We start from the raw sequence: 72,089 nt of genomic DNA on the forward strand, positions 1-72,089 counted from the left end.
AGGCTCAATGATAACAACAGACATTTATTACGTGACTCTTGTGGGCCAGACATTCCGCTTACAATTTCATTTAACCTTCCAGCAGCCATAAAGGTTAAGTGGTATGTTCCCATTTTACAGATGAGGAAAAGTGAGGCTTGGAGAAGGTAAATACTGTCTGATTACACCTCTGCAGGAGCCAGGTGCTAGCTTTCCCCTTCCCTTCCTCCCAAAGCTCTACATATCACACTTGGCAAATGCTATTAACCAGGAGTGCCATGTCTCTCCTCCATCTGTGGGGCTCAGAGCCCAGGTTCATGGATATTGCAATGTGTCTTCTCATGGACATGTGAGCCAGAGCCTCTGCACCCCTCTACTCCTCCAAGCATTTGCCCACTGGGAGTGCCAGGACAGTGAGGATGACAGGGCCATGAGAAGGAGGCCCAGGCAGGCCTGGAAGGCAGCATCCACTGACACCCAAGAAATACTTTGGATGTTTTTTCAGATCCCAAGGCTGAAAAGTGGCTGCTGTTGATGTTTCTTCAGCCCCAGCTAAGGCAGCCCCAGTCTGGGGATGCTGTTTGGGGTGCTGGAGCCGCTCTCAAAGTCAAGGGCAAAACCTCCTGAGCGCCAGCTCTTCCTGCCAACTACAGACCCGCCCTGCATGTGGCAGCCTTAATTGGGCCCTCGTTTATTATTGTAATGAGGATCCCTTTTCTAATGTGTTTTTCCTAGCCCTCGTGTGGCTGAACTGTTATTTTTCTCACTTGACTTTTTTTTTTTTTTCCTATGAAATGTTTTGGATAAATATGCAGCTGGAATGGCTTGTTACTGACTGTGTACATTTTTAGTTGAATGAAAAGTAAAGAAATACAGCATTTCGCATATAAAATATTCTGTTAATGTTATGTGATTTGGCTGCACAGTATCATTTTGCTTTTATGAAACCCTCAGGAATAGCAGATGGCTAACATGCAGTAATTATCGGTTACTAAATATCGCTTATATCATACTGCTCTATTCATACAAGTAAAACCACTCTATATATATATATATATATATATATATATATATATATATATATATATATGACAATATGTAATGTGAGTGCTTGAAACAACGGGCAGGACTTAAGTTAGATGGAGGAGCCGTCTGAGGTGTAAGTGATTCCAGGGGCCCCGTCTGGGCTGACACGGCCCCCCTCCCTGTCACACTCCGCCCTCTGCTCCGGGGAACTGTGCTCTGCTGATGAACAGCTGGTCAGGGCGGGAAAACGAGGAGGGATGTTTCGTGGAGGTCAGACGCACTTGAGCAGATGTTTTGAATTCTCTGCTCGGAAGCCGATGTTTAGGACCAGCCATGACTGCCGTTTCACTATAATTCCTATTTGGCTGTGAGTCAGTGAGGACTCCGAGACCCCAGGACAGAACCCAGGCCGCTCCAACAGCAAAGGACTCTGCAGGGTACAAATTCCACGTGACTTATCTGCTTAGTGCAAGGTCCACAGGTGGTTTCCATCCCCCCAGCAGCTCCCCTGAGGCTCAGACCTTCCGCTTCCCCTGCCCTCCCCTGTCCCTCTGTTCCCAAGGAATGAAGACCCAGCCAGGTAGCTCAGGGAACTGCCATGTTGAGAAAACCAAGCTGCTGTATACAACAAGTGCCTAGTCAATGGTGGCTGCCTCCCTGGCACAGAGAAAGTGCTTCAAAGCTACGTCCTGCCGGCTTAGGATTAGCAAAAGCGCGGATGGCCAACAGGTTTCACTGAATTCTAATCCATCAGGAAGGGCTTCTTGGAGCCCCAATGTGGGTATTCAGCACCTTCTTGGGGAATCTGAAGTTGAGTCCCATCTGGGAAGAGGGGTGCTGTAATCAGTTAGTGATGTCTGTCATGAACCCGGACATAAGAAAAGAGCCACGTTTTGATGCATATTTGACCATCCAGCCTGCTCTGGATAGAAGTCTTGTGTCTCTCCAGAGTTCATGTGTTGAAACCTAATTCCTGATGTGATGGTATTGGGAGGTGTGGCCTCTGGGAGGTGATTAGGTCATGAGGATGGAGCCCTCATGAGTGGGGTTAGTGCTGTTAGATTTGACTGTGGGTGATCGGCACTGTGCAGATATATAGATATTTAGTGCAATATACAGATATATAGATCTCATAATCTAAAAACCTACACCTGAAATCTTTGTGGTCATGTTGACCAATGTCACCCCAATACATTTTAAAAATAAATAAAATAGGCTTCAGAGAGCTCCCTTGATCTTCCACCATGTGAGGACACAGAGAGAAAATAACTATCTAGGACAGGGGTGGGGAACCATTTTTTTTTTTTTTTTTTTTTTTTTTGCCAAGGGCCACTTGGGTATTTATAACATCATTCATAGGTCGTACAAAATGACCAACTTAAAAACTAGCCTGGTCTGTTTGGTCAAACATTTCATTAACTCACCCCTCATGCCTTGGCAGGGCCAGACCAAGTGATTTTGCGGGCCTCATATGGCTCGTGGGCTGGATGTTCCCCACCCCTGCTCTAGAACCAAGAAGTGGGACCTCCCCAGACACTGCACCTCTGGCGCCTTGGTCTTGGACTTCCTCGCCTCCAGAACCATGAGAAGTCAATGTCTGTTGTTTTCAAGCCGCTCAGTCTATGGGATTCTGTCAAGGCAGCCCCCACAGCTCTATTCATCCGTGGATCTCACTTCATTAGAGAGGTAAGGGAAAAACCAGGGACAGAGAGGAGGGGAAGAGGAAAATAGAAGTAGACTACTTTTAAAAAATGTGGGAAGACCGAAACCGGTTTGGCTCAGTGGATAGAGTGTCGGCCTGTGGACTGAAAGGTCCCGGGTTCAATTCTGGTCAAGGGCATATACCTTGGTTGTGGGCACATCCCCAGTGGGGGTGTGCAGGAGGCAGCTGATTGATGACTCTCTCTCATCAATGTTTCTAACTCTCTATCCCTCTCTCTTCCTCTCTGTAAAAAAGCAATAAAATATATTTTTTTAAAATGTGGGAAGGAGAAAAGATGAGAAAATTAAATAAGCACGTGAGAAGGGATTGAGGGGAGAAATGGCAGGAAAGATAGCAAATGCTGAGGGCAGGGAAGCATGTGACGGGACCTGAGTGTCAGCCCAGGGAACAAGGCAGTCAGAAGCCTCAGACACTCTGAGAATCCCCTTGGCCTTGGGACAAGTTCTCTGTAGGGGGATCTCCACAGAGAACACATGGGAGGAGGCTAAGAGCATGGTTTCTGATCTTGGACTGCCTGAGTTTGAGTCTTGACTTTCCCCACGCCCCCACATACTGCCTGAGCAACTGTGGGCAAGCCACTTAGTACCTGCTTCTTGGGTTCCACCTGTAAAACTCGTAGTAGAAAACCCTCATTCCACAACATAACCCACGTAAAAAATTTTAAGTTGCTGATACATAGTAAGCTCTCAATGAATACTAACAGCCATATTGTCATTAGTAGATAATGCCAGTAGGACTCCAGCATCTAATCCATCCTCCCTGCTCTGAGGTTTACCACTTGCTCAAGTTGAGGCATCCTGAGCTGGCAGCAGCCGAGGCCAACTCACTGTAGCACCCTTTTACTAAGAATCTCTCTGTTTCCAGCTCTGAGCTGGGCCCTGGGGATACGGCAAAGGCCCCAGAGGCCACGTTGGGCCCTTGTGAGGTGCCCTTGTCTTAATACAATGACCCCCAGAGAAAGTCTCCATCTCCCAAGTGGGAGATGAGGCTCAGAGGCTGAGAACTGAGTCTGACAGAGGGGAGCCAAGGAGAGGGTGGAACAGACTCAAATTTAGAAGGGCCGGGTTCCAGCCCAGGCTCTACTGCTATGGGTTTTTGGGAGAATCTGGTAACTTCTCTGAGCCCTTGTTTTGAACTTTCTAAGTGTGTGTGTGGGGGGGGGGGGGGGGGGGGGGGGGGAGATAACGCCTGCTGTAACCTATTATGTAGGATCACAAGAAAGCTTTTGAAAATAGTAGGGCCCTCTCAAGGGCCCAAAGTTTGTTTGTTTATTACTTGTTCAGCTTTATGGAGGTATAATGGACAAAATTGTAAGCTAGAGTGTGCAATGGGATGATTGGATATACATATATATTGTGAAAGGACACCCCTCACTGAGTTAACTAACACATCCGTCACCTCATATATTTACCTTTTATTATTATTTTGTTTTGGGGAGAACATTTAAGTTCTACGCTCTTAGCAAGTTTCAATTATATGGTACAGTGTTATCAACGATAGTCACCAGGCTCTTAACTATGGTGATAATTATTTGTCCTAAATAAAATGATAACATTTTAAATCAGAATACAAATTTTTTCTGGGGGACTTTAAAATATATAAGTAAATAAGTAAGTAAGTAACTAAATAAATAAGGCCTTGACTAACATTAGTAAAACAATGAGAAAGAGGCTCCAGCTGGTAGAGAGAGCAAACTCTCTGGGGGGAGATGTACTCAGGGCATGGGGTGGCCGGATGGCCTGCAAATGGAACCCTTGCCCCTCTCTGAACTTCCTTCTTTAGGAACTGGACAGGAAGACGAGGTCCTGAAATACCTTAAGAATCGTGTTTCTCATTCCTCTCCAGTCCAAACAAGGAAGCTGGGCAATGTGGCAAAGGCACAATTTAGTTCAAAGGTCTCAAGTCCAAAGAGCAGAGTAAGTTCAGCTGGAGTCAAGGACCTAGGCCTTGAATGCTCACATGGGCAACGCTAGGCCTCCGTGTCTCTCCGGGCACCTTACAAGTAGCTTCTGAGAGACTTGGATTGAATCTTGTCGTTTGAATCTGAACCACTAATGTATAGGTGGACTCAGGGATCAATCAAATCAGAAAGTAATGGTCAGCCGACAAATGACTTATTTCAATATAAGGTCATAACTAATTGGGGGAGGGGGAACTCATTCATCTGTTTGTTCTTCAACATATCTATCTATGAATGTCACATATTAGAGATTTCTGGAGGCTAATGACTGACTAAGTGGAAATTAATACAAATATTGGATTTCTCTCAGAGTCTATGCTCACTTGACTACAATGTAATCCTTTTTGAAATGTGAAATTAAAAATTTGGAGGGAATGTTTGGCTATTTTATTATTTTTTTTTTAAATGACAGAACTTTTCTTTTCTTTTTTAAAATATATTGTATTGATTTTTTACAGAGAGGAAGAGAGAGGGATAGAGAGTTAGAAACATCAATGAAAGAGAATCATCGATCAGCTGCCTCTTGCACACCTCCTACTGGGGATGTGCCCGTAACCAAGGTATATGCCCTTGACCAGAATCGAACCTGGGACCTTTCAGTCCACATATGATTTGATATACATATATATTGTGAAAGGATACCCCTCAATGAGTTAGCTAACACATCCATCACCTCATATATTTACCTTTTATTATTATTTTGTTTGGGGGAGAACAAATCTATCCACTGAGCCAAACCATTTCAGCACGTTTGGCTATTTTAAATGTATTCCATTTCCAAATCACTTTTCAGAAAGGTAATATTTATACTTCAGCACCACAAAAGTTTCTGCATCCCAGTCAATACTACCCCACCATCACCAAAGGGTAACCTCTATCACAAAATATTTATTTTGTTTGTTCTTGACCTTCATATAGATGGAATCATACATATTGTTTGTACTCTTGTGTATCTGGCTTCATTCACTCAACAATATGTTGTTGGATTTATCAGTAGTTTCTTTTTCATTGCTGTGTAATATTCCACTGCATGACTATGCCACAATTTATTTATCCATTCTATCATTGATAGACATCTGAGTTGTTTCATTTGGGACTATTATGAATAACTTTGCTATGCATATTCTCTTAAATAATCATTTTGGTAACATAAATACTCTTTTTTTTTTTTTTCAGGCATATACTCACTTAATCTTACCACTTAAGTCTAAATGGACCTTTATGGGTAGTTGATTCAAGCAATGCCCATGTTCCTAATGAGAGCAAATATCTTTGGCTTCCACTAGTAGTGGAGCAGCCATGCCACCCAGAGTCTTTCCATGTTGTCTTCTAGTCTGGTCTACATATCTGAAACCACAGCCAACTTTTCTCAGAGGTAATTGTGCCCCGCATCCATTCAGGAAAAGTGTACACTGCATCACACAGTTACATGTAGAATTCTTTTTTTTTTTAATGTATTTTATTGATGTTTTACAGAGAGGAAGAGAGAAGGATAGAGAAGGATGTGCCCATAACCAAGATACATGCCCTTGACCGGAATTGAACCCGGGACCTTCCAGTCCGCAGACTGACGCTCTATCCACTGAGCAAAACCGGTTTCGGCCTACATGCGGAATTCTGAGCCTGTGCTACACAAGATTCAGGGCAGTTTAAAAAATCAGAGTAAATGTTATTTTTTTAGGTCAAGATTCAACCAGCCTGCTAAAACTAACTTTAGAATGTGACGGCCAGCCCTGACTGGTTTGGCTCAGTGGATAGAGCATCTGCCTGGGGATTGAATGGTCCCAGGTTCAATCCCAGTCAAGGGCATGTACCTTGGTTGTGGGCACATCCCCAGGAGGGGGTGTGCAAAAGGCAGCTGATCGATGTTTCAAACTCTCTATCCCTCTCCTTTCTCTCTGTAAAAAATCAATAAAATTTAATTTAAGAGAGAGAGAGAGACAGACAGACAGACAGACAGACAGAGAGAATGTGACAGCCAAAGTTCTGAGCAGATAAAATGGTCGAATCTGATAAAACTCTTACTAAGTTGCTACAGGTAGAGAGTAGGTAAAAGCTATGGAGACTTCCTACCTCTCTTAAGCCTTTGCTTCATTAAAGGCTTTCATTTCCACTTACAATTTTGTCCTTATCTTTTTTTTTTTTTTTTTTTTTTTTAATCATTGTTGGTGGAGCTAACTGTGGCCTCTATCCTAAACAATTTTCCCACGGCTCGTGGACAGCTCAATGTGCCTGTATCATCTGGTCTGTGGTACCCAGCATGAGTTGATGTGAAAAATCTTTGATTACTAATTATGAACATTCACTGTTCTCATCTCCACTTCTAGAGATATGAGGGGATTTGCACCATTACTTGAGACACAAGAAATAGCAGTAGTGGAAGCAACTATCACTTACTGAGCTCAGCACTTCACATTTCTCTCTTCCATCCTACATTGTACACATATGGAAACGAAGACTCAGAGAAGTTAGCCAACTTGTCCACAATTGAACTGCTAGTAATTGGCGCTGCCGGGACTCAAAACCAGGAGTGCCCGCCTGCAAAACCCAACCTTTCTCCTCTGCCTCATGCTCCAACCTTACATTTGGGTCACTTCTCAGTTTGCTAAGTGCTTCTTTGTACATATATGTCAGTTCGTGTTCGTTACAAGCAGAACTGCGTATCACCATTCCCTCTTACCATCACCAGACAGCTGGAAAGTGGCAAAGCCAAGATTCAAACCCAGGTTGCCTGGCACCCAGGCCCAGCTCTCTGCACCACAGCTACCTTCCAATGGACGCCTTCTCCCAAAGCCTCTAGAACAGGTCCTGCTTCAACACCTTGAACTTGGTGGCAGTTCAAGTCACCTAGAAAGTGAGGTGAGAAACTGCTTTATTTGAGAGCACGATGCTTTTAGGAAATCCAGACTCTCGGCTGCGCTGAGGGTTGGCTGGCGGTTGTCTTCACTTGGGCCAAGGAGTACAGAGTAGTGGCACAACGGACCAGGCCTGGGAGTACGTGAGGTGATCAACAGAATAAATTTCTCTTTCCTGCCCTGGCCACTTTGGCTCAGTAGATAGAGTCGGCCTGTGGACTGAAGGGTCCCGGGTTCAATTCTGGTCAAGGGCATGTACCCTGGTTGCAGGCACATCCCCAGTAGGGAATGTGCAAGAGGCAGCTGGTCGATGTTTCTCTCTCATAGATGTTTCTAGCTCCCCCTTTCCCTTCCTCTCTATAAAAATTTAATAAAATATATTTTAAAACTAATTTTTCTTCCCCAAGAGAAAAAAAAAAAAAATGGATAAGAAAAAAGCCCAGGGTACCCATCTCTCTACTAAAAAAAAAAAAATTCCTCTGGCATACTGTTCTGTTTTCATCCTTTGAAAGATATTATATGTTGTTCATTGAAAGGTCCACGCTTTCTGAAAATTACAATGTTCCGTATAAAGCAGGGCGGTGGTGTGGTTACTGATAGAGACATTATTTCTGCAGGGGAAGCAGAGGAGGGGCAAGGAGGCTGAGGTTCCTTCCCAGCCCAGCCCTCCCGCCGCGCGTCTGCTAACCGATCCACAGGATGCCTCTGCTAGGTGTCCATAGAGGAGTCAGACCAGAAGTACTGTCTGAGGGCATCACGAATAACACAGGCAGAATGATTCAAAAAGAAATCAATGGCCCTAAAAATAGCCAAAGAGACATTCCCAGAATAACGGCTTAGTGGGGAAGAGGGGGTTGAAGTATGTGTTGTATTGTAAAAAACGTCGTGTTGTTTTAAAATCTATGTATTATAGAAAGATGAGTGGTCAGCTCATAAAAGGGAGACCAAAAGCCTGGTGGCATTCAGGGTGAGAGGACCTGGAAGCTCCTGGCAGGGCCCGCTGGGAGAGGACTCACTTTCCTCCTTTTAGCAGCATCTTCCTAGGATCTTGGAAGAAAAAGTGGTTGTGGGAACAGTGCCAATCCTCTAATAATAAAAAATCCACCCCAGAAACCCTGGCCGGATAGCTCAGTTGGTTAGAGTGTCGTCCCGCTATGGCAGCGGATAAGTTCTCTGTGATGGATTTCAACATAAAATTATCATAATAACAGTGCCTATCTCATAAGGTTGTTACTAAAATTGAATAAGTTATATATACAAAGGTCTAAGAACAGTGCCTAATACATAGCAGATATTCAATATATGTTAGCTATTGTTTTTCTTATCATCCTCATCATCATTTCCTTGGCCAGATCTGTGTCATGTACACATGCATGTCTTTCAAGTCAGAGACTATGAAGTTAGAGTCATCAACAAGGATTTGAGTTTTTAAGTCTTCTAGTAACAACTAACTATCACCGGCAAAGAAAACCCTAGGCATTTGACTTCTAATTCCTTAGTCTAGGAGTTTGCTGCTAAATGATGCCCGTAGGTTGCTGCTAGCTCACTGGGAACAATGCTGGAGGGAGGAGGTAAGAGGGAGGCCCCAGGAGGTGCAGGGATCTGAGAACAGGTGAGCTTAGAGCCCTGTGGTCAAACCTGGCCCACTTTACAGCTTTGTCGAGAGTGAAGGAAGCATTCAAAGGATACAACATGACTGACCTTGGCAGAGTTATAGGAAAGTACAATTCCAACCTTGACATTGATCCAGAAAATTATAGAAGCTGGGAGTCCCAAAGACAAGATTCCTTGCACCCTTATTGGCATATATCTTATTATACCAACCAAGCTGAGTTTCTTTAAAAAAACAAACAAACAAACAAACAACAAAAAAACATTGATTTTTGTATCCTTCTGTCACATCACAGTAACTTAAGAAGTACTAAGCACAGACATAGCTGGTTTTTGATATTGACCTGTTGTTCAATGACTACATTCTTCCAAATACAATAGTAGCCAAAGGCCTAGATTTCTAAGGGGTGGTGGTAGTGGCTGTACCTGGTGCATTAGAGGCCCAGACAATGGTATCAGCCAGGTTGATGCCCATCTTTATCCTTTGGGAGTAAAGAGGGAAAGATGGTTAAGACACAAAAATATGGGAGACATTGTTCCAGGTCACTTCTCACAATAATCCTCTGGGCTAGGTGTCATGCTCCCCATTTGTAGATAAGAAAATTGCAGCTCAGGAAACTAGTTATTTGACCAAGGTTTCAGTCTTGCCCCGGATGCCCATACACACATCCACAGACTCAGTGTGTGGTTAGTTTGTAGTAGGCCTGAAAGATGAAAGCCAGCTATTGTCCCTTTAAGTGGACAGTGGGTTGCATTCCCAGTCCCATCACACCCTTTCCCCAGTGTATAGCAGACAGTTTGATTGGGTAAAATTGATTCCATCCACAGCACAAGGAATTCAGAGAACAGCAGGTTTATATCAAGCCCCCGATGACTGCTTTGAAGGTGATTCAATCAGAGAGAAACTCACAACCTCTGAGTGGTGACCTTAGGAAGCTACCCTCCCTCTTTCCTGGAGTGAACGGAGAGTACATTGCCCTCGTTATTTCTGCAGCCATCCCTGTGGTCATGAGGGAAGCCAACCTATGAACACAAAAACACAGAGAGAAGGAAAAAGCCAAGAAAAGTGCAGAGAAATAGTTGATTTCTTAATCGAACAGGTTCTTTTTTATTTTATTTATTGATTTATTTACTTATTTTTGGTTAATCCTCATCCAAGGATATTTTTCCATTGATATTTTGGGAGAGTGGAAGAGAGAGGAAAAGACAGAGAGGAACATCGATGTGAGAGAACCACATCGATTGGTTGCCTCCTGCATGAGCCCCAACCAAGGCCTGGGCCGGAGAGAAGCCTGCAACCAAGGTACATCCTTTGACCGGAATCAAACCCGGGACCATTTGGTCCATGGGCCCACACTCTCCACTGAGCCAAACTGGCCAGGGCTACAGGGTCTTCTTTTAAAATCAAATTGTCTCTAGGATCGAGGGCCATACCCTGAGTTCCTAATAGGCTCTATAAATAGGCTCAGGGTCTTGTCCCTGATAAATGATAAAGAGCCACTTGGCACCCACAGCGTGGGGCATGGGAGAGGAGTTAGAGAAGGCACTTGCCAGGGGAAGAACCAACCAATGCCAACGTTATGCTTGTCAGACATCGTAACTTTTCTAATGGCCCCCCTGCTGGCACACACCTCTTCCCGTGGGGATGGAAGAAGGCCACAGCCCTTGCAGCGGGAGGAGGGTCTGAGAGCGCGGAACTGGCACAGGAGCCAGCCTCCTTCCTTTGCCAGGAAGCTTGGCAGCATCAGTCCCCTAGGAAACCCTGTGTGGTCCGGGCCCTGCCAGGGTCCCTGGAGCTAGAGTGGCAAAATGACCCGTCGGGGAAAGAGACAACAGCTAGGAAGGGTTTCCGTTGTCAGCAGTGTGCTGGATGGCTTCCCCACGCACAGACAAGGATATCAATGGGAGCAGCTTGCCCACCTCCAGCAGGCCTCACCCTGCCTGCAGCCGCACAGGAGCGGTGCTTGCTGTTGGCACCGACACGTCCCGTCCCCTGCCAGCTTGGCTGACAAAGAGAACGCAGAGCCAGCCAGGAGCAGCAAGCCCAGGAAGATGGAAGATGGCAAAGCCCAAACTTCATCCGCTGCCCGCTTCGTGCGAGTTTTCCAGAGGAGGAGCCGGGCTCCGGGAGGCCCGCGAAAGAACTCGATAGGAAGAGGTGACACCTCATCTTAAGTTCCCTCGCCGCATTTCCGAAGTTGACGGAATGTCGGCAAGCGAGGCTGATAAAGCCCGCCGTCCCCTCCAAGCGGACTAATCGGATGTGAAGTCTTGGCAAGAGATAACCAGGTTGTGGGAGAGCCAAAATGACATCACATCAATTCCATTTCAGATCCCGTGCATGGCAGCGCCTGTCGCCGCTCCAGGTGGCTGGCAGCCTCCACACACGGAGGTATTTCCAGACCAGGACGGCTGTCCCCTTCGTACCCCGTAGCTGTCACTCTGGGGGACGCTGGGGACACGTTTGTCACTGCGTGTAAAGCCACACACTTCAGGGGGCGGCCACTGGAGGTGAAGCTGGCCTTGTCCTGCCCTCCTCCCCTGCCCTGGCATCTGTGAGGCCTTGCCCTTGGCCTTGCAGACGGACGCCAGGCCATGGAGCGTGCCTCTCTGCACACAGCCCCAGAGAACCGGGTGAAACTTTCCATCGGAGCACTTGTTCATCAATAACGAATTCCAAATAACGTATTCGCTTCAGGAGTAAGGGGCTAGCCTCTAATCCTTACCCCTGGTTTGAGGAGATAATTGATTTCATGGAGTCGAAAGATGGGGAAAAGGAACAACTCAGGCTGGGGTTGGAGGCGCCAGTGACCGCCGTATCGGTTTAATTACAGCTGTCTCCTTAGCTGCCATGGGTTCTTTCCTCTTGCAATTAAAATATCCAAGCACCTTGAAATGTAACCGTGATGAGTTTTTCCTGGCCTGCCCCCTGCCTTGCATCCTGGCTCAGGGCACCGCTACAAGCCCACTTCAAGCTTTTTCAATAGATGGTTAACGCGACCTGCGAGCCTCGCCTGTGTGACACAGATAACTCACAGGGACGGCGCGCGGTAAATGAGATGCAGTCGTGCCTGGATGGGGCCTGGAGATAGAAGTTCTCAGAACTTCCCATTTAATCTATAGACACGGATTTCCCTCCCGTGTGTAAGACGGCAGCATCGTAATCATATTCTGAAGAGGAGATGTTCCCACTCCAGGTACTAATAGCAACATGGACAAGGAAGCCATTAACTCACCGTACCTCTCAGCGGCGCCTGTTATATGTCAACAAGCGAACTGAGGTGATAAAACAAAAACTGTTCGTGGAAATTTAATTACTAGCCGTTGAGATGTAGGCCAGGACTGGGGATTCTAGATGCATTCCTCTGGCACAGAGGCTGCTGGAAGCAACCATCCGCCCGGAAGGAACATTTTTAATATGTGTTTTCCTTGCCTCCACGTGGTCAGAGCGCCAGAGGCCAATGGGAAACTTTACAGATTCGGTTCTTCGGGGGACCAAAGGGTAAAGAAGCCTGGGAGAAAAAAACAAACAAAAAACCATCCATTGCCATCCACTTGTCTGGCCAACCTCGGGGATGCTGGGGGCCTGTGAGGTCATTTTGTAAGCAATTCTTTAACTTTTCGTTATGTTACGCTCCTGGCCAATGGCCACTTCTCAAGCTGGCATGATTTCTCACTTATCATATGATATAAAACAGAGTCCTGCCCTCTGTGAAGCTGGCTAAACTGGTTTCCCTCCTCCAGATACCTCATTGGTGCCCGAACCCAAAGAACCCCTTAACTTTACCTCCTCTGCAGTAACTTCAGGCTCCCTTTCTGCCCACACCCTCCACCTTCACTCACCCTGGTTAGGAGCCCGGGCACAGTGTCTGGCAAAAAAAGGTGTCCAACCAAAGGTTTGGTGTGTGATGGATTGATGGATGCCAGTGTGACTCAGATGCCAGCAGGGAGCCACCTGACTCCAAGGTCTAGGTAAGAAGGGCACTCACACCACACCAATTCTACCAAGTCCCAAGCCCTCACACAAGGGGAACGGATTCTGGGGGTGGGCTTTATCATCTCAAGGTCACTTCAGCCTGGGAGACTTGCCAGGACCCAGCACTATTTCAATCCTAGAGTGAAACGTGGCCATCTTCTTAATTTTCCAAAGAAAAAGTTATCCATTACGAGTATTTTTGAATCGGAGGATTTTCATGAAGTTAGGGCATCGTGCGATTGTACAGTGAAGGGATCACAAGTGCCAGCCCTCTTCCAACTTGCCTCTTCTCTTCCTTTGAGGCTTCTCCCATCAGCTCCCAAATGCCATAGCGGGAGGCTCTAGGTTCCCCTTCTCCCTTTATGCAAATGAGTGGAGCCAGCCTGGTTTGGAGTAGAAGGTAGTCGTGTGACCAGCCTTCCGATTTGTCTAGGATTGAATGATTTCCTGGGGGACAGGGCTTTCGGTGTCAAATCTGAGACAACCAACTGCATGGCTGGTCACCTTGGAAGGAATGGCTGTCTCAGCACAAATAGTGCAAGCTGTGGAGGAAATGATCCTTTCTCCTCCTTGTGATATTAGTGTCCTCCTCCCTAGCTCATAGGGAAGAGCCCCTTACAGAGCCTTGTCCTCAACTGTCGCTGTCCCTTAGAATCATCTGTGGAGATTTGAAACATCTCGGTGTCCAGGCCACATCTCAGAACAACTGAATCTGGATCTCTGGGGGTCGGACCTAGGCAGCAGTGCTTTGTAAAGTCTCTGGATGATTCCACTGTGTGGCCAAGGCTGAGAACCAGTGCATACAAGACGGGACTTCAAGGAGGTAAGATTGGGCTCCCTTTAGGCTCCTGTGTTCATTCAGCAGCCTGAACTGTCTTAGAAGCCTCAAAAGGAGTCTGTGTTTGGGTAAAGCAAGTGATGTACAAATATGTTATACTAGAGGCCCAGTGCACGACATTCCTGCACTGAGGGGGGCAGGGGGAGGGTCCCCTCAGCCTGGCCTGCACCCTTTTGCAGTCCAGGAGCCCTCAGGGGATGTCTGACTGTGAAGAGCAGGCCTAACCCATCAGTGGGACATCCTTAGCACTGCCGTGGAGGAAGGAGAGACTCCTGCCACCTCCTCTACATTCGCCTGCTCAAAGGCCATCAGCCCGGCTTTTGGCTGAGCGGTGCTCCCCCTGTGGGAGCACACTGACCACCAAGGGGCAGCTCCTATGTTGAACATCTGCCTCCTGATACAACAAGTTGCTAGGGGGTTCGATCTCTCATGAGGGCACATACAAGAGACAGCCAATTAGTGCATGGCTGAGTGGGCCAAGCGGTTGATCTATCTCTCCTCTCTCTCTCTCTCTCTCTCTCTCTCTCTCTCTCTCTCTCTCTCTCTCTCTTTCTCTCTCTCTCTTCCCCTCTCCCCGCTAAAAATCAATTTAAAAAAATACTTCTTCCTCAGCCTCCTTCTTCAATCCTGAGAGACCACAAGGCATAGCACTGTTAATTAGCTCTTTATTTGCATTTGCTCTTCCCTTTCCCATTATTACGCTGCCTCTTTTTGATATTTAAGCCACTTCTTGATATTCAGGTCTCAGTTCAGAGGTCACCTGCTCAGAGACCTCTCTGTGGGCTCAGTTAACCTCCCTGGCTCCTCTTTACAGCTCCATCTACTTTATTGTCTTCCTAGTACGTACTGCTACCTGAAACTATCCTGCTCACTTAGCTCTGTATTATCTTCTCCTATTAGTATGGAACCTCCATGGGAGGAGGGCACGCTTTTGTTCGCTGCTGTATCCATTATGCCTAGAACAGTGACTGGTACCCAGTTGGCGGCTCAGTGAAAATGTGTGGCACTCCTGCATGTCTGTCGCTCTCTGAGACCTTGATGACAGGAAGGCTAGCACAAAGGGAGCAGACACGAGCTCGTACAGCAAGGCTGGTCGCTGCCATGTCAGTGCCTCAGCTTTCTTGCCTGTAAAATCGGACAGCTACACCCCCCAGAGGATCTGGGAAGGGAGGCGCTGGGGACCAGATGAGAAAATGGTGGTGAAAGAGCTATGACGAGTGAAAATGGGAGTTCAGTGTGGGCGGTGGTTTTATCTTCCGCCATCTGCTTTACTCGAATCTCTTTCCCCTCTGTGAGCAGACCTATTGATTGTAGCTCGCTGGTGGAAGCTCTCACTGTCTAATTACTGCCCAGCTCAGCCTGTCACTGTGTCCTCTGCAGTCAGCACATCCTGACACTGACCCCTGATACCACAGCCCTTTGCAGATCAGCCCACGCCCGGCGTAGAGCAGGCAGGTCTCCTGGCTCTGCTCTCCGGGGAGGCAGCCCAGCTGGAGAGAGGCAAGGACACGTGTGCGGCCACAGTCAGAAGGGTGGAAGGAACGCGATTCTTCCCTGGAATCCGCGGCCTGCAGCCAGGCAGAAATGTGTCCCACCATGATACACAGTTTGGAGCACTCCCAGATCCTGGCTTCCAAGAGACTGTTCTCTGAAAAAAAAAAAAAATTGGGGGGGGGGCGGGGGGCACCTGGGATGTTATTAGTGGTGATTGGGGGCTGGTACTGTGTGGGTGCTATGAGAATAAATCATTTCTACCACTGGACAATAATAATTTTTCCCCTTACATTGTAGCAAGTTTCCAGACATCCATGGTATTTTCATTTGCATTACTTCACTTGACCCTCACAGCACTATTGTGAGGGTCAAGTGAAGTAACAATAGCAATTTTATTTATTTTTATTTTTAAAATATTTTTATTGATTTTTTTTACAGAGAGGAAGGGAGAAGAATAGAGAGCTAGAAACATCGATGAGAGAGAAACATCAACTGGCTGCCTCCTGCACACTCCCTACCTGGGATGTGCCCCCAACCAAGGTACATGCTCTTGACCGTAATTGAACATGGGACCTTTCAACTCTATCCACTGAGCCAAATCGGTTTTGGTGTAATAACAATTTTAAATTTAAAAAAAAATAGATAATAGGAAATTGTACCATTGGGTCATCAGTATCTGGCTTGTGATATATACATATATATATATATATATATATATATATATATATATATATTCATCTCAAATAAAATAACTCTAAATTAGTGCGGTCAATTGGATGAACCATTCCTACTGGAGGCAAGAATGTATGAGGCACAGTCCCTAAAGGATAAGATCCTCTTTTTGAGGTGAGAGTTACACAGTAAATCTCTCCGCTCCCTCAGGAAAGCTTTTTTGTCTGGTTCTCTGTCAATAAGTGTGTAGTTTTGCTAGTGGATGGGAACCATTCTGACATGATCCGCAGTCTGGTGGCCAAAGTTGACAGGGTCTCTGTTGGTCTAACACCCATCCCCTGGGTATCTGAGTCTTGTGTCTGACACTGATCAGCTGTATGACCTTGAGACAGATTGTAGCACTTCCCTGGGACTCCCAGTCTTAGTCTGCCTGATGTTGTGACTATAACTGAGCTGGAATGTGATTTGGTGGGAAGGTGTTATAAAATACAAGATGTTGATTGTCACCAAAGTCTTACCTCCTTTAGGTGCCTGGTAGAAAGGCCTGAATCTCTGCTGGTGTCCCGAAAACTCCTTCCTATCAGAGCTAATGGTCTAACCTAACAATCTGGGGACGGAATGAACTTAAGAACATTTAATTATGCATGACCTTAGATAATTCATATCTCTCTACAGCCTATGGGGGCCCCAAGTCCAAATTAGAACCCTGGCTTATAGAATCATTCTGATTTTGGTATTTTAAGACACAGAAAACCCAGAGCTAAATTAATAAGAGAACAACTACTGTGTACCATCACTACATACATAATTGCTAATCCTCGTGACCACTTTTAGATGCAGGATGCATTGTTTTCTTTTTTTAAAAGGCAACTAGAGGCTAAGGGAAATGAAGCAACTTGACAAAAGCAATAGCTGGTGAGTTGGTGGGGCTAAGATTCAAGCTCAAGCTCTTGTGGATCCAAACCCCACATCCTGCCATTGCACCAAGTTGGCCAAAGAAAGATCATGCCCAGGGCCAGGAGAGAATGGGCTTACCTAAGGCCAAACACTAGGGTTTCCCTGGGTCCCAAGAGAAGCCCCAAGAGAAGACCTGCAATTAGGTAGAAGCTGAGTCCCATGGTCCCCTTCCTTAGCCCCAGGCCCTCCAGTGCGGGGAGACAGTGCTCTTGACTAACACACATCAGGTTGCCAGCCTCACTTTGTGTTTTTACAGTCCACTAATTAGGCCATTTTAACTAATTTGTTTGCGTTTTGTATGAGCAAGTTGGGCTTTTGGATTGACTAATGTAATTGCAGCTGGTTTCTGCCAAATACAAATTACCCAGTCTAGTGTGGGTTAGAGAGAAAAGCAAATATTTAATAGACATCAATACCCTGGTAGCTTTTTAGTGGAGCCTTTTCCCCCCCTTATAGAAAGTTGAAATAATTTCTCTTCTCAAGTATCTGAGTGAACTTTCATGTTAGGAAATGATGTTTTAATCACTTTAAAAAAAATAATGAGGCGAATGCTTTAGTAGCTCCATGGAGGTTTATCTCTCATCCATTTACCCCTAAGCTCGGGAAACATACAGGACTTTTCTGTCTCTGTGTTGGCTTTCCACAATCCCTTTCTGGTCAGGCCATTCCAGGGACCACCAACCATTGATATTACAGATTGTCACAATGAGAAGGGTCCTGAGAGACCACATAGGCCAATGATTCTCAAAGTGTGGTCCCTGGACCAGCAGTACCAGCATCTCCTGGCACTTGTTAGAACGACTAGTTCTCAGACCTACTGAATTAGGAATTCTAGGGTAAGACCAAGCAAACACTCCCCCCCACCCCGAGAGGGAAGAAGAGGAAGAGGGAGATAGACACATCAATGATAAGACAGAATCATCGATTGGCTGCCTCCTATATGGACCTCCCCCTTGCCCAGGAATAAAGACTTCAGGCCTGGCCTGGGCCCCAACCAGGAATCAAACCATGACCTCTTGGTTCCTAGGTCAACGTTCAACCACTAAACCACACTGGCTAGGCAGCAAATGCTTTTAACAAACCCTCCAGGTGATTTGGACAAATGCTAAATGTTAAGAACCATTGACCTAGTCCAACCATCTCATTTTACAGATGAGGAAACTGAAGCCTGGGAAGAGGCTGTGCTGGTGGTCATAGCAGGAACTGTGTCTGCTTCACTCACTGTACTTTCCCCTAAGTGTAGCCTACTGCTCCCGGTAAGCACACGGTGATATTTGCTGAATGAATGAATAATGGGATGAATGAGCTAGAACTAGAAACAGTCTCTTATTTCTGTTTTACTCTGCCAGTTCTTTCTCTTGCTCTGAGGAAGGATGGAGAACTAGGAAAGGACTACTTCTTGCTTTGGGAGAGGGACAACAATTAGGGCTTGAAACATTTTATCCTATGACCTAGCCCTTCTGGAGGTGATATCCCTGTTATTACAGCCTTGCTCCCAGGGCATGGGCCAATGTGGCTCACCCATCCCTAACCCAGTGGATTGACCAGACCCAAATCTCATGAGAAATTGTTTCATTGCTTTCTTAACTCTAACATTGTCTAAGGCAGAACCTGTCTGGGTGTTTGACTCCCTGGTCAGTACCTCAGCTCAGCTAGTGAATGGAAAAAATGAAGCTGATATCTAACTCATGAAAAAGAGGGTTCTTGCCGAAACCGGTTTGGCTCAGTGGATAGAGTGATGCCTGTGGACTGAAAGGTCCCAGGTTCGATTCCGATCAAGGGCATGTACCTGGGTTGTGGGCACATCCCCAGTAGGGGGTATGCAGGAGGCAGCTGATTGATGTTTCTCTTTCATCGATGTTTCTAACTCTCTATCCCTCTCTCTTCCTCTCTGTGAAAAATCAATAAAATATATTTTTTTAAAAAGAAAAAAAGAAAAAGGAGGTTCTAAAGATAAGATGTTAGGAAGGTAGTTCCTTCAGGTTAAATTAATGGGTCCTGTGAAGAAGAAGAAGAAGAAGAAGAAGAAGAAGAAGAAGAAGAAGAAGAAGAAGAAGAAAAAGAAGAAAAGTCTTGGTCCTCAAAGCTTCTGATTGCAGGCCTGCGGGGCCCTGTTGTCTAGATCTAAATGAAGTGCCCTCCTCTCCCTTGATACCCCAGACCTGGCCCGATGATCTTCTAGGAATGAGAAGAGGAGGAAGGAAAATAGTGCCCATGAACTTTCAAACTGACAAGCAAGGGAATGTCCCAGGGCCATGAGTAACTATTGTAGATTCCAGATAGGGTTCTCAATCCTGTTCAATTCTTCTATGAATCTACTAAGCAACTAAAAGTATCATACCATGTGGACTCAGACAGCCAAAGAGCTTATATTCTTCTAACTTAAAGTTCAAGTGGCTCTCATGTCATACAACTGCCCAAATCCCTTGCCTTTTTTGTCTGCAAACCTCATGGAGCCCACGTAAGGATAGCACAATCTCTTCAACTTTCATGGCATCCTTTCTACCCTGCTTTCATAGTTATTTCCTCTTTCTTGAGACCTATCCTCAGGATTAAACAAACAAACAAACCTGACAGCCCTAGCCAGTCTTGCTCAGTGGATAGAGCGTCAGCCAATGGACTGAAGGGTACTGGGTTTGATTCTGGTCAAGGGCACATGCAATTTTAATCACCAGTAGAGGCATACAGGAGGCAGCCAATGATTCTGTCTCATCACTGATGTTTCTATCTCTCTCTCCCTCTCCCTTCCTCTCTGAAATGAATCTCAAAGGAAAGTGGTGGGGGGAGTGTGGGTAGGTGGAAGGTAATCAACCAAAGATCTTGTATGCATATATGCATAACCATGGACATAGCCAATAAGGTGCTGAAGGCCTGGGGTAGAGGGGGGAGTTGGGAGGGATGGGGGGGGGCATATGTAATGCTTTCAACGATGAATTATTTTTAAAATTAAAAATAAATAAAAATAAAAACCTGACAAACTCACTTTCAGGTGGTAACAACTAATTAGAGTTGCCACCTCCATCCCATGGAAGATGTAAGCAAAGGATTCCATGCCCCGGTGCTAGCTATTAGTTCCTAATTTGTTGTAGATTATCTAACTCCCAACCATGTCTTTGAAGAATAGGTTCCCAGCCACATGTGGGATCTGTTCTCTTTGGGTCAACTTCTGACCCAACAGGCCACATAGACTCTCCTTCCATATTCAGCACATGAAGTCCAGACCCACCCTTGGACATTCAGATTAAGTCTGTGATTGATTCCTATGGATCCATACTTTTATGATACTCCCTAAGCTTCCTGGTGAAGGACTGAAGAGGTTCCTAGTTATCCCTGTAGACAGATTTTAACCTCAAGTGTTCTTGAGTTTAAGAATTCTATTGTAAATTTTATTAGCAAATAATTATTGTGTATCTACTAGGAGCAAGATGCTAAAGAAATAGCAGTGAAAAGGACAGATGAGGTCCCTGCTTCTATGTGCTTGCATAAAGTTAACAAACAAAAGAAAATGATTATTTCTGAAGATGAGATCTGCCATGAAGACAATACAACAGGAGCCAGGTGAGATGGGTTACTCAGGGAAAGATTCTCTGAGAAGGTGCCATTTTGAACAATTCAACAGGAAGGTGCCAACGATGCAAATGTAAGGAAGAGCACCCCAGGCAGAGGGAAGAGCCTGTGCAAAGGCATTGAGGTAGGGGGATGATGGTTTGTCATACTCAAGACCAGAAAGAAGCCCAGTGTGGCTGGCATGTGCAGGTCCTGAGAAGAGCACTCTTAGTGGATGGATGGGACAGGAGATAGACTGAACAACAGCATCCTTCGCTCTTTGGGAGTGTTTATGTGAAAGAGAAGCAGGTAAATGGGGCAGTAACTAGAGAGGATCACCAGATCCAAGGGGGGTATCGTGAGGGTGATAATTTGGTTCATTTGATTTCACTAAAGCAAGTTGGATGTTGATGGGAATGATCAGTTCAAGCTCCTGTGTTGTGTGAGTGTCTCCCCCACCACCATCAGATCCTACCACCCTATGTGGAAGGGTCAGGCAATCAACAAAAACCTTCATCGTGTTTCCGTTCTAGACTCCTCACTGCAGAGAGGGCTGTGAAATACCTTCTTTGGTCATCTGCTCGCCTCCTGGCCTTTGCTTGTGCTTTTTTCTTCAGTAGATGGATGGATGGAGAGGTCCTGGACACAGAGTACTGACCTCAGCCTGAGCAAAGGAGATACCAGTGGAGGCAGCAAACCTAGCTCCATAGGTAGGAGACATGGTTTCGTCACTCAGAGGATATACCCAGCCGAAGGGACTTCAGTGGAGCTCTTCCTAACCTGTGCTCTGAAGTCGTTAAATAAAAGGAAGACTATCTAAAATTTATGAGAATTTCTAAAAAAGCAATCTTGTACTGATTATTACATGCACACTGTAATTATAGGTTAAACTGAAGGCTGTCTTATTTGTCAAGTGAGAACACTGAATGCCAGGCATCTGTATAGTTTATTGAGTTGTGAAAGGTGCCCCCTGATCACCACTCCCTATCCTTCCAGAGCTCACCTCCCACATAAACACACAGTCACACACATGTACACATGCACAACATACACAAACACACTGTACCTTATCCCAGGGTACTCAGATGTCTGAGGTTCAATAACCAACACAGGTGTTATTTTAATCATCAGGTGAGAGACAATGGACTCTTCACTAATGCTAGAAGGAACTACTCAAGCAAAAACTCAGACACAGACAACAGCATGGTGATTACCAGAGGAAAAGGGGTGAACTAGAAGAGGGTATAGGGAGAATACATGGTGATGGGAGGAGGTTTGACTTGGGGTGGGAGCTTCTATGTGGATAAAGACCAGTCATTGTTAGAGGGATCCCCAAAGGGTAGGAGCTGAAAGGGACAGTTACTCAACCCAAGAGACAGAAGAACAAGCCTAAGGGAGAAAAAAAAAAAAAAAAAAAAAAAAAGCTTAGGGAAAACAAAACAAAATAAAACAAAACAAAACAGGGGCTCCAGGAAGTGGGTGAGTGGGGTTTACACACCCCAAAGAGTCTAAAAGCAATTGTCAAAATTAGATCCTGGGTGGGGCTTAAGAGGCCGGGAGTAAAACAACTCAATCTTCAGCATCTGGCCAGAGATGAACTTGGCGGTCACACTTTTGGGAAGTACCAGTTCTTTTCCTTAGCTTCAGGTTATCCCCTTCCCCGGTCTCTTCGACCTTCAAACATTGATTGTAAAAATCAATGTAAATTGATGATGGTGCTTTTTTTGGAACACATCTCAGACGCACGCAAATCAGCAAGTTCTCTTCCCGTCCCATCTCCCCCCAACAATGGTGGGCAGGGCCGACTTCCCCATTGAGCACACTCCAGGGAATAGAGACCATTTGAAAAGGAAGAACCAGAGTGAGCGAGCTGTGCTCAGAGGGGAGTGATGCTCACTGTCACTGACATGGTGGTGTGCGGGCACACAGACGGGAGGAACACCCACACCTTTAGATGTTGAGGTGAAACTCAGCCATCGGGGAGGATGGCCATGCACTCTGAAAAGGGATGGCTAAGGAAACAGGAGAGAAGACTGTTCTAGCCAGATACAAAAGCCTCTGAGCTTCCCCCATTCAGACAACATTTAGGGGCCAGGATTTACAGCTCAGAATCAGTTTTGGGGTTATTTTGTTTGTTTGTTTGTTTGGGGGGCTGGAGGATCCCAGTGATCTTGAATCTTTTTTTTTAATATAATTTATTGGGTGTGGTTTTTTTTTTTACAGAGAGGAAGGGAGAGGGATAGAGAGTTAGAAACATTGATGAGAGAGAAACATCGATTAGCTGCCTCTTGCACACCCCCTACCAGGGATGTGCCTGCAACCAAGGTACATGCCCTTGACCGGAATCGAACCCAGAACTCTTCAGTCCGCAGGCCGACGCTCTATCCACTGAGTCAAACTGGTTTTGGCAGTAATCTCAAATCTTGAGGAGAAGAGTAAAACTATTTCGGATAAGGCTGAGTTTACAAGTAGATTACAAACCTGCATGAGAGGATGGTGGGAGCTGTGGCCCAGTTAATTAGAGTAACACATTTCTCATACCAGGCATATTCTCTGAGTAGGAAAGGAAGTAGCAAAAACAGAATGAGAATAATAATAATAATAATAATAATAGTAATAATAATAAAAAGAATTAGCTGATATCAGATGTTTTCTCTTTGGTTTCTGCTTGCCAGGTCTGACTAGTATAGTTGATAATTAGCCTCTGCTTGCAAATGTGTGGTTCCAAAGAATGGTGGATTAAGAAGAAACTCTAGAGTTTCTCAGTGCCTGACAAGTTGTAACGTGAAGAGCTACACTTAGTCCATTAAAGATTTTTCACAGTGACATTTGAGAAATATGCCACCTTGCCATTTATCATTTTCAGGGCACGGGTGTCAGAAAGGAGGTTGCTATGAAGAACAAAACAAAATGGATTGCATAGGTAGAGGTGAGCTGGCGAATACTGATAAATGTTCTTCCCTGAATGTCAGCAAATGTCACTTGAGAAGCCATTTGCAGCTACCAGAACAGCCTCCCCGACCCAACAAAGAGTAGCAAAAACAGGCAAAATGAACCGGGCGTCTTGCTTCTGCATGAATAAGCAATCAGCCCTCTCAGAAGTTACACCAGAAAGTTGTTCAACTTGATAGAAGGAGCTCTTCTACCCATATTGACGGGTACTGCGGATTGCTACAAAGGGCTGGAGACCATCTAAGGACGTCTGTCAGTCTGTCTGCTGTGGTTTGAAGGACTTAACAACCCCTTCGGTCCCAGATGGGTGCCTTCCTTGAGTGTGTGTGCCTGCAGACATTTGCATCTGCAAGGCATGCTCTGTGGCTCCTTCCTGCTCCCTCCTCCTGCTGCTTTGGCTGTACTGCAGACCTCTTCCAGCTCCTGCTCTGGCCTCCTTCGCAGTGTGATTCAAGAGTTGCTGAAGATATGGCTGGTGTACAGGACTCCAGGATGCAGCCCTCGCCTGCCACATCAGGAGGACACCCAGGCCCGGCCCATGGCACAGTGGTTGAGTGGTGACCTGTGAAGCACAAGGTCATGGTTCCATTCCCGGTCAGGGCACATGCCCAGGTTGCAGGCTCAATACCCAATAAAGAGCATGCAGGAGGCAGCCAATCAATGATTCTCTCTCATCATTGATATTTCTATCTCTCTATCCTCCTCTCTTCTTCTCTGAAATCAATAACAAAAAAATTTTTTTTTTAAGAGAGAAGACCACTCTCGCATCCTCGAGCCACGATTTCAATCTCTCATTCAAGAAAAGGCTTTTCCATGTGTCCTCTGGTTAATCTGAAATGTTAAGTAATAGACTCAGCTTCTGTTTTATTCTTAGTGACCAAGTCAGGACTCTACCTATGTGTGATTTAAGGTTTCTGGAAGCTAAGGCCGAGTTTTCTTCAAAATCCAGCCTGGGTCGAGATGGTTCTCTCTTCTTCCCTGACGTGGTGAGTCTCCAAACTTTGCTGCACAGAAACAAATGGGAGAGACTATCATCTTCTCAAAAAAAGCTCTCCCAGGAAATCTGAGACTCATTAAAATAAAATTCTAACCCTTCTTCATTTCCTAATCTCTTGGGGCTCCTCCTCCTGGACACATACACACAAGGTCACCCAATACTTTTTTCCTCTTGTACATCAAGGGACTTTCAGAGTAGCCTGAATTGGTCTGGCCTTGTAAGTACACCTCGCACACAAGCACGCAGACCACACCAACTGAGGTCAGTTCAGCTTTCATAGAGAGATGCTGCGGTATCAGGCTCCCAGATGAGAAGCCCATTATGAAACATTCATTCCAGACTCCGTCCCTGAATGTGCTAATGGACAGACTTCCTTCTTCACACTATTCCGCCATATGTTTAGCCTGCCTGTGGTGGAACTGAGCACATTGTACAACCAGGAAAAGATGGGCTCTTGGGAAAGCCAGCTTCCCTCAGATGAACTTGGGGTGATGGTCCAGGGAGGGGGGATGGTGGGGGAGAGGGGGTGGGTGGAAGGCTGGCTCCTCTTCAGCCACACTCATTGCAGAATCTTCAGAATCCTTGGTGTTTCCTCCTTTTGAATTGGGCGCTTCCTGTGGAAGGGGGTCTCGGGAACTCAAAAGGCATCTGTTTATTATTGAAATTGAATTGCCCTCAACTTGTTGACTTTCATGCTTAGTTTAGAAAGAAACAGTGGCTTGTTTAAAAAAAAAAAAAAAAAAAAAAAAAAAAAAAAAAAGGATAAATGAAGCAGATGAAAGCCAGATTTCTGGCGGAGATAAGGGCCAAGTGGAGAACCTGGAGCAGGGGTGGGTGGAGATGGGAGATGTCCTTCTTGGGGCATAATTCAGGCTGGCACTGCTCTCCTCAGCTAAGGCATTTTCTGAAGAGCACATCTCTGCTGGATCCTAATGTGGATCCCACGTCCCAGCCCCAAAGGCCTATGAAAGCATAAAAACGTATTTCAAAGAAAAGACATATTGGTGTAGGTTTCCCATTTTGCCATTATTATTTATTTTGTTGGTGGTTGTAACTTTAAAAATTGTGTCTTAAAGCTCAAACTAATAAGCATCTGTTTCCAGAGGATAAAAAAAAAAAAAAAAAAAAAAAAGCTGTTCATAATTGATTCATATCACCTGAATCCTATAATGCTGGAGGCCAGAGCTATGTAAAATCTCACCTTCCTACTGTTTTGTCTTTAAAGAACAAAAACAAAAATCTCTTCCCATAGACAAGGGTAGTCAGTATTTTCTCTGCCTCTCAAATGAGAAAGAGTGAAGCTGGGTTGGGTGAGCCACTTTCTCCACCCACTAATTAGCACACCAGGTTTCCTTGTTTCTAATTCAGAGGCCGTTTTCAGTGGACTCTGCTCTGTATATAAAAGCCTACCAAGCCCCCTTTCTCCATTTTGCATTCCAGCATGCTTCAAACAAAACATTAAAATGGTACCATAGGGAAGGTTTGTTAAAAATACAAAACTGCATAGAATTGCAGTAATCCCCCATCCTTGCAAAAACGTAAACAGAACATCAATACAGGGAACATTTGCCCATGGAGGAGTCCCCTCTGAGTAAGACCCTTACTCATTTCCTGGTGCCAGCGCATCATTTTGCAGCCCTAGACATCATCAGTAACCTCAAAATGAGCTCTCTCAGCCTGAATGAGGGCAAGATACACCATCAAAGAAGGAGAAAAACAAGAGAGATTTAGGTTAACATAGCAGGCAGGCCATCCTAAGGAGAGATGTTTGGAGGGATTTATTATTAGGCTTCTAAATAATTTCATTCATTCATTTAAGTAAGCACTGTCAAATGCCTACTTTACATCAGACCTACCACCATACCTTAAATTTTGTTTATATTTCCTTCTCCTCACCATCTTGAATCAAGCTCAACCTTCAAGGCTCAGTTCAAACCCCACCTCTTCCAGTAAGCCTTCTGAGATTTCTCCCATGTTTTCCTTCCCTGCGCTCCCAGCCAGGACATCCAGAGAATAGCATTGTTCTGTGCCTCCCTGACCTGTGTATATCCTTCACCTCAACAAGTATCAGCTTACTTAGAAAAGGGTTTTCATCTTATCTTTGCGTCACCAAAATGGTCTCCTCTAATACACTCTGAAATTGCATTGAAGGCAACTGAAACAGGGTTCCTCCACTCGCGTTGAGATTTAAATCAGCGTGGTTTAAAGATATGGGGAACAGCCTTCTCCTCCTTGGCTGTTGGTAGTACTCAGCATTCAATGAAGAGGAAAGCTGCAGATGAGGGAGAGGCAAGTGGGTGGCCTATGGAGGTAATATGGGCACTCTCCGCAGTGGAGGGAAAATCAGGCTGGTTAATTTGGGGTGAGTAAGAGGAGCGGAGTTATCAAAAAATTGTATAGATTTGGCCTTTATTGGCAAGTGTCACCTTTAAAAAAAAAAAAAACAATACACACACACACACACACACACACACACACACACTTAGGTTTAAAAGCAATTTCTCCTACCCCTGTATCAAATACACTTTAGAAACGTGGGGACTGACACCTCGTCCAGATAGAATAGTGCCAGCATTGAGGCACCCGAGCTTCTTTCATAATACACTGACTTTTGTGGCTTGCCTGAAGGACAAGTTTGCAGGGTAGGGATCAGTGCACTTCCCTCCTTTAGCTCTGCCCCAGGATTCCTAGCCCCCACCACCAACAGGACACAGGAACTTTTATTATTGAAAACTAACATGTCAAGTAGGGTTTGCAAAATCTGTTCATAACTTTGGACAGAGATTTTCTTTTTTACATCAGGAATGCCCTCCTTCCTTCTAATACCTATTGTTTTCCTCTGGGCCTTTCAAAGATGCACCTTTCTTGGAAATTTTCTATCTTTTTAATGCAAAAACTCCCCCAAGGAGGCAAAATGTGTCCTGTCCCAGTTGAACGTCAGGCCCAAAAAACCTGTACTTGAGTTGCTTCGTAAATGCGCTGAGGGGTTAACAAGTTCGTGTAACTATTATTTTTTTTTTTTCCTGTTGGACACTTTAAAAAAAAATTCTCACCGACCATAATTCAAAATAACCCTGCCTTATCATTCCAAATGTTTCACTTCAAGGTCTGAAATATTTACTTGTTTCCCTACCGAATTAGGGGGGAAAAATCACCCTCGATTATAAGAAGAAGAAAAATAGTTGAAAAGTTTATTCCCTGTCAAATAGGCATTCAGGAAAAAAAAAATGTGTTTATATATTCATTTACTTCTGGTATGACAGCAGAATTGCCGATTTTGCTCAAAGGAAAATGATTTTTTAAATGACACAAATCTATATGTGTGTGCATGTTTCTAGAATTAATAACCTTATGTTTACTGTGGTGGTGGGTTTTCCTAGTACCATGTCTAGGAAGCATTTAAGGAAATTTTAATATCCAAACAAAAGCTATCCACTCCCTTCCCCGGAGGGAAAACAATACACCATTTGCATATGCATATGACACAAATTAAAGACAAAGGGCCCCTCACACACTTCTGTTACTGTGCAATGCTCAGCCTGCCGAAGAGCCGAAGCCCTGCACATTTCCCCCCCAAATGAATAGCATTATGTTCCATAGCTATAAACAGTGGTTCTGGGACCTCTGGCCCATTCCCCCTATAGACTCCTGTTCTCCCAACCAGAAATGTCCTCCAGTCTCCCCAAAGAACCTTCCAGGCAGCAAGAATGTATAGTTCCAAGGGGAAAAAAAATATGTACATACTTTGCCCTTTTTATTTTAATGGGCAAACATTGTAATGCTAGCTAAATAGAAATTCTTTTCTGTTAATAGGTTTCTTTAGTTTGTGATAAATAAGAATGCTAATGACTAAAATTTGGTATTTGGTATGCATTAGCTTTTGTAAGCTTTTCTTTACAATCCTCATTGACATGCAATATGGCAAGCTTCCTTTGAAACATATTTATAAAATAACTACAGTGTAATTAAACCAACAAAGCCATCTTTTAAGTAAGCTTAATAGTTCCGGGTTGTTGTGTTTTTTTCCACCTCGGTAAAAAAAAAAAAATTATTTTAAAAGGAAAACTAGTTGTGCCTCCATCCCCCTGTCTATTTTATTCTGTGTACGTAATATTTCCTTTGCATCTACAATCTATAAATCTAATTCTTTTTGACAACTATGATTATTCATAAAGTGCTCACGACAGATGCTTCATAGCGCCTTCAACAAGAATAATGTATTTTTTGTTGTTATTCATAGAAACTGTAACATATCTTGACAGATACAATATGTAAGTTGTGCTTTTCCTTGCTTGTTAACATTGCTGTGCCGAATACACGAGGAGCAGACCCACAGGCGTGGCAGGTAGTAATCAGCGTGGATGGTGTTTTATACAATGCAACTAAAAATATTGTAACGCTATCAAAGCAACAGATAAATAAAAACAATCATGCTTAATGTTGCTTTCCGTGTTCGCACCGTCTTCGGTGGTGGTGGCTAACAGTGGCGGGTTTAAGAGCGGAGGAAGGTCGGGGCGGGAGTTTGCGGTCCTCAGACGGCAGTGCCTCCCGGCCGCTGCCGCAGGGTCCAGCCGGCCGTCTTCCTCCGTCCGCTCTCCGCCGCCTGCGAGTCCTGGGGCGCGGGGTCCGGCTGGACGCTAATTCGCAGCAGCTCAAGTTCACCAAGCGTTCCTGAGTTTTGCAAACGATTCCTCTCTCTTTCTCTCCGTGCTTTGCGGTTTAAGACCACGCGAGTTGCCCAAAGGAAAACCCCAAAGGACAGCGGGATCGGGACCGGAGCGGGGACGGGAGCGGACCGGCTGCTCCTCCGCCCGCGCCTCGCTCCCTCCGACGCCGCCACTCCGTCCCCTCCGCCCGGAGCCGCCAGGCTCCCCGCCCGGAGAACAAACACAGTTGACATCGCGGTTACAATCTTTATTTAAAACTGTTTCCAAGGTTACAAATTACCGCTCCTCGCGAGCAACAGGTTCCTCCGGAGCGGTATCATTACAGATTAACTGTCCCGTGTAGGATTAGAATACGAGCATCAGGGATTAGGTAAAAGGGGGGACGCCGGAGGAGGGACGCCCGCCCGATGGCACCTCGACTGCGAGGCGGCCGGTGGGACCGGAGCCCTCGGTGTCCGGCGCCGGCCCGGGGCGGTCAGGGCGGCAGCACCCGCGGGGTCTAAGCCGCCGAAGTTTCCTGGTCGCCCCGAGCCAGGGACAGGCCGGTGGGGCCCGCGGGGCGCGGGGGGAGAGGGGCCGCGGGCCGCACAGGCGGAGGCCACAGACAGGCCCAGGCCGGGCTTGGGGCCGCGGTGCCGCCGCCGCGCGCAGCGCCCGGGAGGCAGCGCCGGGGACAGCAGGCCCCCGCGGTCACCGGGGCGATCGGGGTGGCTGCAGCCGCCGAGGTCCAGCCGGACCGGGCTCCTCACGGTCACACACACCGCCACCCTCTGTCGCCGCCGGGGATGGGTCGGGGCCCGGGCTGGGGTCCCCCAAGCCACCTGCCCCCTCCCAAGCCCAGGACTTGGGCCTTGGCCGCCCACCTAGGCCGTGCGCCCCATTAGGCCGCCTCCCCGAGCCTAAGACCCCAGAAAGGTCCCCAGATCCCCCCACCCCCACCCCCAATTCCGCTTCCTGCGGGGCCAGGACTCAGGGACCGGCCCCGAGGGCAGCCCGCGCGTCCGGCGGCGCAGGGCGCGGGGCTGGAGGAACACACGGGCGGGCGCGGAGGCCGGGAGGGGGGCTGGGAGGAAGAGCGCGGTGTGGCCGGAGCGGGAACAAAGCCCGCTGGGGAGCCCGGTCGCCCCGCGGTGACCCCAGGCCCGCCCCGCCGAGGCGCGCAGCCTCCCGCCCTCTCCAGCGAGCAGGCCGCCCCGCTCGGCGGGCGCCCCCGGGCTCCGGGCCTCTGCCGCCCCGGCCCCAGCTCTCTTTGGGCCTCGCAGGCCGAGTCCGCGGCCCACCCGAAGGCTCCGAGGTCAGCCAAGCTTCACGCCGCCACCAAAACCCAAAGAGCCTGGCGGAGGAGAGGCGACTTCACGCGGGCGTCCCCTCTCCGGGAAGCAGGTGGCTCCGGGCGCGCCCGAGCCCAGCTCCGCAGCGGGCTGGGACGTGGGCGACTAACTCCGCCGCGACTCCCGCCTGGAAGGGACGGGCCCCGCGGAGGAGGGGGCGGGAGGGGGCTGCTGCTGCAAACAGCTGTTCCTCATACATATTTCATCGCGCAATCAGATAATGCGTCCCACCACCTTCTCAATTATTCACAGATAAACATTTTCGAGACGTTTTGACATCTGTCTGTGTGCCTGCTATTAATTTAGTAATCACTGTAGTTAAAAATGTATGGGATTTTTGCCTTCGGAGCACCTCCTCTTGGGCGGGCTGGCGGCGAGCGGCGGGTGCACCGTTGGGATGTGGCTGGAAGCCTGGGCCCTCTGTGGGTGAAGATTGGAGGTGAGACGGCCGTCTCCAGAGCATTGACACTATTAAGTAGAAGGAATTAAAGGGGTATTAAGGATTATTTTATTTTTTCAGTTGAGGGGATGGCTGTCCCCTCCCCCACCCACAAGCCCCCCTTCCCCACACACAACCCTGAATGTTCAGGTCTTTGCTCAGTGCCTTGCAGAAATGGTTAGCTTCTATTGGGCTCATTTTGGAGAGAGAGAGAGAGAGAGAGAGAGAGAGAGAGAGAGAGAGAGAGAGAGAGAGAGAGAAATGCTCACACCTTACACAATCATTAAGAAACAAACCTAACAACACAGTAGGCCCTATGCAAGAGGTAGCAAACCTAAGAGATTTTGCCCTGAGGCCCTGTAGTTCGGGCAGAGGTGACAAGGGCATTTAGGAAACAAGAAAAAAAATTCGCTCTATTATCAGGGTGATCACTTGGTAGGTAATATGAATGTCTAATCCCTATGGATAAAGCTAATATAACATGATGTAATAGCATCAACTGTCATTACAAAGAAAAACTTAAAAATTTGCATCAGTGACTCTACTGTGACTTTTGGGATGATGAGAAAACGAACTGCTTTCCAGTTGATTGATAAATGTTGCAAGGATCTTAGCTATGTCCACACAGTTTGATAAATCAGACGGAGTTTGAAGAACCTTGTAGAATTCATTGGTAAGTATAGTAATCGCAAATGTCTCCAACTCTAAAATGCTGATGGTTACTTATGACTGAAAAGGCTCTTAAAAAAACCTGCCTATAGAGGGGGGAAATGCCCCCAGGTGGATTGCCCTGATTGTCCTGAATCTCCTTCACTCCCAGGAATGGAATTTACATTTTGGGTTCAGGAGTGTGGTCTTCTCACTCATGTCTCTCCTTCTGTCACAGTCTCTTTCCAAGGTGAGTCGGCAAGTGGACTCTGACTGGGAAAACGGGAAAATCAAACCTGAGGAAAGAAAAACGTCTTGGAAGAAACTGCCCTCCCACGGCAGATTAATGGACTCTGAAGTGACATTTTACTCTTTATTGTTCAAAACAGCTACAAGAATAAACTCTTGCTAAAATTTCCAGGAATTCAGTGTATCTTGGGGGGGGGGCAGAATTTGCCTACAATAGGGAAGAAATGATTTCCTACTCATACCCCACACTCCCTCCATTCCTAGGGCAACTACATATGCTTCAAACACCTGCCTGCCATGCTTTCCAACTGGTGTGTCTGTTCTGTGTGGGATGGACCTTCCTCTGCCTCTTGGAGGGTGTGACATCAAACTTGCTGACTCAGAAAGTCCTTTTACTTCTTCTTTTTTTTTTGTCTAAAAGAATTTCCCCAGACTTGCCCTCTACTTTCAGAGACAGAATCATCGGAAGGGAGGTGAAGGGGGAGGGAGGGCACCATTGCGCCCAGTGTGCTTGCCTCTTCCACAGGGAAACTGTGTTGGCTACTGTCTGCACTCTGCAAGGTTCACTGGAACTGGGCAGGCAAATGGGAAACCACAAACTGAAACCACAAACAAGCCTGTGCACTTCCTCCTGAATTTAGGGACCCTACTCCCCAGCCCGGTGGGGATAGTGGGCAATGTCTAGGATGGGAGAGAGAGAGAGAGAGAGTGTGTGTGTGTGTGTGTGTGTGTGTGTGTTGGGGGGGTGGATGAGAACTTCCCTGTATCTCACCAAAATAAAAATTAGTTTACTAAACTAAATAATTCAGTCTGCTTCAGGGTGTTCATTGCTGATTGTTTGCTTTAAAGGGATTGGAATGGGAGCGAGGGCAAGAGGGCATGGAGCCCAGCCCAGGTTTTTTGGGGGGGGGTTTTTTTAATGACTATATTTAGGTTACGACAAGTGAAAAGGGGCAAAATAAGGGCCCTTCCTTTCTTCAACCTTTGGAGCTCCATCCAAGGTCCCGTTAGGATTTAGGAATCTCACAGCATTCGCTCTCCACCCCACCCTCCCGCAGAAGCGGTCTCCTAACAAAAACAAATAATCCGAGCAAAAGGAACCTTTCCTGGACCGCCTTCTCCTGGGCGTCTCCAGCCCGGCTGAGGAAGGTGAAAGGGGTGGCTTTGGGGTGGCTGAGGTGCCTGTCTAGTGACCCCAAATCTTCCACCCAGTCGGCTCAACAAAGTTCCCCGGTCAGGAGCAAAGGTCCCTCTAGCAGGAAGCCCTGGGCTTGGGGGCCTGCATCCTCGCTCGGCCCATTCCCCTTGTGTGTGGCTTCCTGTGCATCTGCCCATGGGGCCGGGGTCACGGGCGCGGGCACTGCGGCTTTTGTCTGCATCTGGAGAACTGGGCGTGCACCATGCATTCGAACATTCTGACTGGGGACACTTCTTTTTTCTTCAAATTCTGCTGCTCGTGTTCTCCTAATACTCTCGTGTGTCTGCGTACAATTTGCCTGCACAGCCCGCGTCCAGTAAAAGTGACAGCTTAAGCCTGAGCTCAGATGCGTGCGACCTGCTTGTCTGCTACGGGGGGGGCTTTAGGTGAGGTGCAAGGTGGATAAAGCTTCTCTGACCCAGGACCCTCCAGGCCTGTTCCACCTTCAACTGCGCAGCTTCTTAACCTTCCAGGAGGAGGGAGACCCAGCGAGGATTCTGCTCCTCGCTCCCTGCCGGATGGGTGCAAAGAGCCTCTGGGACGTCTCGGGGTGGGGGTGGATTTGCGGTCCCAAAGAACCAGGCCAAATGGGGGAGGAGACGAGACCGCACCCTTCGCCCCCAGGCCACCAAAAGGCCGCTTGCGCTCCCGCGAACCTGGGGAAGGTGTAGGACCCGATCGAGAAAGTCCTGGGAGGATGCGTGTTTGGGAGCAGAACTCTCCGGGGATTCCCCAGAACAGCGCTGCTGGGAACTGGGAACTGGCTTGGGCCCGCCCCCTCGGCCCCTCCTCCACCCCCACCTCCGGCGCCCAGCTCAGCGGCTGCATGAGCCCTGGCCACCCCCAAGCACCTGGGGACCACACCATCCCTCAGAGCCCTGGAGGGGGCCTAGGCACCTGGAGCGGGAAGGAGAGGGACCCAGGATGCTGGCCGCGGCAGTTCATCGGATGTCTCTCTCCATCCGGAGCGACCTTGCGGGCCTCCTGGTCTCCGGTCCCGGTCCCGGAGCGCCAGCCCCGGGAGCGCCGGGGTAGGCGGGGGAGGAGGGGTGCGGTGCTCCCTAGCGGCTGGAAGCGGTTCTCGGAAGAGGTTTGTGAGCTCCTGGGATCCTGTAGCTGTGTTTTCCCCGAAGCGTGAGAGAAAAAGATGCGAACTTGCGACCAACTTCGGGTCAGTTTGTTGGTAAAAGGCAATCATCAGTTCGAAGGCTTGTTGGTCTGACTCTCCCGTTTATTTGCACAAATGCATGCAGCCTCCCAGGTCCCGCCACAGGGCCGAGATGGGCACCCTGAGGCCTGGCGGGGTGAGACCCTGGATATGCGCCTCCGTCCTAAGCCCAACCTGCCCAGATGCCCACTGAGTGTCAGGCGGGAAAACCCACGTGGAAAGAGGGCTACCCCGCACCCAGTGCGGAATCCTTGTACCTACAGCCCTGGCCTGTCACTGCCCATCCATCTGGGGGCCCCAATTGTAGGCGGCGGGAGAGGGAGGGGATGGTGAAGTTGGGTAGGCAGAGGATGGAGGTAGAGAGGAAAGGGGTGGGACAGAACTGGGTGAGGATGTGGGTGGGAGCCTGCGTGGGGATGGAGTTGGGGCAGCCTCGGAGAGCACCAGCTTTTGGCTAGCTTTGGGGAGGTAGGTCGGATAACTGCCCCCCCCCCCACACACACACAGGAAAATAAAGCTAATGGTGTAGTAATTTAGGAGGGGGTCAGGGGCTGGGCGACCGGAGGGAGGGCAGACAGGGAATGCGTGCCCCAAGAGCGAAGACAAACAGCTGTGGAGGGAGACTCTCCCCCAGGCGCAGCCTTCCCACAGCCAGAACGGGGATCCAGCGGGCATTCCGCAGGAAAGTGGGGAGGGTGGGGGGAAGACTGAGCGGAGAGGAGAGAGCCTCGCCAGAGGACAGAGGGAGGGAGGGAGGAAAGGCAGAGGAGCGAGAGCGCACGCCGCGTGGTTTAAAAGGAGACGCGCTTCCTAATGAATATTTATCCGCCGCTGCTTCTGGCTCCAGGTTTCCCTTACCTTGCCGCAGGTAAGCTCTTCCCCGAGCCCCAGCCCTGGGGGTCCTCCTAGCTCCCCCCGTCCTTCTCGGGGCACCGGACGCCCGGCGGGAGGGTTCTGCTTGGCGGGGCTTGGGCTGCTCGGTGGCTGTGAGTGCGTGTACGGGTGTGTGTGTGACAAAGAGCGTGTGCGCGCGGCTCTGAGGACAGTTCCCCACTTTCCGCCCGGACGCCGGGGATCGCAAGCCTCTGCCTTTCTCGGCTTCCTCCTCCCCCCTCCTCCTGCTCCCCCACCTCCACCTCCACCTCCCCCACCTCCACCTCCCCACCCTACCCCCACCCCCAGCTGCCTGGCGCGGCGCTCTGCTGCTGCGGGCTATTGTACCGCCGGTGAGGGCTCCCTGGGCGGGATCCCCGATCTCCCATAAAAGAGGGTGTATATTGGGTTATAACACCCCCCCCCTAAGGCCACAGGGCCACGGAGTCCCCCCCCCCCCGCCCGCCCAGCCCGCCCACTTCCAGTCAGTGATGCTCCTCCGCGCCCCCACCCCCAACTTGGGGTACGGAACTAATGGTGATCGAGACCCGGGGGTACTGGGAGAAGCTTCTCCAGGGCGCCGGCCAGCGGTCCTGGGCTAGAACTGGGAGCCCAAGGGCACCCAGGGTGAGGGCGCCTCTCAAACCCCAACCCCCCCCCACTTCCTCCTCCCGCCTGGGCCCTGGGAGGAGCACAGGGAATCCACGCGGCCACGGGACACTGGGAGGGGACCGGGGACCGGTTAGGGGGCCAGGAGGGGCAGAGGGTATGCCCAGAATTCTTAAATGGACTTACCCGGCCACCTGTTGAGACTCCCTTTGGGGTCGGCAGGCTCCGGAGCCGCTGGAACTGGAGACAAAACCAAAAGACAAAAGTTGGAAAAAGAAAATTCTTTCTCTGGCCTTGCCCAGCGCGGCGCATCCAGCGGGCCCGCAACTCTGCACTAGCGTGGGCAGCTGTGAAGCCCAGAGCAACTCTGCCAGGTCCCTGGCCAGCCCGGCGTCCCCTCCTCTCCCCACGGCTCCTCCTGGGCTCCGAGCCCGCAGACCGGGCGCGCAGGGCCCGGGCCCGGGGTCCCGCTGCAGCCGGGCCGGCTCGCTAAGCCTCGCTCAGAAGTCAAGAGCAGCGGCGCCGCCGCCTCCGCCCGGCCTTTCAGGACGCGGTCTGTCCTCATTCTTGCGCCTCGCCCTCTCTGGTCGCCCGGACAAAGCCCCCGGTGACGGCCGCTCCCGTCCCTCTAAATCCCCTTCGGGTCAATGCGCTACCCACACCGGGCCGCGCGCTTTCCCTGCCAGCCTTGTGCTCTTAAAAAGCCGCACCCTCTACCCCCTCCCCGCTCCCCCCCAGGCTCCCGCCTCTCGCCCTCCTTCTCTGGATCTAGCCCCCCACGCGATGCCCCGACCGTCGCCCGCGGACTCCTAGCCCCCTCCCCTCGCCTCCTCCCCCTGAGCAGTCTGTAGGCCTGGCCTTGGGGCCACAGAGCTGAGTTCTACCCTCTGCCTCAGGTCCCCTTTCTCGCCAACAGCATACGTCCCTCCCCCAGTCCTACCTTTGCCCTTTAGATTAACCAAGGCCCTGACAAGGCATTGCCCAGCTCAGAGGTGATCCCTAGAGACCAGCAGTTGGGGCTTGAGTTAGGGTGTCCTGGGTGGTAAATGGGTTGGGGGCACATCGGTTGAGCAGGGGAAGAGAGCAAAGAGGAACAGACCTCGTGGCCTTAGAAGTTTCTGCTACCTCTGGGGCCTGTCAGGCCTTTGGGCAGAGAGCGAAGGCTACTTGGGAATGGTGTCCTGAGGGTGCCACCCTGGGCAGCCTGCTGTATATCTGAGGGATTGTGGGCATAGGGGGGGGGGGCCACCGCCAGAAGGCCCAGAGTGTGGCTCTGAGAACAGCCTGCTCCACAAATCCAGTGCATTAATCTCCCCAAAGGAACCCTTAAAAGCCCCAAAGCTGGTTGAACAAGGAGGGACCTGGAGTGACAACTGTCCAGGGCAAAGAGCATAAGAGTAGAGTGTCTACTCTGCAAGAGGACTGTAGCACAACTTCTATAAGGTCCTTTCTGTTTGCCTCAGAGGGGAAGTAGTTGGTGGCTTTGGTCCCCTTTCCATCCAGAGCAATCCCTCCCTTTCCTCTCCCTCAGGCCCTTTCCAGTCCCAGCCTCACCCGAGCAGCCAGCTGACCCTGTCCAAGGTGACCGTCCCTGAGCACTTTCTCCAGCCCTTCTGATGACCCGGAGCATGATGTAAGAGAGACCAGTGCGGTCATGGCTCTCTAGTGGGGTGGGCAGGGTAGACTGTAGTACTTTGCTGTCCCTAGTGCCAAGGGGCATGACTGTGTTTGGTTCTGGGGACGGCGAGGGCCATGATGGTTTGAGGAGGTGAGCGTGCACACCCCTTCTCAGCTCCCAGTCCCAGCACACCAACTCTGGTGGTCCGAAGGGGGTCCCTGCCAAGGAGGAGGTGGCCTCCTGGGAAGTGGAGACTAAAGGAACTTGGGGGTGGAAAGCTGACACCCCCCACCCCCCACCCCCGCACCTGTCTTCTGCCAGGCCAATTCTAGGCCAGACACATCTCTTTAAGGCACTGGGGTGACTCGTTGGCCAGTTTGGGACAGGTTGGCAGTACACTGTCAGGCCTACAACCTAGGGGCCTCAAGATCCAATCCCCAACCTGTGAGGCTCCTGTCCTCCTACCTCCCACCTCTCTTTCTCTCTTGGGGCTGGGCTGGGCTTGTGCCCACTCTCCTGAGCCTGGTAGTGGGAAGTGCAGTGGCCCAAGAGAGAGCCAAACTCCCCGTTGGAGGACGTGAGGGGCGGAGGCGGTGGGAGGCGGAGCAGGGTGCAGAGGTGCCCGCCGCCCACCCCGGAGGCCACCTCGGAGCTCCATGAAGCGGCGCTAACAAGGCTTACAAACGCCGAGCTTTCTTGCAGCGGCGGGGCCTTAGCGGGGCGCCGGGCTAATGAGGGTCCCTCAAAAGGGGCTGATCAAATATTCAAATTTCACCGCAAGCACGCCGGGAACTTTTGTGTGTGTGTGCGCGGAGAAAGTTGAGGCAACTGAGCCGTGTTTACTGCCCCTGGGACACAATTGCTTGGAGCTCGGGTCCCCAGAGGCTAAGGCGGGGGCGGGGGCAGAGAGAGGGAGAAGTTTGTTGTTGTTGTTGTTGTTGTTTTTCATTCAGAGGAAAGTAATCGGGGGTCCTGGAAGGTCTTCCCGGCCTCCCCGCCTGAGCGCTGCCTTCCTCCGCGCCCGCCGCCGCCGCCGCCGCCGCCTTGGCCAAACGCCCCGGGTTGTGGCTCCCCAGGAGAGGAGGCCCGGACCGCTGGCCACCAGGCGGGACCCCGCCTCCTCCGCCATCCGGGGTGCCGGAAGGGGCGTCGCCCCTTGAGACTCACCGGTCCTAAGGAGCTGAGCAAGGCCCAGGGAGTGGGTGCAGCTGCCCAAGCCGCTGATCCTCTTCTCCCTGAGGCTGGCAGACCCCTGGGCTTCCCTGTGGAACCGAAACAAGGAGGGAGCGGGAGTCTCCATCCCCATGCCTGGCGGGATGATGAATGTTGGGATCCGGGCTGACGTGTGTAAACAAATGCCCCCGTAGGTCCTGGCCTTTCTCCTCGCACTCACCACCTGTACGTACACTGTCCTTCCTGTCGCCGGGCCAAGAATTGAACAGGGATGGTGGTGGCAATTTTGTGACCTCAGCCTGTATGGGCGCCCAGACCCGAGGAGTCTGAGCGGCCAGGCGACAGGAGAGACCCGAAGGCCCCGCAGGCAGACCTACCCACCCGGTCTCCTCGCTCTGATGGAGCCTCTGGTTGCAGGAGCCCCTACGCGGCCTCCACCCTCACCCCTAGGTTCATCTCCCGGCCTTCTCACAGCCCAGCTCCTGGGGCATTGAGGGGAGGCGGCCTGGGCCCTGGTCCTTCTGCTTTTACCCCTCCCCAACGCTCAGAGCCTGGGGATTTAGGAGGGGAAGTTCCGGTGCGCTCCACAGCCTCCCTCGCACCCCGGTCAGCACTCCTAGACCGAAACCCTGCACAAACCCGCCGGGAGCCAGCCCAGCCCGCCGCGCCGAGGCCCGCCCGCCCCGCCTGCCTCCCAGCTCCCGGGACTCCCAACTTACGAGCTCCGGGCGGCGGGCGCGGCCCTCGGGGCCGGAGCGGAGAGGCGCTGGCGGCGGCGGGCCCGCAAGGTGGGCTCGGCGGGCGGGCGGCGAGGAGCTGGGCTTGGCCGGGCGGCTCTGACAGCTCCGGGCTCCCATTCCGCCCGCCGCGCCGGCCCCGTCCCGGAGCACAAAGCTGCGCGCCCCGCCGCCGCCCTCCGCCCGGCTGTGCGCGCCCGCCCGCCGCGGCCGCTCCCGGGGACGGTGGGGCGCGGCGGGCCGGCGGGCTTCCCGGCCGAGGTCGGGACAAGGGTGTCGCCCGGCGGAGTATCAGCCCCACTTGCCTCCATCCTCCTCGAGTGGCGACGGGTTTTCGATGTCAGCGCTTTCGGCGGAGCCCGCGGCACCTGCCCAGCCTCCCTCCGGGCCGTCCGCGCAGCGGCGGCGGGAGAGGCCCCGTCGCCCCCACCCGGAGGCGGGGGTTTGGGGATGGGGAGGGGACTGGCTGGGCTCACCCGCCCGCCCTCCCGGCGCCGGGGTCCTCAGCTCCAGGGGGGGATGCAGTTTCGGGGTCACGAGCTGCTTTCAGAAAAGTTGAACACAATATTCGGAAACCCACCCGTAGGAATGCTCCCCCCACACGCGGCACAATACCCACTCCCCTCCCCTTTTTCATTCCTTCCTCCCCCGCTTCCTCCTCCTGCCCCTTCCTCCTCCTCCCACCCCTCAGCCTTTAATCCTTTCCCTAGGAGAGAAAGGGACCAGGCAGAAAAGATGAAGTGTCTGGTTTTTTGTGTGTGGGGGTCCCAACCCTAGGGCTCTTTTCTGGGCCCCGCAGCGGACTACTGCCCCGGGGCTTGGAGGCTGAGCGGACAAGGACCCGCGGCCGGGAGGAAGAGCTGTGGAGGGGTGCGATCACCCCAAGGAGGACTTGGCCGGTCCTCCCTTTGGGCGAATATTTTTCTGCCTCAGTCCTTGGATTTAGGACCAGCGACCCTCGGCTGGCTGCCTCGGGCACAGTGGGACGGTATCGGCCCCCCAACACAGTCCAGGGTCTCCCCGCTTCCGCTGCCACGGAGCTCCCGCACAGCTTGTGCTTCTCTGCCCAGGAGGCCTGGCGCTGGGGCGTCAGGGCCTTAGGGGGGCTGGAGCTGGGGGGTTTAGGGCCCCAGTCACGTTAGTTTCCCCATTTACATTCTCTCTCAATCGCCCTTCCCTCATTGAGATCTCCAAAGTGCAGCAGCGGCCCCCACACCTCCTCGCTCGCAGATCTGCATCGGAATGTAGAAAAGGTCTTTAAAAAAAAAAAAAGTTTTGAATTCCTCAATGATTTTCTTCTTCTGGAAAGGCAGCTTAGGATAATTATGTCAGCTTTATTGAGGGCAGATTAGTTGAAGTCTGGACGCTGCGTTTCAATACGCGTCGTACACGGGCCGACAATGTGGGCATTGTTGGCTACTGTGTGTGAACTCATTCAAAATATACACTTTTAAACACCAAACCCGAGCCCCTGTCTAAATATACACAGTGCTCCGGAGGGAAGGACGCCTCTGACCCGGACAAATCTGCGTAAATCACACTTCCATAGTTACACGAGCTTCACAAAGGGAGGCCCCGGCTCAAGATGCTGATTACATCTTCTTAAAAGCGACATACCTTAGGATAAATACTCCTGCTGGGTCCGGGGGCTGCAGTGACCACAGGGAGGGAGGGCCCGCTCCAGTCTGTGGGCCCTGTGGGGTCTATGTTAGGCTTGTGATAATATTTTCCTTAGAGAAATGTGACAGTGTGTTATTTTTTTTTTTCTTTACAATATGAGCAAGCAAGCAAGCAATGTTCAGGCCTACCCACTTCTTTGGGGCAGCCTTTAAAATTTGGGTGCCTTTCTGGGGCTGAGAGGCAGACCCAGAACTTTCTTTTTTTGGGGGGGGGCGTAACAGGTATGGGGGGTCTTGCAGTCTCCCAGGCCTCTCAGCTTGTGAACCTGCTCCACAGCTCCCAAGGGAAGCAGCTGAAGTCTGGGTGGAACAAAGAGGGTCGCTTTTTAAGATGGGAAGAAGTGTCCTGTTGATGTCTATTGCTATTTTAAAAATTCAGGGCAATATGGGAAATCAGGCTCTCTGGCTGGAGGGCAGAGTAAAGAGAAGCCAGTTCCAGTGCAGAGGACGTTGGGGTGAATGTGGCCAATAATCAGGAAGGAGGAGGCCAAAGCGGCTTCCAGAACCCTGGCTTCTGGGCTCAGGCTCCCAGGCACCAAATGTCCCCAGAAATCTGAGACCCCGGGGCACAGCAGCTCGAAGGACCGGGGTCAGGCTCAGGGTGGGCCCCATGATCTCATCTCTCCTTTCTTCCTCTCCACTGTGAGTGCTCACATGGGCAGAAAGAGGCAGCCCCTGTGCAAACCATGTCCGCTCAGCTGTTCCCCGGCCTCTCCTTGGGGGCTGGCCCTTGGCCTTCGTGTAGCATGAGGAGCCGCTCATCCCCCAACAAAATCCCACACTTTAAATTGCTCGTTTCATGTAACAACTCTATGGCCATGGCTTTTTACATTTCTGGATCAACTTCTTTGGGGAAGAGGGAAGAAGGGATTGAGAGAGTGAGAGAGAGAGAGCGGGAGAGAGAGAGAGAAGTGGGGGGACTTGGCGAGATTAAGAGTCGCAAACATTTTTAAAAAAAAAAAATTCTCCCCCTTCTCCCTCTTTTCCTCTTCTCCACCCTCCCCCCACCCCCGCCCCTCTGGCTAAGTGGTAAAACCGTCCTTACGTTCTGGGTATTGATTGGCAGGGCTGACAGTGATTGGCAGCGGTTGCCGTGGCAACCCCCACCACGACACGCCGCAGACCAATAGAAAAGCGAAACAAAATGTTTCAATGCCGCACTCACTGTGGATTTAGGGGAGATATTATGAGGCTGTTGTCATTAGGGCGATTGCTGTGGGATCGCTGAATCTTGACTCGGCGGCGGTGGTTGGCTCTCGCGCTTCCTCCTCTCGCTCTCCCCTCTCTCTCCCTCTCCCTCCGCCTCGGGGTCCGCTCTCTGCGCGCGCGCGCGCCGGGGCCGCTCTCCTCTCCTCCCTCTCTATGTGGCTGCGCGGGCGTGTGTGCGTGTGGATGTGTGTGGGGTGTGGGTGTCCCTTACGCCCTTCCTCTTCCCCCTCCTCCTCCTCCTCCTCCTCCTGCTCCCCCCTCCTCTCCTCTCCCTCCTCCTCCCCCCTCTCCTCTCCCTCCGCCCGGTCCCCGGCGCCCCTCTCCTCCTCCTCCTCCTCCTCCTCCTCTTCCTCCCCTCGCTCTTCCTCTCCCTGAATTCTCTCCTCTCCTCCCAGGTCAGTCCATGGTATTCCGCTCCCCCCTAGACCTCTATTCCTCCCACTTCTTGTTGCCAAACTTGGCCGATCCTCACCACCGCTCCCTACTTGTGGCGAGCGGCGGCTGCGGCGGCGGCGGCGGGACCGGTGCGGGCGGCGGCGGCGGCGGCACAGGCGGCGGCGGGACCGGTGCGGGCGGCGGCGGTGCTGGCGGAGCAGGCGGCGGCGGCGGCGGCTCCAGGCCCCCCCCGGAAGAGTTGTCCATGTTCCAGCTGCCCACCCTCAACTTCTCGCCGGAGCAGGTGGCCAGCGTCTGCGAGACGCTGGAGGAGACGGGCGACATCGAGCGGCTGGGCCGCTTCCTCTGGTCGCTGCCCGTGGCCCCCGGGGCGTGCGAGGCCATCAACAAGCACGAGTCCATCCTGCGCGCGCGCGCCGTGGTCGCCTTCCACACGGGCAACTTCCGCGACCTCTACCACATCCTGGAGAACCACAAGTTCACCAAGGAGTCCCACGGCAAGCTGCAGGCCATGTGGCTCGAGGCGCACTACCAGGAGGCCGAGAAGCTGCGCGGCCGCCCGCTCGGCCCCGTGGACAAGTACCGGGTGCGCAAGAAGTTCCCGCTGCCGCGCACCATCTGGGACGGCGAGCAGAAGACGCACTGCTTCAAGGAGCGGACTCGGAGCCTGCTGCGGGAGTGGTACCTGCAGGACCCCTACCCCAACCCCAGCAAGAAACGCGAACTGGCGCAGGCCACCGGCCTCACGCCCACACAAGTAGGCAACTGGTTCAAGAACCGGAGGCAGCGCGACCGCGCCGCGGCGGCCAAGAACAGGTCAGTGGCACCCCCCCTCCTCCTCCTCCCCCTCCCCCCCAACGGCCTGGCTACCGTCTCAGGGGACCCCGTAGAGGGAGAAGGGTTGAAATGGGGGCCGGTGGCGGGTCAGGGGGCCAGGGGCTGCCGAACTTGCTCTCCAAAAGCCTCGGCCCCCTGGCCAGTTGGAGAAAGTTTCCGCTGGCCCAGGCACGGAGGGAAGAGGGACAGACATTGCGTGTGTACCGATTGCTTTGCCGGTCTTAGAGGGTCTTTCCTCTGGGTGGAGAGAGCCTGTGTGAGTGCCCACAGTCCCTGGTCCCGGCCTCTGAGAGGTCCCGAGCTCCGGCCGGGCTCCTCGGGTGGTGGCCTGCAGACAGGGAAGAGAGGGAAGAAAGCACTCCTTGCCTGCCGCGTGGTTCTTATTTCCATGCTTTGCACACACGGGGAGAGATCCACAAAAGTCAGGGAGAGGGAACTGACCTGGGTCCCTGCCCCACAGGAAAGAGGCTGGCGGCCACCATGCAGCGGCCCTCCTTCCCAAGGCGTTGCCAGTTGTCTGATCTGATCATGTCTGATCTGATCGGGAGCAGGAGAGCTGGCTGGAAGTGGAGAGGGGTGTGTGTTAGCTCTGCCGCCTCCCGGGCTGAGGTGCAGCCCCTGGGGTCACTGGACTGCAAAGCGGGCAGGAGCAGTTTTGTTGTTGGCAAGTTGGCCACAGAGTCACAAAGTTGTCCCTGGCTGGACCCGTCAGCAGAGATGGGCCTGGGGGAAGTGGGAAGAAAAATAACTCCAAGAGGAAAAAAAAAAAAAAAAAAAAGAAAACGGAGGAAGGAGAAGGAAGTAGAGAGGAAAGAGGGAAGGGAAGAGTTGGGAGAGAAGCCTGTGCTCCTCGCCAGCCTGGGTTGGTGCCGGGCCTGCTGTGAAGCAGGAGGCCCTTGGTGCTGACAGGCAGGCGAGGGGGCCAGGAGCTGGGGGTGAGCTCATGGAGGGAAGGAGTGTTTTCTGGTTTAGGTGGCCCAGACCTGAGCCTTCAGTCCTCTCATCCGCTTTTGGAACCAAGTTTTCGCCCAACGGGGGCAGTGGCCAGGTTCATTGGGAAGGCCTCTTTGTAGGGAAATTCAGAGACACTACGTGCAGGCAGCTGCTGTTTACCCTGGGATGGGGCACCCAGGATGGCTAGACTTCCCTCCTGATCTTTCTGTCCCTCCTCTTTCCTCAGTTTTCTGCTCCCAGCGTCCGTGTTTGCTCTTCCCCGCTCCTGCGCTCTTTCTAGAGAGCAAAGCCAGAGCAAAGCCAGCCAGTGCCACCCGGGGAGTGTGGGGACCAGGGCAGGAGGCACAGGGCGATCAGGCTGCTCTGCGGCAGATGTCTTAGTGTTCAGAATAGCAGGGGCTGGGGAGGAAGGAGCACCTGCCTGTCCCTTTCGGACTTGTGCTCACTGGGGCTCGGTGTCCTGAGCTGTGTGTGCCCCAGGCCTCCCCAGGCGGCAGGTCTCCAGTTCTACCTCTCCTCCCAGGCCGGCCAGGGCTGGCGAGCCTTAGGGAGCTCCAGGGAGCCCCGGGGAGGGCAGCCGAGAGTCAGGATCTGTACAAGGGAGGCTCTGCGGCGCCCACGGCACAGCCTGGTGCAGGAGCAGGTGCTGCGCGCCTGGGAGAGAGGAGTCAGGGGCGGTGGTAGCGCAGGGCGAGGAGACGGGGAGGCCGGGAGCACAGGCGGGGGTAGGCCTGCTCCCAGCGGCTCCGGGCGGCTCGGGCTCCGGGAGGGAGGCGGCTTGGAGGAGCCGGCGGCGGCCGCTGTGTCAGGGCGGGCGCCGCTCTCTGTCTCCCGCAGGCTCCAGCACCAGGCCATCGGACCGAGCGGCATGCGCTCGCTGGCCGAGCCGGGCTGCCCCACGCACAGCTCGGCAGAGTCGCCGTCCACGGCGGCCAGCCCCACCACCAGCGTGTCCAGCCTGGCGGAGCGCGTGGACACCGGCACCTCCATCCTCTCGGTAACCTCCAGCGACTCGGAATGCGATGTATGATGCCCAAGGCCGCCCTCCAGCCCCCCACCCCATCTCCGCTCCGTGTCCCCCTTCTCCTCCTTGACCTCCTCCTCGTCCTCCTCCTCCTGCCCCAGAACAAACCGGTATCAGGACGCACCATCATACACACACACACACACACACACACACACACAAGCACACTCGACCCACCCCAGCCAAAAATATATATTTAAAAAAAAAACAAGAAAAATAAGTTTGAACGCAAACCATCAGCAACCCCCAACCACCTTTCACCATCTCGGCCACCCCAGAGGACTGCTACGGTCAACAGACAGCCACAAGCGCTGGTGTTGTGGGCAGACAACATAAAAGACGTGACCATTGTATACTTTCTAGGACACGCACGGCTTCTCCTTTCGGTTCCCACGGACCCGGCACCCCACCTGCATGACGATTTATTTGTATCTGGGAAAATATTCTCTCTAGTTTAAAACGGTTTTAAAAAAAGAGTCGACTGTACAAAAGCCACCACCATGATGACAAGACAACAAAAGCAAAAGAGACAAAAAAAAAGAGGAAAAAAAATAAAACCGCCATCTCCTTTTGGAATTTGTTTAAAAAGAAAGAACTCCTGGAGAGGGAAATGTTTCTTGCCTTTTGTTGCTCTCTCTCTCTCTTTTCTCCTCTCTCTCTTTCTCTCCCTCTCTCCTGTTTTTAAGTCCAAGTATTGGTCAAACAAGATGCAATTTTCTGTTTTTTTGTTCAGCAGACAATCATTTTCTTCGTAAGCACCTTTTTCTCTCCACTCTGTCACTGCCTGTGTGGGTACTGGTTATAAATGTGGAAAAAGAATAGTTATGACTGTAACAGATTTTTATTTTTATTTCAAAATTTTATATGAATTATGTATATCTTAATGATTGGTCATTTTCCCAGTTTGTAATATATGTGTAGAAATTGCCTGTATATGATAATTGCTTTTTCTCCTCTCCCTTCCTCTTTCTTTCTCTCTTCTTCTCCCTCCTTCTCCCTCCTCCCCCGCTCACCTCTTTGCTTTTGGGGGTTCCTCTCCCGTTGGGTGTTTCAGGCGTGCTCTTCCGGGCTGGGGTAGGAAGAGGGACCCCGTCAACAGCAAAAGCGGCGAGTGAGACCGTAGTATTCTTAAGCAAAAGCTATTTCAAGTATCTCCTAGCTGCTTTGGCGATATCTCTCACTCCCTGTAGAGCGCTTTTACTGTTATCTTAACTGCGTGTTTATCTATATGTAAAAACTTTCTAAAGCAAATACAGTATTCTCCATTTTCTTATTACCCCCGGAGACTGGTGTTTTTGTCCGCCCCTGGGCCCAATCCCTGGGGCGCTGCACCCCCGGGGTGCTGGAGCCAGGCCTTCCTTCCACTCCAGATACGACGACGCCGCAGCCGGAGCTGGGGCAGAATTTTAAAGCTGGGTCTGAGCATTTCTCCGGGAGAAGGGAGGGCAGAACATGGGCCCTTCGGAAAAGAACCAGAGCCAAACCCTGAGCGGGAAAGGCAGAGAGGGCATTGGAGAGGAGGCTGTGGCCAGTTTCTTCAGTGCGAGCTGCCAGGCCCCGGTTCCCAGGAATTGTTCCCCAGGAACTGTAGCCTGCCTCCCGGGCCCTTCTGGGTCCTTGGGGGAGTGTTTGGCAGCTTTTGGTTGTTGTTGCCTTTTTTTTTTTTTTTTTTTTTTTTTTTTTTTTTTTAAGGAGAAACACACAAGGTCACCAAATCTAAGCACACACCCAGAGCGTAGATGACCGGGTTTTTGTCTTCTTTTGGGGTGCGTGCAACATGAGGAGGGGATGGAGAGCAAGGCAAAAGGAGTCTGAGGGGTTTAGGGTCTAGAGAATCTGGATGGATTCCCGTCTCACCGCCAGTGTGTGCATCTGTGTGACTGGACAACTTGCCTTATGGGACTCAGTCCGTCTCCCTTGTAACTTCTTTCCGTCTTTTGGGATTTTTCTGGAGTCCCTAAAGGCCCCAGACATTTCAGAGTCGATTTACACTTTAAAATGAAAACCAAAAAGTCACCTCGTTCTGCTAACCTGGTCCCCTGGCCCAGGCCTCTCTGCCCAAGGTTCCCAGCGATGGTGTGACTGGTGGCGCCTCCACTCTGGGCTGTGCCAGGCCGGCCAGGGCCCGGGGAGGGGCCAAAGAGGCAATTTTAGAAAACCTGCCTTCACTTGAAAGTCCAATTTCCAAAGCAAAGAGGATTAGGGAGAACCATACCGCGCCTGGAATTTTGCGCCTGTGTCTAAACTTTGACTTCCGGTTTCCTTTTGTCTCCATCACTGGCTGCACCGTGGGGTTTATGCAGACCGTGCTGGACAGAGCGGGGCCAGACCCACAGGTGCCTCCGGCGTGCCAGGAGGGCCTTGTGTGCCCAAAGGCCCTTGTTTCCGTGTAGCAGGAGGTTTCTGCCAGCCTCTCATTCAAAGCCAGGGCATCCAGACGACCTCCAGGTCCTCCAATTTCTGTCAGAACCTCTGCGCATGTTCCCTGCCCCGGAAAACGGTCCTCACGATGCCAGGGTCCAGGCGATGTTGACCTGGGTGGAAGGCATTTGGAGAAGGGGCTTCCTGCGTTCTACCCAACTTGAGCCTCTGTTCTGGTGCACAGAGTGATGTCCTGGATGAGGGGACGTGTCCCCCCCACCCTTGTTTTTTTAAATGGCGTGTCACTTACCCATATTTTGGATATGTCAACCCAGAGAAGTGGCTGCCTCAGACAGCGGGAGCATCTGGATGGACCCCATCCCACCCAACTGCCTACCCGGCATTGGTGGGGTGGAAGGAAAGGCGTGTCAGGCTGAGGAGTGACTCCTGGAGGGGCCTTGACTACTGACACTAGAGAGCAGATGCCTTTTTGGCTGGGGACAGGGGTCAAACTCATGGGATTAAAATCCCTCCCTCAGCATATCCTACGGGGAAAGCAAGTTTGGGGCACCCAGTGCCCATGCCTCCTCCACTGCAGACAGGAGGCTGTCAGACCCCCAGCAGCCTTCGTTCTGGAGGCCTAGGCCCTGCTGGGTGTCACCCACCAGCTATTGGTCTGCCTCACTATCTGTCATCTCCCTCTCTCTCTCCCTCTCTCTCTCTCTCTCTCTCTCTCTCTCTCTCTCTCTCTCTCTCTCTCTCTCTCGTTGCCTATGTTTCTACCCAGGTCTGTGCACATACAAACACTCTACTCTTCTGACCTTGCCTACAGATTCCCACAGAAGAGGCACGAGTACTCATTGTGAGAGGTGTCGCTGTGTGCCATTCTGAATGCTGGGCTTCCACCACGCAAGCCAGGTCTGCATATGAAGTGTGTGTGTGAGAGAGAGAGAGAGAGAGAGAGAGAGAGAGAGAGAGAGAGAGAGATTGATATACATACATGTGTGTACAATGCATCCGTGTGTGTTCACTCTGTGTTTTCATGTATATAGCCTGTAGTGTAAGTGCTTGTGTGTGGGTTGGGCAGTTTAAATGTACCTAATTCTGCAGGCAGTGGCTTTCGTACACCTCAGGGACGCTGTGCATGCAGGGTCTTTCTGTGCACCGGACATGTATCTTGTGGGATTCTGGTGTGGACCTGTGTGGGACCTTGTAAGTTCCCTCAGATATGACCACCAGGCCCATCACCCTAACGGACCTTCTTGTCCCTCCCAGGAATGGGTATGCTTTGACTGGAGGGCGGAAGGGAGTTGGGCTCTCTGGCCTCCCAGTCCACGCTTTGCCCTGATATGCTGCGGCTGAGACTGTGACATTGGATCTGCCCCTGCCACTTTAAACATCGGCATGAAGGAAAAGAGGCCCCTTTCTCTCCAGATTTCCCTTTTTTTAAAAAAAATATATTTTATTGATTTTTACAGAGAGGAAGGAAGAGGGATAGAGAGCTAGAAACGTCGATGAGAAAGAAACATCGACCAGCTGCCTCTTGCACACCCCCTACTGGGGATGTGCCCGCAGCCAAGGTACATGCCCTTGACCGGAATCGAACCCGGGACCCGTCAGTCCGCAGGCCGACGCTCTATCCTCTGAGCCAAACCGGTTTCGGCTCCAGAACTCCTTTATCAGCTGCATGTCCATTCTCCTTTCGGGGGTCCCTCAGCATCCTAGGGGCCGTGGGGCAGAGCTCCAGGGCAAGGCTTGGCTGGAGCTCTGGGGACTGAAAAGCCACCCCGTGCCCTGTGCGGAGCTCCCGCAGCCTGGGAGTGTTGTAGATCGTGCCTTCTGTGGTGGGTGTGGCAGTGCCATGTGGTGGAGTCTCAAGGGGGCCTCCTCACCTCCTCAGGCTGAGCAAGCAGGCCTCAGCTTTCACCTTCCATCCCCTCTGTCTGGCCTCCGGCAGTCCGTGGGCCAGCTCCTCGCCCGCTGCTGTGCCAGAGCATTAGCACACACTGCCCCGGTGCCCGTGCTTCCGCCTGGGGCCGCATCCGGCGCCTCAGCCTGTGCACACAGGCCTCTTCCTACGGCGGCAGCCTCCTCTAGTGTGTGAGGGGCCTGCAGAATAGCAGCCAGTGTGGGGGTATTCCCTTCGTTCCGACCTCTCTCAAATAAAAACAATATCCATCTGGGGTTGCCCCGGAACCCTGAACTGGCAGAAAGGGATTTGAAACTGGGAAAATCTGTCTCAAAGTGATGGACTCCTCGAAGCCGCCTGCCTGAGGGAAGCTAGCCCAATCTATCCCTTCCGGCCTGTCCCCCTCTTACTCCCCCTGCCCCAGCGGTGGTCCTGAGCCCCAACACGGCCCCTTCTCTTGCTCTCCTTGAATCCTGTGGAATCGACTGCCTGGGCCAGCGCAGCTGATTATCCCCATCGAGAGGCAGAGCTGATTAAAATGAAATGACCTGGAAGCTGCCACAGCGCGGCGTGGGGATGCAGATCCTAGTGAGAGTGGAGGCACAGGAGCCTGGCCATTGGCTGGGGTTGGGGTTGGGGTGGCCGGCCTTTGGGCGTGGAGAGGGCTCCAGAGAGGCGCTGGGAGGGCCAAGCCCAGGTCTCCAGGGAGAGGACCAGAACCCTAGTGTGGGCTGTGTGGGAGGAGTGCGCCTGTAGCTTCTGAGGCAAGGAGACCGGGCCAGCCCAGCGCATCCTGCACCCAGCCCATTGCTCAGGCCGCTGCCCGTGGTGTACTGGGCCTCCCTGAGCCCTGGAGGGCTGCCTCTGCTTGCTCTCTCTGTCTTTCTCTGCCTCTGCGGCTTTCTCAGTCCCCTGCCTAAGTCTTGGTCTTTGCGTGGCTGTCACCTGGAGCTCTGGCTGCTGCCTCAGGGACTTTTCTGGACCCTCCCCTAACCCTCACCCCCTTCCCCAAGCGCTGGGCTCTGTCCAGCCCACCTAATGGAAGTCCCTGAATGCTCGTGCTCAGGCCGCTCATCCCCACACCCCTGGGGCCCCGGCTGAGTTGAACCTCCTCTGCCCTGTACCAGGGCCCCAGGGCCCTCCAGTCCGAGGGAGGGCAGAAGGGAGCCAGGGAGGCGGGGAGCGGTGCTGGCCGGCTCTGATTTCTCCGGTCAGCTGAGCACAACTTTCCATTCGAGTGTATTCATGCAGCGGCTGATTGAGCTCCACGGCGGCGGGCGGGCGGGGCTCCACAGAGAGGCAGGCTCAGCCAGCCGGGCTGACAGAGGCTGCAGCGCGCACACACTCACTTATCTATACAAACACACCCCCAGCTCCCAGGTGACACACACACCTCGCCCCGTCATAAACCTGGAGTAGCCCTTTCCCCTGCTGACCACCTGTCCCCAGAGCAGCTTCCTTACATGCAGGGACTTCCTTCCCTGCACAGCAAGGGCCTGCCTTTCCGACCTCCTCTTTCCAGATTCCTCCCTGGCCCTCAGACACAGACAGGAGAAGCCCCCATTCTCTGTCTCCCTGCAGGCACACCCTCCAGGGGGCACACACTCCAAACCGCATACGGTAGGTGCACACACACATGCAAAGCCGCCCCCTCCTGCAGAGCTCCCCAGAGCTACCCACGCTGCACAGGAAATATGAGCCCACATAGGACAGCGTTAGCACCATGAAACAGAGTGCACAGCCTGCTACATACAGCACAGTGGGCTGGGTCTCACCAAGAGTTCACGTACAAGAAAGTGCCCAGCTGGTGTTGCTCAATGGTTAAGCACCAACCCATGAACCAAGAGGTAACTGGTTGGGGCACATGCCTGGGTTTGTGGGCTCAATCCCCAGTTGTGGGGGGGGGGGGCATAGAGAAGGTAGCCCATCGATATTTCTATCTCTTTATCCTGCTTTCCGCTCTCTCTCTCTAAAATCAATAAAAATATTTTTCAAAAAAGGAGCAGATGAGCAATAAATATAGAGAAGCAGCCCTCCCCCCCAACACACACACACACACACACACACACACACACACCAGAACAAACACACAAAGGGAACATACACAGAGGGAACCTCCACATAACGTACAAATGAACCAACGAAACACGTAGTAGAAATGCCTCCCCGAGGCCCTTTAACCCCCAAACCACACAGCCTGACTCTAGGCTTGGAGAGGCCACCCATTGGCGCTACCTCACCCACTCCCAGCAAACACCCTCCCCTCCCTCCCCGCCCCCCCTGCCCCCGCTCCCCACACACCAGCCCAGGGCCCCAAAGAAGGCAGGCTGCAAACCAGACACTCATCGTGGGAGTGGTCAGGTGAACAGGGGTCTCCATTTTATAACCGACCTCATACGCTCAGAGGCATTCGTTATACAGCGAGAATAAAAGAGAAAGAGAGAGAGAAGTCATAGACCGGAGAAAGGCAAAGGAGAAGAAAGAGAAAGGAGAGGGTTGCTGAGACAGAAAGGGGCGGGACAGGAACAGGAAGGACCAGAGGGGCGAAGATGGGGAGCAGCTACTTCCTCCCCAGGCGGGAGGCGGGCCAGCCTGGTGGGGAGATGGAGCCCTTGTAAGGCAGGAGCCGGTCCATCTCTAAGTGCCCAGGGAGCTGAGTCTGACCGCGTGGGCCTGTGTGTGAGGCAGCCTGGCCCCCAAAGGCCCCCTGTGGGCTGGGCGTTCAGGCCGACTCCTCTGCCAGAGGGGCCCAGCCATGAAACCACCCGCCTTCATAGCACATGGCAGGCCGCTCTGTGCTCAGGGCAGTGTCTTCCCCCACAGGGACCCACACACACCACACACCACACACCACACACCACACACCACACACATCACACACACACCACACACCGCACACACCGCATACACCGCACACACAGCACACACAGCACACACACCACACACACACCACACACCACACACCACACACACCACACACACCACACACACCGCACACACACCACACACACACACCACACACCACACACACCCACACACCACACACACACACACCACACACCCACACACCCCACACACCACACACACACACAACCACACACCACACACACACACACCACACCCACAACACACCACACGACCACACACACCACACAACCACACACACACCACAAGCACACAACACACCACACCACACACACCACCACACCACCACACACACCACACCACACCACACACACCACACCACACACCCACACACCCACACACCACCCACACACACCACACCACACCCACACACAACCACACACACCACACACACACACCCCACACACACACACACACACCACACACAACAACCACCACACCCCACACACCCCACACCCACCACACACCACACACACACCACCACCACACCAACCACACCACCACACACACCACACACACCCCACACCACACCACACACCACCACACCACCACACACCACACACACACCACACACCACCACACACACCACACACACCACACACACACCACACACACCACACACACACACCACACCACCACACACACCACACACACACCAACACCACAACACACCACACACCACACACACACACACACCACCACCACACACACCACACCACACACCACACCAACACCACACACCACACACACACACAACACCACACACACCACACCACACACCACACACACCACACACACACACCACACACACCACACACACACACCAACACCACACACAACACACACACCACAGCACCACACCACACACCACACACACACCCCCCACCCACACCCCCACCACCCACACACCCACACACACCACCCCCCACCACACACCACACACACCACACACCACACCACACACACCACACACCACACACACCACACCCCACACACCCACACACACCACACACCCACACACACCCACCACCACACCACACCCACACACCACACCCACACACACCACACACCCACACAACCACACACACCACCCACCACACCACACACACACCACACACACACACACCACACCACACACCACACACACCACACACCACACACACCACACACACCACACACCACACACACACCACACACACCACACACACACCCACACCACACACACACCACACACCACACCACCCCACACACCCACACACCCCCACACCACACACACCACACACCACACACACCACCACACCACACACCACACACACCACACACACCACACACCACACACACCACCACCACACCACACACCCCACACACCACACACACCACACACCCACACACCACACACCACACACCACACACACCACACACCACACACCCACACCACCACACACACCACCACACACACCACACACACACCACACACCACACCCACCACACACCACACACCACACACCACACCACACCACACACCACCACACACCACACCACACCACACACACCACACACACCGCACACACCACACACACCACACCACCACACACACACACACCTACACACCCACACACACACACACACACACAACACCACAACACCACACACACACCACACACCACACACACCACCACACCCACACACCACCACCACACCACACACAACACCCCACACCACACACACCACACAACACACACACACCACACACACACCAACACCACACACACCACACACACACCACACACACCACACAACACCACACACACACACCACACACACGCACACACACCACACACACACACCACCCCACACACCTCACAACACCACACACAACCACACACACCACACACACACACACACAACACACCACACACACCACACACACCACACACACCACACCACACACCACACACACAACACACCACACACCACACACACCAACACACACCACACACACCACACACCACACACACACACACACACACCACACCACACCACACACCACACACACCCACACACACCAACACACACCACACACACCACACACCCACACACACACCACACACACCACACACACCACACCACACACACCACACACACCACACCACAACACCACACACACCACACACACCACACAACACCCACACCACACACAACCACACACACACACCACCACACCACCACACACCCCACCACCACACCACACACCCACACCACACACACACACACCGCACCACACCACACACACACACCACACACACCACACACCACACACCCCACACCACCACACACACCACACACCACACACACCACACACACACACCACACACACACCACACACACCACACACCACACACACACCACACACCACACCACCACACCACCACACACCACACACACCACACCACCACACACCAACACACCACCACCACACACACCACACACCACACACACACCACACCCCACACACCACCACCACAACACCCACACCACACACACACACCACACACACACACACCACACACACCGCACACACCACACCCACCACACACCACACACACACACACACACCACACACACCCCACACACACCACACACACACACACACACACACACCACACACACACACACACCACACACACCACCCACACACACACACCACACCCACACACCACACACCACCACCACCCACACCAACACCACACACCCACACACCACACCACAAACCACACACACCACACACACCACACACACCACACACCACCACCCCACCACACACACACCACACACCACACACACACCACACACACCACCACACCCACACACACACACACACCACACACCACACACACACCACACACACACATACACACACCACACACACCACCACACACACCCACACCACACACAACCACACACCACCACACACCACACACACCACAACACACCACACACCACACACACACCACACACACAACCACACCCCACCACACACACCACACACACCCACACACACACCAACCACACACCACCACCACACACACCCACACCACACCACACACCACACACAACACACCACACCACCACACACACACACACACCACCACACCACACCACACACACACACCACACCACACACACCACACACACACAACACCACACACCACACACACACACCACACACCACCACACACCACCCACACCACACACCACACCCACACACACACACACCACACACACCACACACACCACAACACACCACACACCACACCACCACACACACCACACACACACCACACACACCACACACACACACACACACACACCACACACACCACACACCACACACACACCACACACACACACACACACCACACCACACACACCACACACACCACACACACCACACACACCACACACCACACCACACACCACACACACACACACCACACACCACACACCACACACACACACACACCGCACACACCACACACACACCACACACCACACACACACCACACACCACACACACCACACACCACACACACCACACACACCACACACACACCACACACCACACACACCACACACCACACACACCACACACACACCACACACACCACACACCACACACACACCACACACACCACACACACCACACACCACACACACACCACACACACACCACACACCACACACACCACACACACCACACACACACCACACACCACACACCACACACACCACACACACCACACACACACCACACTGTCCCTCCTGCCCAGAACAGGAGCACAGCTCCACGCCCCACGAACTGCCCACACGTTACAAACACGCCCACGGCCCTCATCCATTTGCACACAGTCTTTTCAGAAGAGGAAAGGGCCTTCACCTGCAGAAGTTTAACCCATCAGACACCGAGGACTTTACGGAAGGCGCTGGCAAGACAGGCAATCCCATGCGAAGTCACATATACATGCCAACACCTGTATGGATGCACCTCCCGAGGCTGCTCACGGCGGGATCCAGGGGCAGATCAGTGCAGACCAGCACAGGCTGTCCCCGCCTCGGCTTCCCAATGCTGGGCCCGGAGGCGACGGAGGAGTTCTCAGCCCTGGAGGGGAAGCCAGTGTGTGCAGGGGCCCAGGAACCTGAGGTCTGGGGGGGCCAGGAAAGGCCCAGAGGTGAGGGCGCCCGGCTGCGTGTAGGAAGCAGTCGCCCGGGCGGGGTCTGGGGCTGCGCCCATTGGACTCTGTGGTGCGCAGCCCCCACCGTTCCCACTCCCCTGCCTTTGGGCTTCCCGGAGGCTTCTGGACCGGGCCTTTGTTCCTGCTTTCCTGCTCGGACTCCGTCTTTCTTCTTTCCGGCCGCTGGGAGGCGCTGTGGCCACCCCTCAACACCAATCCCCCCGCCCCCCCTTCCGTCCTCACATGCCCCGCAGCTCCTGCAGGTCGCCCTGCTCCTCCAGGCGCGAAGCCTCTCCCCACGCGGGTCCCCGCGGCGCTGGGCTGCCCCAGGCGACAGCCTGGAGCCCTTCCAGGCCGGCGAGGGCTCCCGCCTGTTGGGCGGTGAGATGACTATTTACCATCATCACTAATTGGCCACCATCATTAAGCAGAAATTCCTAGCGGGGCCCCCTAAGGATGGAGCGCGCTGCTAATGACGGGCGCGCGCGCCTCGGGCTCTGCGGCCCCAGCGGGCGCCGCCTCCTGCCCGCCCGCCCCCGTCTGGGCCCAGGCCCACCGGCGGGAGGAAGGACCCACAGACACCTGTCCGTAGTCGGGCACATGGAGTCCAGGCCCGGCCACCACTGCCTTTCCCTGACGCCTCTGAGCTGGCAGCGGGTCTGAATCCCTGGGAAGAAGTGGAAGCTCAGCCGAAACCAGTTTGGCTCAGTGGATAGAGCGTCAGCCTGCGGACTGAAAGGTCCCAGGTTGGATTCTGGTCAAGGGCATGTACCTTGGTTGCAGGCACATCCCCAGTAGGGGGTATGCAAGAGGCATTTATTTCTAACTCTCTCTCTCCCTTCCTCTATGTAAAAAATCATATATATATATATATATATATATATATATATATATATATATATATATATATATATATATATAATTTTTTTAAAGGAAGTGGAAGCTCACAGAGGGCCACGGCTTGGCCGCTGCTACCCAGACAGCCTCTCCCCTCCCCTCTCCTTCCCACCCCTGGGTATATGGCGCCCCCTTCTGGCCTCTGCTATAAGGGTACCGAGTAAACGCTTTCCTGAGGCCCTTCCTTGGACACCTAAGGTGAGGCAAGTTGGAGGAATGGGAGCGGGGAAGGGCAGGGAGCACCCAGCCCAGGCTGAGCCGCCTTCTCTCACACCCCAGCACCCAGACCTTGCGGGGGGGGGGGGGGCGGTAGTCCTGATCAAACGTGCCTCCTACAGGGACCGGTTGCAAGGGAAGCGCTGAGCCAAGGGCGACCTGCTGGGTGGCATCCCAGGAAGCCCAAAGGATAAGCTGGGATCTCAGTGGGCTCTTTCCCTCCCCCCAGGGCTGGGCTCTGCCGGAACCCCCGCTTCCCGGTGCCACGGGACTCCACTGTGTGCACTTGGGTGTGAAGTGTGTGCATGCACGTGAACTTGGCTGGGTGGCTGGAGTGACCCCAGGAGACAAGCACACTAGGGGATTGGGAGTGAGGCCCCTATGAAGAGTCCCTGAGGAGATGGAGCAGGAGGCCCAGGTCACACGCACCTCTGCACCCCGGGGAAGCTTCCTCACAGCAGGACAGGCCCTGAGCAACTTGGGTGCGCGTCCTGCAGGGATCCAGACCGCCCGGCGGGGGAACCTGAGGTCTGAGCCATTAGGACATGGAGGAAGGCTCGCTGAGAGCCACCTGTCTGCTTAGAGACCTTGTTATTGGACTCGGGAGGGTTTGGAGACCCAGAGAAATGGAGTGAGTCCAAGCCAGACTTAAGTTTCTTGGAGATCCTAGCATTGCACCTCGTGGCCTATTGCCTCGGTTTCCCACGAGCCCAGAGTGCACGCGTGCCCCGGGGCAAGTCTGTGCACGTGGGTGTCTGCGCGCGAGGCCTTCGTGTGGCCCCGTGTCCGCACGTGCCTGCTGAGTGTGGGTGTGGGTGTGGGGTGAAGGGTGGGGGGTGGACAGATATCAGGGAGCAGCTTCCAGACTCCCTCGCATGTCCAGGCCTGAGCCGAGTGGCTGCGGGGGGAGGAGGACTGGGAGGAAGGGGAAGGCAGACCACAGCTCTGTGCCCACAGAAGAGCCCAGGACGGGACTCCGCCAGCGGAGCGCGCCAGGTGCGAGAAGGCTGCATTTTTCCGGGGCGGGGGAGGAGTAAGGGGAGGGGGGTAGGAGGAGTCGGGGGAGGCAGAGGAGGGCAATGAGGGAGGGCATCGGATTCCATGAGCCCCTTGAGAAGTTTCCAGACACCGGTTTAGGACACCCGAGGAAGAGTCCTTTTCCGTCTCCATGGACCCCAAGAGCCAAGTCAGGGCTCTCTGTCCTGGACCCGCGGGCAAGCGGCGGACCCCTTCCCGCTCTGGCTGTTCGCGCCCCAGCTACTGCTGTGATCCTTGGAGGCAGGCCTCGCGCTCGGGGCCATTGGCGGGTTTTTGCTGCCACCTCGCGGCGGCGGTGCGCAGTGCCCCAGCCCTCTGCGCCTCTGGCTCTGGCTGGGCGGTGGGTTAGAAAGGGCCTCCCTTTGAGGCCCTTGAGGCGGTTCCATTTCGTTGGGTTTTTCCAACACCTCTTTCCCGATAGCCTCCTTCTACTCTTTTTAAATATATATATATATTATTGATTTTTTTTTTTTACAGAGAAGAAGAGAGAGGGATAAAGAGTTAGAGACATTGATCAGCTGTCTCCTGCACACACCCCACATGCCCCTGACGGGAATTGAACCTGGGACCCTTTAGTCCACAGGCCGACACGCTGTCCACTGAGCCAAATCGGTGAGGGCTCCTTCTACTCTTGAAGGAGAATGCGGTGGACCAAGCCCCGTCTTATACCAAAGTCCACCATTTTGCTTCTGGAGTACTTTCCACCTTAGCCTATGGGATTTGAGGCCACTTTTCTGGCTCTTCCCTCTCCCTTTACTGTTTGAACCTTAGCTGCCTGCCTGGACTTGCAATACTTGCCTCACACCAAGGCATCCTTCCTGCTGCACTATTAACCCCCTCTCCCGCAGGTGCCCCTGCGCCTCCAAATGATGGACGCGGGGCTCTGCTTCCATGATGGTTGTTTGCAGGGAAACCCTTCCCACTCGTCCCCTCCACAACTGCTTGCTGAGCGCCAGGTCCTGTGTGACGCCTTTAGGACAGCGAATGGCAACGCACCTGCCCTGCAATCTTAGGATCCTAGTTTAGCGAAGACTGAGAAATGCAACACAAAGTGATAATTTAAAAGGCCATATTGAAGTATGAACAAAGAGAGCCGGGAAGAGGGCATTCGAAGCAGATCTTGACCCATAAGTCTATGAATGCTTCTCTCTTACGCAGCATAAATACTGACCCTCAACCTCTTCTCTACAAATCCAATTCAAAAAGCGGTGTTTTTGCGTATTTGTTTTACATGTGTGCTGCCAAAACAATTTGGCAACAAAACCTGACCTACGCTGATGTGAAACTATTTATAGTCTTTATTTCTCCCATTTGACATGGATAGCAGGTGTTTCACTGTGGAAATATTTATGCGTTTGGTTACAGGACCTTCTAGGGTAATGTTGCATAATATGTAACACTAGAGGCCCAATGCACAAAGATTTGTGGAAGAATAGGTCTTCCTTCATCTGGCTGCCAGCATAGCCTTTGTTCCAACCAGCCACTAGGCATCTGTGTATGCAAATTAACCTGCCATCTTTGTTGGGTTAATTTGCACACTCACATCTGATTGGCTGGTGGGTGTCGCAGAGGTATGGTAATTTGCATCTTTCTCTTTTACTAGTGTAGATATGCACCATTCTATGTGCCTTCTTGAAATCTCCAAAATTCTGGACTCCCAAATACATAATATCCCATAGGTTTTGGGAAAAGGATTGTGATTTATTGCACTGAGTCTAGGGATAAAGAGGTTCCTGGTGGGATGGGAAGTTGGTAGAGTTGGAATTTAAATAATTTAGGTAGATAAATCACAAAGTATAAGGTCCATAGGTAAGGTAGGTCATGATAGCTGTAGCATAGGATCCTAGAGCCAGCCCAACAAGGCTAGCAGCATCGTGGAGCACCCCGGGAACAAGGGTGTCGATTTTTACACAGGCTGGAGAAGGCAGATCAATCCTGGCTCCTGGCACTAGAGGCAAGAGAAGGACCTTAGGGTCCTGTGGGGAAATGTATCTTTCTGGATGTCTTTCTGCCATCTGGGTGGAAGACTGGATGGGACCCAGGCCCCTGTCTCCAAACTCCCTCTCTCTTTCCAGAGATATCCAAGCCCAGCGTAGCTCTCTACTGAACATGTTAGGGGAAGTGGGCTGGCTGGCTTCCTTCCTGGGCAAGTTTGGTCCACAGTAAACTAACTAGCATGTCACAATGTTCCCAGTAATCTCCAAGGAGGGAGGAGACCTGGGTTTCCTGGGTCATCTGTGCTGTCTCCAATAGCAAGACCCCTCAGCATGGAGGGGGCTGGCTATGTGCAGACCTGGCGAGCTGTCCAGCCCTGTGGTCTTATATGTGAGTCTCCAAAAGGCCTCAGACCTCCTGAGCACTGACCCTATCTTGCCTGCGCCTCTGTGCCTGGGAGCCGGAAGAACTGGAGAAGATGGGCTTGAGACATGGTGGATCCGCCTGCAACCCTTCAGTGGCCAGGATAATACCCAACCAACTGATCCTTAACCAGCTGAGCCACTCAGGCCAGGGCGAAGCTCTCATGTCCACTGGCCGTGTCTCCAAAAGCTGCTCTCTCCCCATGGCGCCAGACTTCCCTCTTCCCCAGACCCAGCGTGACTCCACCCTCTGGTCAGGTTGGGGACAGTCAGGTGCCCACTGCTTTCACCCCTGGATGCCTGGGTGGAGAGTCCATCTCTACCCAAAGCCACAGGTAAGTGCCTCAAGCTTTAAACCTTTACACAGGCTCATGGCCCCGAAGGGAGGAAGGAAAGGAGTGTGGACTGGCTGCGTCCTAGGCAGCAGGCAGTAAGTATCCTGGGATCTTTTACTGGATATTTCCTTTGGTCCCCCAGCGTGCTAGGTGATGAGTATTTTTATCCCCATTTTACAGCTGAGAAAATGGAGAGGACGAGAGCATTGTGGGGCGCCAGCGTGCTAGTCTTCTCTGTCACCCCAAAGTCACCCTGCAGGAGGGTAAGGAGTTCCCTCACAAGCCTTCCTCTCTTCCTTCCTCCAGGCCTGAGCGAGGCGTGGCGGGGGGGGGGGGGGGTATGGGGAGTGATGTCCCCTGTTAAGAATGTGGTAGGGGGCCCTGAACTCCAGGGGCAGAGTATGGGGGGCTGGGTCGCTCCGGGAAGTCCTGATTTGAGGATAACCCTGCTGAGCCCCTTTCTTCAGGGCTCCATCAGAGGCTAACAGTTAGGATGATGAAACACCCCCTGTCCCTCCTCTTTAGGCTGCCCCCTGCCCCCAGGGCTCACAGACCCGTTGCTCAGCAGTTCCTTCTGTGCAGAGCTCCCCCTGCCCCTGCCTGAGAACTGCCACCATGCTGATTTCAATGTTTATTTAAATCATTATCGCACGCAGGACTTGGAGTAGTGGGAGTCTGGGACTGCCTCCCCAGGGGCATCTGATTCACAGAAGAAGAGTTGGGAGGTGGGTGGTGATGGTCACCCCGGCTAGGAAGAGTGCTCCCTGAGTCATCCTGGCCTGTCTGGAAACAGAGGCAACGGGAATGCTGCAGGTGACTCAGAGGTGAGCTGGGGCTGCTTTTCAAACAGCGGGAGGAGGGGCCTCACTCAGGCTGGAGGGCCAGTTACCGTGCAGGGCAGAGTGTGTGGAACAAACACGGTGTCCTCACTGAGGCACCCTGGCCACGCAAGAGCCCGCGACCACCTTCTGCCTGGCCTTGCAGGGATCGGGGCGCATGCTCAGCTCACACGACACTGGGGCAGGACTGTATTGAAGCCCTCTGTATTGTCCACAGCACCTACCACAAGTCCTGCATGTGTCTGTGGTATTGATGACTGAGTGAGTGAGTCATGAACACCAACTCAAGGCCATGGATAAAGAGCCAGGCATTACCAGTCCACCGTGGAACTTGCTACAGAAACCAACAGGTGCCTTAGGGGAGACTTACTGAACCCAGAGCCACAGAAGTCCTAGGAGAGGATTGGGGATTGCCGGGCATGGTGCCGTGGCCTGGGGCCAGAAGGAATTCTCTGGGGTCAGATGTAAGGGGAGCACCCAGGGAGCTAGCAAAGAGGAATTGCTAACCAGGTGGGCACCCCAAAGGGCAGCGGCAGAGCCAGGCTGTGTGAGGGAGGGTGGCAGGGTCTGGGGAAGAGAGTGGTCTTAGAGGTGATGTCACACTGACATATTTGAAATTGAGACTTAGAACATTTTTGCGTGAGTCATCTGGGACACCAATAACCAAAGGTCTTCCCTGCTTCTTTCCTCCTGTGTAGGAGGAAACCCACCAATCATATTTTGGCTGTGTTATTGAAAAACATCCGGGCTCAAAAATGCATTCCATTAGCTCCATGTGGACGCATGGGCGGAGCTGGCTTGGCATGGCCATTTCCAGTTAATGAGCGTGCCCCGGAATACCAGGTGAGGTCACGGGGAAACACGAGAGGAGGAGCTCGCTGGGTTTGGTGTGTGTGGGGACAAAACCACTATGTTTCCACCCACTTAGCACACCCATTCCCATCACATGAACCCAGAAGTGGAGCCAGTTATTTCTGTAGGTCGGCTGTGTGCCCCAGGCTTTGGCTAGGGGTTCCCAAATTACAGAGAGATGGGAAGAAGACTGCTCACAACTGAGCACCAAAGCAGTGTCAGGGCCAAGGCAGGCACTTCTGCTGGAGCGAAGAGCACCTGAACCCCGGAGACCAGGGCAGCAGCCGCAGCCTCTGGCAAAGTTCCCTGTGGCCGCATCCAGCCTGGCCGCCTCTTCCCCCCACTTTCAGGCAACGTTTCCCCCGCTCAGCTGGCCAACAGGGGCACCCGAGGCTCTGGTCCAGCAGTCACAGCTCTGACTCCTCAGTGAATCAGACCTCAAGGTACTCCAAGGGCTTCGTATGAACAAGCAAGATGGGAAAACACTGACTGCTCCAGGACCCTGCCACTCAAAGTGTGAAAGTGTGTGTGTGTGTGTGTATGTGTGTGTGTGATGTGTGTGTGTGTGTATGTGATGTGTGTGGTGTGGTATGCGTGTGTGTATGTGATGTGTGTGTATGTGTGTGTGTGGTGTGTGTGTGGTGTGTGTGTGTGTGTGTGTGTGTGTGTGTGTTGGGAGGAGGCCTCGGCAGCATGGGTGTCACCTGGGACTCTTAGGAAATCAAAGTCTTAGGTCCCATGCTAACAATCGGTTAATGAGATGCCCAGGTGATTTCCATGCACAGGGGCCTCATTGGGCTTGCAGTTCCTCAAGGAGGCTGTAGGAGGAAAACTCAGGCCATGTGACCTTAGATATATCATTTCAGGAAGTTGAGCTCTTGCCTTTCTCTTCTGTAAAGTGGTGGCAATAATATTCGCCAGGGGTTGTGATGATCAGGTTGGATGCTGAGTTGGAATCACTTCACCAAGTTTCGGATGGTGACCATTTCTGTTGCTGGCCCTAGCTGTTGTTCTTTCATTCGGGCCATCAGGGATTCCACACACACACACACACACACACACACACACACACACCACATCTGTCTTCTTGCGGGTGCTGGCTTTCCCTCCACTGCAGCGCCCAGGCAGACTGCTCAGCTCCTGCAGGTAAAGTCCTGGAGGAGATGGTCAGCACCAGGTGTGTCGTCACCTTGGCCCACCCACACCCCTCCCCTCCCACCTCCACATCTGGCCCTGGAAACCAGGAGCCCCACCACTCAGCGGACAGATGCTGCAGCAGAAGAATGACAGTCCCCCTCCCCACCCCCAGAAACAGCCTGGTGGAAATTGGTCTGCGGGATGGGCAAGCCTTTTAAGGGTGCGTGGGGCTGGAGAGTGGCTGGGCTGCGGCCAGCAGCTGGAAATTCACAGGAGTGAGGAGACATCGCCTGGAGCAGGAGATAAGTGTGAAGAGAACTGTTGTGCCATCAAGCAAGGCATTCCCCAATCAGCTAGACTGACCTGTGGATGGAGAATAAGATGCGGCTGCCACCAGCCTCCCCAGAGCCCACAGCACTTCTTGGCTTTAGCTGCTTCTCTCTTAAGATTTGTCCAACACAGCTGCCCAGGTGGGTCTCTAGAGCAGCTGGGTCTGCCCAGCCACTCTTTTCTGATAGCCACGTGCCTTAGATTTTCCTGCCCATCCCCTGCAATTTTGTACTTCATCCCATTCCCATAAACATCCTTCTGGGAGTCAGATCACGTGGTCCCTCTATTTTTTTTTTTTTTTTTCCTAAATTTCAGACAATGGGATTGGTATAGTCCAGTGGTCGGCAAACCGCGGCTCGTGAGCCACATGTGGCTCTTTGGCCCCTTGAGTGTGGCTCTTCCACAAAATATCGATACCACGTACCCTAATTAAGCGAATAACAATGTACCTACCTATATGGTTTAAGTTTAAAAAATGTGTCTCTCGAAAGAAATTTCAATCGTTGTACTGTTGACATTTGGCTCTGTTGACTGATGAGTTTGCCGACCACTGGTTTAGTCATATGACCTTACTGCATTTTACTTTATGGAAAGCAGAAGTTGAGTATCATGATCATACCCTGTTTCTCAACTCACTGTAGATTTCCTGTTCTCTCTCCCCAATTGCCAATATTATCCAGTCTACAACAATCACCTCTCTAAGTCTTCAAGTGGCGGTGTTGAGTTCTACTGCCTGGAGTCACACACAATCAGCAGCCCGGAGTTCCTTCTGGGGGGCCTCCCCACAGCTGCTGGGACACAGCTCTGCTCTCTCTCACCTGGGTGCTGGGCGAGGCCACTCCTGAAAAAGCAGACAAGGTGCTCTCTCTCTGTGATCTGACTGGCAACTGGGAGAACATTCTTCGGAACAGTCCCACAAAGACCTAGAGAGTTTTAAGAAATCACGATTTGAAATCCAGAAGCTTAAAGAATGTAAGAAATGTAGCGGGGCAGGGACCTTCACTATCAGACCACCTGCTCTCCAGGTGGGCGCGGAGATGGATCCATGGAGAGCCTGGCCTGGTGGCCTGTGGTCCCAGAGCTTGGGATTGACATTCCAGGCGCAGCGGGAGGTTTTCTTTGTGCCCTCGGTCTGGGGCCTCTGTCATGGCCGGGCTTTATCTGGGATATCTTAGGACTCGGACACCACTGGCTGAGGCCCAGGGGCCTTGCAGTCCTTTCCCTTGTTAGTGGTGCAGATCGATTATTTCTTCAGGCCCCGGCCAGCTTCTCCTAAGGGATTTACTATTCCTGGAAAATCTTCTATCTTCTTTCTTCTTCTTCCTCTCTTCCTTTCCCCAAGGACCCATCCTCTTTCTTTTCCTCTTCCTCCTCTTCTTACCCTCCCCTCACCCACCTTCTTGAGAGCCCTGCCCAGTGCCCCTCTCTCGGGTGTGAGGACATGGGAAGAGTCCGCACCCATGTGTCATGTCCTCTCAACCCATTCACCCTCCTCCCCCTCCTCTCAGTGGCAGATGCGGGCACCTCCTGCTTTGTTTCCTATCCTGAAGGCGAGCAGCTGCCGCACTAATTGCCACCAGCAGGGGGTCCAGGCAGAGCTCACACTCCTCCTGCCACGGAGCCAGGGCGGCCCAGGGGGGCAGGTTGTCAGAAGCCCAGCCAGCGAAGCCAGCGTTGAGCATTATTCCAGGAATTTTAAACTCCCGTGAAAGGCTCTGCGGCATCTCACTCCAGTACACATCACGCTCCAGTTACTGCGCGAAACCGCGGGGGCATCGGCCTGGGCAGCACTTATCAATATTTCAGCTCGAGAAAGGCAAATGATGTTGAAACATTGAACTACATTTCCATCTGTTCACACTGACATGGGGCAGGCACGGCCGGGGAAACGGAGTACCTCCTCCCCAGCTCCCTCAGAAGCAGCGATACCCACTGGCTTGGCCTCTGCCCCTGCCTCACTTCCTCCCCCCGCTCTCTTCCCGCTTGGGCCCGGATGTTCATACTGATGTTCATTCTGTGGGCAAAGTCGAAGGGGCTTGATAGTGACTAAGGGTTGGGTTTGTTGGTAGAGCAGGGGTGGTATCACCTCAGAGAATCTGAGACTGATATCCCCCATGTCGATGGACAGGGGAAAGCAGGGTCAAACGGGATCTGTCCCCTTTGGTATCGTGGGGTACACCATCACCATCCCCTGCACTGGCCTGGCTCAGAGCCTGCAGATTGTCCCTCCTGCAGATTGTCCATCCAAGGTTCCAGGATGGGTGGTTAGACATGAAAACAAACACACAGACCATTAGCAGGTGCACCTGCAACCCTTCAGTGCCCAGGATAATACCCAACCAACTGATTCTTAACCAACTGAGTCACTCAGGCCAGGGCGAAGCTTCCATGTCCACTGGCCGTGTCTCCAAGAGCTGCTCTCTCCCCATGGCGCCAGACTTCCCTCTTCCCCAGACCCAGCATGACTCCACCCTCTGGTCAGGTTGGGGACAGTCAGGTACCCACTGGTCTCACCCCTGGATGCCTGGGAGGAGAGTCCATCTCTACCCAAAGCCACAGGTAAGTGCCTCAAGCTTTAAACCTTTACACAGGCTCATGGCCCCAAAGGGAGGAAGGAAAGGAGTGTGGATTGGCTGCGTCCTAGGCAGCAGGCAGTAAGTATCCTGGGATCTTTTACCGGATATTTCCTTTGGTCCCCCAGCGTGCTGGGTGATGAGCTCTCCTTCCCAGCTCTATCCATTTACTATGAAATCCCATGTTTTCACTAGAGATGGTCCTCAGAGGCAAGGGATCATGACAGGTCAGAGACAGTATTTTTAACATGGCGTAGAGGTGATTCTGATGCATAGCTTGATTGGGACCTTCAAGTATACTCACACCTTCCCACCCCGGAAGTGTTGACTGGCAGTTCCAGAGTTTGTTCTGTGGACCATAAGGGCTTCCAGGTGGGAGAGGCAGAGGGATGGGTGGGAAAGTGCCAGAATACCCCCTCTGGCCCAAAACATTCCTTCACCCAACCTGCCAGTGCCACCTTAATTCTCACCACAGGGTGTTATCCAAGTCTTTGGGCTAAGTGTTGTCCTCTCTAAAAACTCCTAAAAACACAGCTCTTGCTCTACCAACAAACCCAACCCTTAGTCACTATCAAGAGTCTGTCTCTCTTTCCAAAGATGGAAGGCTGCTGAAAGCAAAAACTGTCATCTCATGTGGCCCAGAAGCCATCCTGCCTGTGTGGGCTGCACTCTTGAACCTGCTGTATCACAGGAGCCCAGGCCTCTCCTCCCCTCACGAGCCAGCCCAGCGGCCAGCCCCAGGCCACCTGTTCTCCACAGTCTTGTGAACAGGGAGGGTGACATTTCCTTTTCTCAGTGCCATCCTCCTGCTGGTCACCTCCCCAACTGAGGGCAAAGGCACAGGAGCCAGCCTGTCTGCCCCCTCCTGGCCCGATGGCCGGGAAGTGTCTGACAGCTCTCCTGCCCTGTCCTTTGTACCAGGCACCAGGATGAAAGGAAACCCCAGAATGGCAGTTTGGGATCATCTAGTGCCCTGGGATGGATAGGTTCCCTGCAGGGATTAGTGGTTTCCTCGGAAAAAGCCACAGCCAATCCTTCAGACAATACTTTCTTTTCTAGGGGTCCCAAGCCTCCTTCTCTAACCAGGCAGCCCAGGGTACACGGGTCTCCCAGTCGGCAAAGGACAGCTTCTCTTGGAACACCTCTGGTGACAGGGAACTCACCACCTTTCAAGGTAGCCTGATTCATCTCTAGTTGTTCTAGGCAGTTCTTCCTTCTCTTGACTCAGTGGCTTCCTCCTTGGGTCATGGCACAGGGCCTGCTGCTCTGTCTAGGAATAGTGGGGCACCAAATAATTCTACTATTAAGGGATCAACAGAATGCTTGCTCTAAGCCTGCTTCGGGAGGAATTCTGGAACTCTCACTGTCCACAGGCTACCTCTTCAGACACCAAAGGTCTCTTCCTAAGGGGAGAATACTTTCAGGATTGTTGCCTACAGCGAGCTTCCTGCAGCTGCTCCTGCTACCCCTCAGGCACCTGTCAACTCCACGTTCCATTCGGCCATCACAGCAGCAGGTTTATATCAGCCTACGCCCTGTGCACAGTGCTGAGGGCAGCTGCTGGGTGTTTCCACATGTCCTGGGCACTCGGAACCCTCTCATCCACCAAGTGCCTGTCCTGGAACACTTCGCTGGGTTCCCCTAAGCTCTACTGGTTCCTCTTCCCCCATCAACATAAAGCCTGGGTCTGAGCCACCAACCCAACTACTGGGAGGCAGTCGACAGGTATCTGGGGTCGGTGGGCTGTATCTTTGGAAGCAGAACCCACAGCCTTCCTCATTGAGCCTCTCTGGATCCCCCAACTCCAGAGTCTTTGTTTTTTATTGTAATAAAGTACATATGGCATAAGATTTACCATTTTAATCATTTTTAGATACACAGTTAATTCATATTAGTACATTTACAGTGTTGTGCAACCATCACCACCATCCATTTGCAGAATTTTCTCATTTTTCCCAACTGAATCTCTGTACCCCTTAAAAAAGAACTCCCCATTCCTCTCTACCCCATCTTTTGGCAACCACACCTCTACTTTGTGTGTCTATGAGTTCGACCACCGTTGAATGGAATCAGACAATCATACAGAATCTAAATGGAAGCACGCAATCAGATAGCATTTGCTTTTTTGTGACTGGCTTATGTCACTAAGACTCATGTCCTCAAGGTTCATTCATGTTGTAACCTGTTTCAGAATTTCATCCCTTTTTAGGGCTGAATAGTATTCCCTTATAAGCAAATATCACATTATGTTTCTTCATCCATTGATTGGCACTTGGGTTAATTCCATCTTTTGCCTATTGTGAAGAATGCTGCTATGGACTTGGGTGTACAGATACCTGTTCAAATCCAGAGTGAATCTTGGATGTAGCAACAGATCCTCCATCCTCTCTAAACAATAACTGAATCCTCCATCACCCCTTCTAGGAACATGGTGTAACCACCTCTTACCTCTACCAGGATATTTTGATCCTAGGCCCAGAAAAGCCTGGTGTCTTGCCTACAGACACAGAACAAACGAAAGCACTTATAGCATCTAAATGCAGGACATTGAGATGTTGACATTGCCAGTCCCTCCCAGTTTTTAAACAAAGCCCCAGTGTGCTTCGTGGGAGCCAAAAAGAGGAGGTGGATTGAGAAAGGGGGTGATGCAGTGGTATGGGGGCTATACTCGAAGCCACAGGGAGTTGAGACTTGTCTCAACACACACAGGAGAGGGGAAGAAAAAAAAAAATCAAAGCAAGGACCAGACGACTTCTGGCTAAGAAATATGCTGAAAAGGTTTGAACTGTTGTTCTAGGAACATTTTCTCTGTGAAGCTGCCTCCTTCCTTTGACCAGGCACCAACTCAGGTACCAGTCAGCGGTAACCCCGGCCCTTCATGACCTTCAAAGAAGGCATAATTGGGCCCTCCTTTTAAAAAATTTTATTTTACTGATTTTTTACCGAGAGGAAGAGAGAGGGATAGAGATAGTAGAAACATCGATGAGAAAATCATCAATCAGCTGCCTCTTGCACACCCCCTGCTGGGGATGTGCCCACAACCAAGGTACATGCCCTTGACCGGAATCGAACCTGGGACCTTTCAGTCTGCAGGCTGATGCTCTATCCACTGAGCCAAACCAGTTTCAGAGGGCCCTCTTTTGCATATTAGAGACCCTGTGTGAGCTGTTCACAAATGCACAGAACTGGGCACCATAGGAAGGGAGATTTAGGAGGAGGGAGCAAAGCTGGGTGAAGGTGGAAGAAGAGGGAGGAGGTGTGGCCAGGCAGAAATGACAAAGACTGACAGGGAAGCAGACAGAGGGTGATGGCATTGGAACAGGGTCGGTATAAAATGTGATGATAGGTAGCATTGAGTAAGCACCCAGGTAGTGCCAATAGCCACACAAGATGGATCTTGCCCTCGTTGCACAGATGAGGGGAGGTTCAGGGAGGTCAAGTAAATCACCCAAATTCACAGTGGCAGGATCAGCATGGAACTCAAGTCTGTGCGGCTCCAGACCCCAGATTCTTTCCTCAGTGCCACAGAGAGAAAAACCTTGGGTTTGGATCTGGGGCCATGGTGACAGGACCTATTAGCCTAGAAGACGAATAGAGAAGGATTTCATGACAGGGCCTATCTATTACCCCTCCCCCCCAAACACACACACACACACACACACACACACACACACACACACAGACGCCCATTCCTTCATCAGGCTGGAAAGAGCAGGATTTAGAATCAAGAAATCAGCTTCATCTCCCCCAGTTATTGAGTGGCTGGCTTCTGGTCTCTGTATTCCATAATATTGGCCACCTTCATATCTCCCAATGAAAGAGTAACACAAGTAAGTCCTCAATGAAGCTGATGGCTCCTGATAGAAGTTAAAAATATTTTAAATATTTACATTATTGTTGCTATTTTGTGTATGTTGGAGGGGGGGGGGGGGGGGCGGTAAATAGATAGGCCCTGTCATGAAATCCTTCTCTATTCGTCTTCTAGGCTAATAGGTCCTGTCACCATGGCTCCCAGATCCAAACCCAAGGTTTTTCCCTCTGTGGCACTGAGGAAAGAACCTCAGCCTGGCCTGCAGGATTGGACTGAAACCAGTTCTCTGACATCCCTCAAAGGGTCTCGGATTGCAAGAGGATGCAGGCCAGGCCAAGGGAACTCACCGATGCATGGCTTCAGGGTGTGTCCAGCCCATCTCGCTCAGTCCAGGAACCCAGAAGCAAACTAACTTACTGGTGGGAGCATCTGCCCTCTGGTGGTCAGTGCACATCATAGCAATTGGTTGAGCGGCCTTAGCATGCCATTAGCATATTTTACTTTGATTGGTTGAATGGATGATTGGACACTTAGCATATTAGGTTTTTATTATATAGGACTAGAGGCCTGTTGCACGAAGAGATTCATGCAATAGGCCTTTCTTCCCTTGGCTTCCAGCACCAGTTTTCCTCTGGCACCCAGGACCTAGGCCTCTGCTCCGGCCAAAGTCTGTCATCTTTGTCTTTGCTGCAGAATCCTGAGTCTGCAGTCATGTGTTTGCTATGGCACTCTGCTCCTGCAAATCCCTTCTCGCCCTCCCCCACCCCCACTGCCCTCCCTCTAATAGCAGGTGTCCTGCCCACCTGGCCACTCTACACCTGGAGCAGCTGGGGGCTGCCATCTTTGGCCTTCTAATTTACATACTCACTCTGATTGGCTGTG

At 52.1% G+C, this 72,089-nt stretch overlaps 1 protein-coding gene and 1 long non-coding RNA gene across 2 annotated transcripts; one reads left to right on the plus strand and one right to left on the minus strand.

Annotated features, from left to right (window-relative positions):
* Window positions 1-31,575: 31,575 nt before the first annotated feature.
* LOC118717308 lies at window positions 31,576-42,289 on the minus strand. Its single transcript, XR_006741413.1, has 3 exons — window positions 42,141-42,289; window positions 35,955-36,008; window positions 31,576-31,967 (listed from the first exon to the last, which is right to left on the minus strand). It is a non-coding gene; the product is annotated as an uncharacterized LOC118717308 (long non-coding RNA).
* A 64-nt stretch (window positions 42,290-42,353) lies between these two features.
* On the plus strand, window positions 42,354-46,671 carry SIX3 (SIX homeobox 3). The gene is made up of 2 exons (XM_036435201.2): window positions 42,354-43,396; window positions 45,209-46,671. Exons 1-2 carry the CDS (start codon window positions 42,588-42,590, stop codon window positions 45,399-45,401), a joined length of 1,002 nt encoding a protein of 333 aa, XP_036291094.2. The 5' UTR covers window positions 42,354-42,587; the 3' UTR covers window positions 45,402-46,671.
* The last annotated feature ends 25,418 nt before the right edge of the window (window positions 46,672-72,089 follow it).

The sequence above is a fragment of the Pipistrellus kuhlii genome, unplaced genomic scaffold, assembly GCF_014108245.1.
Source record: "Pipistrellus kuhlii isolate mPipKuh1 unplaced genomic scaffold, mPipKuh1.p scaffold_m20_p_13, whole genome shotgun sequence".
NCBI lineage: Eukaryota > Metazoa > Chordata > Mammalia > Chiroptera > Vespertilionidae > Pipistrellus > Pipistrellus kuhlii.

What these genes read in the sequence shown, in the direction of transcription:
- SIX3 (XM_036435201.2), top strand. Translation starts at nt 42,588, where the DNA reads ATGGTATTCCGCTCCCCCCTAGACCTCTATTCCTCCCACTTCTTGTTG. An exon ending in GCCGCGGCGGCCAAGAACAG is followed by an intron (nt 43,397 to 45,208) that starts GTCAGTGGCACC and finishes TGTCTCCCGCAG; the next exon opens with GCTCCAGCACCAGGCCATCG.